The following is a 60,948-nucleotide window of genomic DNA, read 5'->3' as shown; positions in this document are numbered from 1 at the left end:
TTCCTGCCTAATCTTTAAGGCCGGCTCTGATTTAATCTCTTCCGGGAAGCCTTCCATGGTGGCCCCAGGAAGAGTCTGTGATTTCCTCTTCTTCCCTCTCCTATATGACTACTCACTTTTGCTACTATTTACCAGCTTGTCTGCTTACACTGGGAGTTTCCTGTACTGGACACATGGCTGTGTCCCCAGCAGTGCCAGCACAGGGGCATAGAGCAGACATGCAGGATTTGTTGGTTGGTTGAATAAATGAATGAATGAATGGTGAATGAATTAACCCCTGAACCATCATTTTCTGGCTAGCCCAAGAAAAGCTATTTCCAAGGGTAAGCCCATTTTATAGCAAAAGGGGAAGCAGAAGGAAGAGACTGCTCTGGAAGGGAGAAAGAAAATCAATAAAAATGTAAATCTGGTTGAGGAAAGCTGTCCCAGGCTGGCTGTGGGGAGAGATAAGACTGGGCTGGCTGAGTGCTGGCTGACAGTGGAAGAGAGATTAGGGGACAAGCAGAGCTGCAGCCAGGGCAGGGCAAAGGGAGTGTGTTTCCCCTCAGTGATGCGTCCTCAGTCTTCACCACCTGCTCCTACCCCCATGCTGTATGTGCCTCTTAAATTCTTTCAGGGACGGGAGCAGGGAAAGGCAACTTACAAACACTGATCATCAGGTGCACTGCCTATGACTGCGTATGCCATCATTATTTGGTCTTCACAACTTTTGGGAGACAGGAGATAGGAATGATCAACTGCCTTTACAGGTGAAGAAATGGAGAGGCAGAGAAGTTAAATCACCTGTTCAGGGTCACACTGTGAGTCAGTGGCAGAGTCCAGATTTGAACTCAAATCTGACCGACTCTAAAATTCTGTTTTTACGCCACTCCACTGAAGGTCTACAGCCAGGCTTCAGATGGTTCCCAACCTCTGAAATCAGATGCACAATTATGTATAAGTGTGTGTGCATTTTTAATGGAGAGTCTGTACCTTTTATCGGATTTTCTAAAGTGGTTGTTCCCCACCTCCTCATTGCTTATAGCATGCTGCCTACCTGGAGATGGTGGCCTTTGAGCTGTGTCTGGAAGATTGGGCAGGGCTTCATTAAGTGGGATGGAGAGGCAAGCAGTGGGGTGGGGATGAAAGCCAGCTGGGCAGAGGGAAGAGCTCATGTAGGGGTGTGTTAGGGGGTAAGAATTCAACATGTCCAAAGAATGGTGAGGGTGCTGTGGGGTTTTGCTCACTTATTTGTGCTCCAATCATGGCTCTTGGCTCCCAGCTCCTGATGGGCATCTGTCTGCCCTGCAATTTCCCTGCATGAGTCTCCAGGACAAGCATCAGGATGTCAATTCTGGTCTAATCCTGTTCTCTGCTGGATTTTTACCACCATAGAATCTAGCAGGGGGACTTAACACCTTCTCCTCCAGTTCCTGGGGACAGGGTGAGAAGACACTGAGCTCACAGACACAACTAATTGCAGCTCCTCATTGGCCAGAGGCCATATCAGGGAAGAGGGCTGCTCCCTGGGCCCCTACAGTCCCTGGGAAGACATCTGACCCTTACCTTTTCCACTTCTGGCTCTCAGCCCACGTCTCCCTTATGATTACTCCTGGAATCTCCTCACTCTAGCCAGTCTGGATGATTTTAAGCACAAGCATCTCATCTTCTTTGAATCTTGGCTCAATGCAGAGGTGGACTCAGTGTGAAGCTAATGCTGCTTGAACATCAGAGCCTCTTCGCAGGCCCAGGGAGAAGCCTCTGCAATATGTTCATGTTGTCATTTTCTTGGGAAATTTGCAAAGGTAAGATACATTCACTACAATCGGTTTAGATTGCTAGTTCTTTTCACTCCAACTTCCCTTGTGTCCCAGTTTCCCTTTACATGAGGTGGCTGACATGGGCATTTCTGGGGTTTGGCTAAGGGAGAGTAGAGTTGGGGATTAATTTAATTTGGAATCATTGGGATATATTTATGTGGTTCTCAGTTACCTCTGTGTATGGATAAATCATTGTTAGCCACCTCTGTATAGAGAACGGCTTCTAGGAATCTTCCTACCCACAATCCAACTCATTTGGCATTGTGACATCAAGGTATCATATCCAGAGGTCATTTTGTGACATGAATGTGCCTTCTGCTGCCTGGCCTTGGAAGTGTATGAACAATAGAGGAGAAACAGGTTTGCAATGTACAACCAGAAGCTAGTCTGTGCAAAAAAACTTCCAATCATTACGGGGAAGATTTCTGGCAATGTGCACAGCAGTTAGTGAAAAATCTTATGCTATTTTCCTGAATTGTATGATATATTTGTTTTGACTTCTTTTTTCATTCTAAGTAAATACTCACCTTCTTACCTAATTTTGTGTTCTTTTTCTTAAAGAGATCTCTCCAGATTGTATAAGCTTCAGTTCCCACAAAATCTAGATCTAGCCCTGGCTCCACCATTTATTTTGTGCAATCTTGGGCAAGTTGCTTATCCTTTCTGAACTGTTTCCTCTTCTGTAAAACGTGAATGACAATTTGGACAGGTGAGGACTCAGAAAGTCTCGTGACTTTATTCCATTTCTGAAACCATTACTGGAGGAAGTACCCAACACAAAAGAAAATTAGACCACAATATACAGATAGGGAAAGATGTAATATACAAGAAATAATGGTGAGCAATGAATGCAGTAAAACTTAAATCTACATAACTAGAAATAATATGGTGGTTGCAGACTGTAATGCAGTTTGTAAGAAAGGATCTTTGTAATAGAAGAGACACTGTGCAAGAACAAATATAATAATAAGTTATATCTGTAATTCCAGATTATTTCTGCAGAACCTGGGAAATAGGAGGGAAGGAGAAGGAATATGAACATACCAACAGCCTCATCTTGTTGGAAGAGACTTTGAAATTCTTAGTATTGATAAATATAGGCTCAGATATTTGTATCAACCAGTAAAATTCCCAATAAAAATGGGAATTAGAACTTCTGAACCTCCATCTTCTTTGATGTGGGATAGCCTCAAAGCCCTGCCACTGAGAGCTGAGAGCTGTGCAGAGGGCTAGAATCAGCCCCCCAGCTTCTCCCCTAACCCCCAGCACAGGGATGGATACAGGGTTTTGGAAGCCCCTGCTGACAACTCCCTGCCTCCTGCCTCCCAAGCAGCGAGTCCCAGCCGGGTCGGGTATGTGTGGCAACAGAATGGGTTGGGAACAGATCAGAAAACTCTCCCCATCCCAGGGAGATAACCAGGTCAGATGAGACTGGCTATAAAACAAGACAAGGCAAGACAAGGCCTGATACAAACAAGGACCAGTTTGTTCATACCTAAGCATCCCATAGACCCACTCATCACACAGAGCTAGGCATTACTGCTCCCAGCATTACAGATGTGGGCATTACAAAGAACAGGTTCTTATACCAACCCCGACATCAAATTTACCCTAAAACACTGGTGTTACAGAACCAGACATTATTTACACAGTCCCAGGTGACACAGAATCAGAAATCCAGGAGGAAATGGTGAAATTAGGATTCTAGTCACAAAAGTCACAGTTACTTTGGTAGGCTCAGTTCAAATGGGTGAAATCTTGGCAATGCATGGGTAACAGCTAGTGCTAAGTGTGTTTGGTCTTTGAAGTTAGAAAATTCGTAAGTGTGTCTCCCTCTCCACCAGAGCCCTTAAGGCAGAGAATAGGCCTCACCCAGACAATGGCTCCCTGAGGGCAAGGGCTGGGGCTTCCTGTGTCTAGAGAGTGAGTCTCTCACACCAGGTTTCCTGAAGGCCTCACCCAGCCTGAAAGTCCTGGGTAGACCCAGTTCCTTCCCCAGTGGGTCTCCCCAGAGCTCAAGGCTCTGCCTCTAGGGGGCGCCAAGTGGATGCTTCTTAACTGAGGCTGTCCTGGCCCCACCTCCAGGCTGAGTAGGGGTGGGGAAGAGATCTGAGTCCACCCTGGTCACACAGATGGTCACGGCTGGAAGGGGCCTGAAAGCCGACAACTTCGTCTCCATCTGACAGAGATGGAAGGTGAGGCTCAGAGAGGGTGCTCCAGATGAGCAGCAGAGCAGGGCCAGGACCCAGTGTGTGGGGCAGCCTGGCCTGCTATTGTCCACTTCTCTATCCTAGGGCCCTGGGAGAAAGATATGCAGTCCTTCCACCCAGGAAAGCCTAGTTTCAGGTCAGCCTGTCTGGCTGGAAGGAAAGGGAGAAAACCCTCATGTGTCAGAAGTGGCCAACACAGCAAACCCCCAAACTCTTTGGTTCAGATGAGCAAAGGCCCAGAGAGGGTCAGTGGCTTGCCCAAAGCCACACAGCAAGTTAATGAAGGACTCAAAATTGGAAAACAGAGCTCCCAACACCCAATCTCGGGCAAAGGGCTTAGAGGAGGTACTCGCCATAGCTGCCACTCTTCGCCAGGGTGGGGCCCTGGGACAGCTCACACTCTGGATTCCTCAGGCTCCTTCTTTGGCCCTGAATCTAACAGCTGCTGCTGTAGGCCAGGGCTGGGTATGGTCTCCTTGGTCCCCTCCTCTTTGTTCTGCTGCCTTAGGATGGCCAAAATCAAGGTGAAGCAGGCCAGTGAACCTGTCTTGAAGAAGAACTGGAGGCCGAGGAACCTGAGAGAAACAAGGGACCTTGAACTCAGGACCTCCGCATTCAGGGCTTGGATATTCTTGGGCTGGAGCAGAGTAGGGTCAGCAATCATCACCCATTGTACAGTTGGAGACATTGAGACCTTGTAGGGGAGAGGCCTCCAGCTTTATGGCAATGGACCTTGTCACCATGGCCTTGGTTAGGGAAATGAGGGAACCCCTGGAGTTGGCCCCTGTGGGAGCCCTTCCCTGAAAGGGGTTAAAGACTCTGAAAAAGGAGCCCTGGGGGGGGGGGGGGGGCAGAAGCCTAGGCATCCTCCCTGCCCTGTCCTGATTGCCTCATGGCCTGGGCCAGCCCTGCCTCTCTCTGGGTCTTCCTAAGGGCTCAAGGGACCTGACAGTTGCAACTTTGGATCACCTTCATCTGCCGCAAGAAAAGGAGGATGCCCTCTCCCCTATTTGTCTAATTCACCAAGGCTCTTGTTTGACTTTTCCTCCTCTAGGAAGCCCTCCTGGACAATCTCAGTCCACAGGAACCATGTGCTTTTCAGAGCTGGAAGTGACAAGCTCCCTGCTCCCAGCCCTGCTAGTAAGTCCCTCTCCCCAACTGCCCATCCATCCCAGGGCCAACAGCCTCTCTGCCTTCAGGTATCTTTGGGCTCCCCATTGTACAGATGGAAAGATTGAGTCCCAGAAAAGGCAGGTCTCACAATGAGGGAGACAGAGCTGGGCCTGGATCCAAGGCTTTCTGTGTCCTCAGTAGAGCCATCTTCCTACCCTACCCTAACTCCCTGTCTTTCTTATAGCTGGGCTGCTCCCCTGATTCTTCCCACACTCAGCCAGCACAGACTTCAGTCAGGTCCAGCTTTGCCAGTTACCAGCTGTGTGGCCTTGGGCCACTTACTTAAATCTTACTTTACTCATCCATCAAAGGGGGAGATAGGGTATATAGCTTGTGGGACTGGTGAGCTCAGCACTGGATAGAGCACCTGTCACCTTACAGGTGGATGTCAGTGGACCTTCCCTCCCTGCTGGTGTTCTGCCTGGAACCCTGAGGGTATTTCCAGAAACTTTCCCACAGCCTCCTGGGAGCCCCAACCCCAGTCTCACCGGTTTCGAAGCAGGTTGTGGTCATAGTAGCGGCAGACGGCCCGACGCCCACAGCTCTGGGCCCAGTACACACAGGTGGTGTCAATCGCACTGCCATGGATCACAGGGCTGGGCATCCAGGCTGGAGGAGGAGGTGCTCAGGGAACAAGTGGAACCTGCACCCACCCCCTTGCCACTCCCTGGCATATATAACCCCTTCAGGGAATTTGAGCCACTGGGGGCCTCTTGGCCCATTAACTCTTCAGCCCTCAAGCCCACCCTTTACCCTGGTATTTACCCAGGTATGTCTCCCTGATGGGCTGTTTAGCTGCTTGCACACCCACCTCCAGGGTACCTAGGTTGGATCTGTGACCCTGTGGGCCAGTGAACCCTAAGGTCAGGGACTGGGTCCCACTCATCCCTGTACCCCTCCGGCCCAGCACACAGCGGGTATCTGGACTAGTGGTCCCCAGCAGGTTCTTTACCCAAAACTCTCTGGAGCATAAACTGGATCCCCACAGCCAGAGTCTTGTCTTCTTTCTTCACTCCCCTAACAAGCAGGGATACAGCGATATGAGGATTGAGAGGATTTCAGCCCTCAAGGGGCTCTCACCATCCACCTCTCTCCCACTGCCCAGCCCCAGCCTGCCCTCAGTCTCCATACTCTGTTTCCCTTCAACCTGCCGAGCCAGGTCCCCATGTGCTAGGCACAACCACTGACCATCAGGGCCCTGGGCTACCCTCCTTGTGTTCCTGGTCACAGATACATCTCCTCTCTCCCCACCCTCTGGTCCTACCAAATTCTCCCCTTCACCCTACACTTGGCAAAACCTGGAGCTGGGTAGCCAGACACGCCCTCTAGCTCCCCCGATCTGTAATGCCTCAGCCTAGGGTGCCCTGGCAACCATCGGTTTCTTCTAAGTAATCACAGGGGCTGGCATTTGTGGAGTACTTTCTACAGCTCAGTCATTCTGTGCTGTATCCCCCATATCACCCCCATATGGTGGGTAAAACATTAGACCCATTTTACAGATAAGGAGACAGGATATTTAGATGGGTTAAGTGACTTGGCCAAGACCCCACAGTCGATAGATGTAAGGGGTCAGAATTTGTGTAGCACACTGCCTGTATTAACTCCTTTTAATCAGACTGCCTGCTGGGACATCTTATTCCTCTACTTTTGTTCTTACAGCCAGCCTTCTTTATAGTTCTATGTGCCTTCTTATATTGTAAGGTGCTCCATCCCCCTTCTAATTTTCTAGAAAACAGATAGAGAATAAAATAACCTCAGCATAATGAAAATTTGGAATTACTCTGCTTTGAGGTCCTCTTATTACAGTCCCCACCCACCCCAGGATATGCTGACTTTGGCCTCAGATGACAATTTGTCGGTCCCAGCAGGACAACAGCCAGAAAGATCTTTGACCAAGAGGTAGTACTCAGCACGGACTGGGTCCACAGTGGACACTTAATAAGTGCTTATTGAAGTGGCATTCAGAGTCATGGACCACATTAATGGGGTCTGGATTTCTAGATGCACCATCTGTGGCCGGTTCACTGCTGGTAGGTTGGGGTGAGGAGTCAGGTGATGCTCCTCCACTTCCTCCTCATTGTGACTAGAGGCCAGGGCATGGCCTTAGGTATGGCCTTCCCTCCTCTGGAGCAAGTCAGGGCCTGAGCTGGGGGTCCTGGCCCCAGTACTCTTCCTTGCTACATGACCTGGGGCTAGCTCCTGAATTTCTCTGCGCCTCAGTGTTCTTTTCTGTAAGATGAGGAGAAAACTTCATCTCAGCAGTTTGCCATGAGGATGAAAACAGGACAGTGAGAGCCTGGTCTGCTGTGGGGGCCCAGGACACCTTCTTCTTTGAAGGTTTCCCTCAGGATTCCTTGTCCTGCCTATGGTTAAGGATCTCTTGGTATCCACTAGTTCTGGCCTACCCTGCTTTCACCTTAGGATGAGCATGAAGGAGGGTGTGTGGGTGACACTGGCCAGTGCTGCACCCAGGCTGACCAGGATCATGAAGGGCAGCACCAGGTGGCTGCAGGTTGAGTCACAGGAACCCGCTGGCACAGGGCCACCCCCTGCCACGCAGCTGCAGTTGGCGTAGAAGACCTACAGTAGGGAGGGGGGAAAAAGAGGCTTCAGGAACCTCCAAGGACAAGCAGCTGGTCAAGGGCCTGAGGCCCCAGGAGGCTTATGAGAGACCCATGGACACAAAAACACTGGGGCAGAGCTGGCTGGACACTGGGATTTCTGACCCTTTGGCTGAGTCAGGATGCCTTGAGCAGCCAGACAGGTACCTGGACACAGGCTATCTGCACATCTGCACATAAATGGGCTGAGCCTGGGATGAGGCTGTGGGGAGAAGAGGACATGGAGAAGAGAAAAAGGAGAGGCAACTAGAAGAAAGTCACCCCCAACACACCACACATAGACCCCCACACACTCTCACACACACACATATCACTCACTACATATACGAACTCACATACCGCATATACTCATTCTTTCACCTGGTGATGTCAGAATGTTCCAAATTCCTGGCTGTCTATGCAAGGACTCAAAGCAGCAAAGAGTGTTTTGGGGGAAGGAATTCAGACTTTTCAGTTTAGTGTCTCCTCTTCCTGCTTTACTGAGGTGTTCCAGGGCACTAGTTTCCAGAGCAGATTCTCAGGGAGAGATTCAAGCACAAGATGGACAGAGACAGTACAGTGGGAGTCCTGGTTCAGCAGGTGAGGGCCAAGGAAGGCTTCACCAAAGAAGGGGTGTTGGATTTGGGTCTTGAGGAATGCATAGGAGTTCACCAAGAGGAAAATCAGAATGAGTAGTGGGAGAGTCAAATGTAAAATCACAGTGGCATATAAGACCCCAGTCAACCTTTCCTCCTGCTGGGAGCAGAGTGCATGCAAGCATGAAAGGACAGAGGGGAGGCCTTTGGGAGGTACGCTGGGGCAACACGTGAAGAGCCTTGGACACAAGAGAATCTGGACTGCTGTTTCCAGAAAAACAGTGGACTGGGTACCCTGCCAATCATCCTGCTGACAATTTAAAATGCTGAATAAAGTATTGAAAACATTGTCCTGAATGTCCACGAGCTGGCAGAAAGGGAAAAAATACTCAGGTTCAGTAGTAAGTGAGGTAAACTCAGAGGAGAGCAGAGTCCTGAAACAGGCTTTGGCCACAAGGTGTTTGCAGAATTTTGTACGATGGAACACAGCTTTCTGAGGTTTGGGGGGCTACGGGGCCTGAGGAAGTGTCCTAGCCCTCCCTTCTGCCTGATGGAAGGTCTGATGGGAGACCCCCAGAAAACTGGGACCCTTCCAAAGCCTGAATGAAGTATGAGGAAAAGCTAACCCCTTTCCAAACAGCAAGGGAATGTCCCCAGGCTGGTGTAGGGGTGTATTTGATTGCAGCCTGAATTCCCACTCCCCCCAGGTGGCCTGGAAAACCTCCAGATTCTGTCAGAATTGGTTTGGACCAACAGTGCCCTGAGGCGACTGACAGGAAGGAAGCCCTGGCTTTTCTTTTCTGCCCCATAGATCAGTTTCCCAACCAGCGTGCCCTAGGGGCCCCTGGCCTCAGCTGGGAGACCACCTGTGCAGGGATCGCATCAGCTCTTAGCCGTCACCTGGCTGGCTCCAGGCAGCTGGAACCCTCTGGGCCTTTAACCTCCAGCCCTGATGGCCTCAGACTCTTTCCAATGTGAGAAGCGCTGGTAAACCCTGAGGCAGATGCCAGGAGCCTCAGAAAGATTGTAAGCTTGGGAGAGACAAGACCTGATAGTACAAATGCTACTCTGGCTGCTACAAGAGGATGGATCTCATGGGGGAGGTCCATTAAGAGGTAGGGAGTCAGGGAGGGTTTTGATTTGAGAGATATTTAGAAGGTAGAATTGGGACAAGGTGAGAGAGAGAGAGACAGAGAGGAAGAGAGATAGAGAGAGAGAGAGACAGAGACTGGAGGCCTAGAATTCCAGCTTGGGTGCCTGGATGCTCCGTTCACTGCATGACAAGGTTATGCTGTCATATGTGCATGCCCTCCTGAGCACACACCATGTGGACCTTCACTCCAGGCTGAGCAACCCACTGGGCTGGAGATACAATAGAGGGACAGGTATGTGGAGAAATATGCCAAGGCAAGGTGACTGGAAGAGAAATATCCTGTTCTTTTTCTGAGAGGCAGAAGGTTGCTGGGAGGGACACAAAACTAGAGGCCTTTCTCTTGAAGTTTTCCCAGCCCTTCATTCATATTTATCTAATTCCATGGCAGGAAGTTCTTCTTACGAATGCCTTCAATCTGTCCAGCTGCCTCTGATTCTTACTCTCTATGGGGACTCATTCCTACCCCCTGAGCTCTAGATGCCAGCAGCCGTCCACCTCTCCCCATCTTTCCCCTGGTCCTTTACTTCATAAACAGTTACTGAGCACAGCTGTGCTGGACACTGATGACCCAGCCCTGGGCTGAGGAGCTTGCAGCTGGCCTGAGGAGGCAGGCTAGCCAAGAAACAATTCCAGGCCAAGGTGACAGTTCCTGAGTGCTGACCAGGACTCAGCTGCACCCTCCTTCAAACACGATACCCAACACAACCTCTGAGGATGCTCTGGAGAAGGGACCAGGCTTGGAGGCCAGAGCACTGGGTTCTAGTTCTAGCTCTGGCATTAAGACTTTGTACAATGCTTGGTCCTCTCCTGGGCCTCCATTTCCCATCTGTATAATGGGCATAATAGGAGTGTGTATTAATCCATGCTTAATATTTCCCAGGCACGTGCTAAGTGCTTTTCGTGAATTTTGTCATGTGGATCTTCACTTACTATTTAATGAATTTATCTAGGTAAAGCATTTAGCACAGTGCCTGGTATATAGTAGGTACTCAATACCATCACCTCCATTTCACAGACCAGGAAACGGAGACACAGATGAAATATTTTACCTAAAGTAACAGAGTCAGTTAGAGGCTGAATAGGGATTTGAACCAGGTGGCCTGGCCTCAGCGCTCAGGGACCTATATCAGCAAGAGTTCACTGTCCTCTTGGGGATCCTTCCCCAGCTGCCAGGGTCTCAGGGAACTCAAACCAGGTCAGAACAGTGAGTACTAGGAGGCCGGAAAACCCAGGATTACAATTATTCCAAATGCAAACAGTTTACACAGCTCAGGTGGCACCTGGCTGGCTTCTGAAGCACCATCAACCAGGTGCTTTACTCTGTGCCAGCCACTGGGGCCCAGGTCTCTCCATGCAGGAGTCTTGGGCTTAGATGCTGATGCCCAGCAGGACACAACAGCAGGGGTTCCGTGTGATGGGGTGCGAGACTCTGGAGAGAAGGAGGCGTCATAACTACTAACCTGACACCACACCCTCACACATATGCTTTACTCCAGCCTTGGGGCCTAAGGAAGGTGAGTCCTGTCCCCACTTGTCCTTTGGGGTCAATGCGGAGAGAGGGGAGGGGGAGTCAGCTGGTCTTGGTGGCCTTTCTAAGATACACATAGAACACACTGCTGCTGCCCTCTTTCTCCACCTGTGAGTTCCCTGAGGGCAAGGCCCCTTGGCTCTGGGTTTGTCCTCAGCCCCTAGCACAGGCCCTGGCACAAAGGAGGGGCACCATGAAGGTTTATTGACTGACTGATTGACTGTCTGAATGGGTTCATTGCATCAGCCTCCCCACTGGTTTTCTTGTCTCCTGGACTGTGTTCTGTTCACTTTCCTCCACACTGTGGCCTCAAATGTGATCAAACACAGATCTGACCTAGTCACTCCCCTGCTTAAAACCCACCCAAGTCTCCCCATTACTCCTTGGATGAAGTCCCCACTCACAGCCTAGCATTCAAGGCCCTTCCCTGTCTGGGCCTTGCTTACTCTCCATGAAACTTTTTTTCTGCTCCAATAAGTTCTTTGCAGTTTCTTGAAACACTGTACTTACGTGTGTGTGTGTGTGTGCATGTGTGTGCATGCCATGTGATGTGCTTGCTTCCGGAATCTCTGCTTCTGTTTCCCTACCCCCACCCCCAGCCCCCATTGCCTGGAAACCCTTCCTTAGTTTCCCTGATCATCCTTGAAGATCTAGCACAAATGCCACGTCCTGAGAAGACTTCTGGGACCCTCCCAGATGGGCTGTATCTCCTTCCATCCTTGTCTATACTTCTCCTGCCCCTGGAATTCCTGAGTTATTTACTTTTGCATCTCCCCTGCACAGACAGCTCAAGCCAGATCTGGCTCACCTCTGTGCTCTGAGACCTGGCACATGGCTGGACCCAGGCTGGAAATGAAAGCTTATTGAAAGAATAACATCCTACATCTGCAAACAGAAGAAGACAGACAACAGAGAGAAGAGCCAGAGAGTGAGAACATTCAGAGGTGGAGAGTGTGACAGGCACACAGAGATGGACAGTGCAGAGCCCATGGGAGGCAGAGGGAGCAGCCAGAGGCCTGACCCACCTGGCGTTTGTCCGGAGCCTCCTGGACTACCCTTGTGCAGCCAGCGTGGCAGGGTGTGAGGTACTCCACACCGGTGCTGGTGTCGCAGACAGGGTTAAAGTCATCTGATGGGCAGGAACAGGGCTCCATGCAGCCTGGAAATAGCTCCAGCCCAGGCTGGGCACTATGGGAAAGAAGGCCAGCAGGGTTGGCCTGGCTCTCCCTCCCTCAGGCCACAAGCTGGGGCCACCTCAGCCCTGCAGCCCATCTCCCCACCCCCGAGAGCAATAGCCAGAGATTTCAGCTCCACACAGAGGTTTTTCACTGTCAGAGCTGCTCCATGACATGCAGTGGTGAGCCCTTTCCAATGGAACAGGGAGATGGGCTAGAAGCTGCAGGAGGCCTCCAATGGGAGAGGTGGGGAGTCGAGTCTGGACCAGAGGCTCTTCCAGCCCCAAAAGCCTACAAGTCTTTAAGCTGCTTCTGCAAACATCTTTGCTCCTTTTTTTAGGGAACATAAGATAAATTCTTCCCCAAATTTAGTCTCAGATGAAAAGTGCTTTTTTCTCAATTAGCTGGATTGCTTCTTTTTCTTAGAAAATTCGAGCTATATGTGTGGGACCCAGTCAGGGTACCTGAATAGCTGTGGGATCTCCAACCTGATCCTGCCCCTCTCTGCCCCTCTCAGTTTCTCCATCTGTCAGCTAGGCCGGTCCCCCTTGCCATCACCATCCTGTAGTCTCATGACCTCTCTCTCACTCTCGCTACCCTGTTCACTGTCCAGGGCACATTTTAGTCCCACCCAACTCCCTCCCAAGGGCCTGCCCCCCGGTCCCAGGAGTGCCCCTTCTAGTTGGCCAGGGCAAGATGGGGTGCACAGGGGCAGGAGATCAGAAGAGAGGCAACTTCACCTCTCTGAGCCTTGCTCTCCTCATCTGTGAAGTGGGGATAATGGTAGGACCCATCCCCAAGATCCTGCAAGGGTTCAGTGAAACGCAATACGAGAGGAGCGGGTGTGTGGGAGACCTTCGGTCCTTGGCAGCTGTCCACACCACTAGTTGTGCTGGAGTATGAGAAGTTCTCCTGAATTTGCTCAGCTGGCCCCCAAAGGCTTCTTCAGTGAATTAGAACCCAAAGCTCAGTGAATAAATCGCAAGAATATAGTTGAGAACATGGGTGATATGAGATGTCAGGGTCAAGGTGAGAGGCAGAATAGAGAAATGGGGCATGTGAAGTAGACTGACTTTTTCCCATTTACCTTCTTTAAAAATTTTGGTAAAATATTCATTTACTTTTTACTCTCCAAATCACCTGAAGGCCCTTTTTCCCTCCTGAGACCAGGGGCTTCATGAGGGCCTGGCTGAAGCCCCACCTCTGTGCCTAGAGAGGGGCTCTTCAGACAGATGGCCCTGCCCTAGACCTTTGGGAAAAAGAGAAGGGACAAGGGAGGAGGGAAGAGGGAAGGGAGATGGGGGAGAGGTCAGTGAGGTGGGACCTGGGACACAGTGGGCAAGGGCTGAACATTTCTGGACTGAGGCCCTCCGTAGTCAAACAGAAGGAGACCCAGGTGTGGAAAGTTGGCACCTGGGTGGAGGGACGAGATACTGAGGGAGAGGAAGGAAGAGAAAGTTGGAGGATTCTAGCTGTGTGTTGGGCCAGCCTAAGCCTGGAGAAGTTCCTAGGAAAAATGAAATCATTCTGGAGAAGAGGCAGCAATAGAACTTGCAACATTCTCTCCAGAACGGCTCCCAAGGGGAGAAGGTCTATGTCTGTGGGGGGTTGGGGGGAAAGAAGGAAAAGGGAGATAGGCATCAGAGGCTTTCCTCCTGGAAGGTGTAGGCAGGTGCTGCCCCACAGACGTAGAAAAAGAACTCTAGAATTTTAGGGTCGTAGAACAGAATTTTAGCTCCCAGGCTCTAAGGACAAAGAATCTCCGAGGTCTCAAGGCCAACCCCTTCCAGGACGTAAGTCCCCTGTGCAGCATTCCTTCTGGACCCTGTTCGCCCCTTCTCTCACCCTCACCCCCCAGGGACGGATAGCTTGCTCCCTCCTGGGCAGGCCTTTCCTCTGCCTGGGGACAAAACCCCTGCCCCATCTGCTCTAGGCCCACAGGGCCTGACCACTCTGGAGATGCCATCCACACAAGTGGCCTTGCCCTGCCTCAGCCTCTACCCCTCCCCAGGCCTGAGCTATCATGCCTGTGAAGTTCCATCGCTACCCCTTCTAGGGGTGCCTGACACCTTCACTGGAGCCTTCAAGAGAGAAGTTCCACTGCTCACAACTGAGCCAGTCGGGGAGAGGAGGGGAGGGGAGATCTGAGGTCGAGGGTGCCCCACTGACCTGGCCTTACTGGACCACACCTCCGTGTCCCACCCTCCCCCGTGCTTATGCTGGTATACTCTCACACATACTCACTCAGGCTGGTGGTAGATGCCTGCAATCTGGTGGGTAGAGCAGCCCATGAAGAAGAGGGGCAGGCTGAAAAGTAGGCCGGACAGCGTCCCCAGCAGGCAAAGGGTGCCACAGCGCATGGGGCCCAAGCGGAGGCGCTTGACCAGGATGCCCCCCACCACAATGCCCACGATGGCCAGTGGGATGGTGAGGCAGCCTATGAGCAGGTTGGCATATGATGCTGTGATGGAGAACTGGCGCTCCAGGAACTTGGGCAGAAAAGTGGCCATGCCTGCCACCATGGATGACATGCACACCTGGGACAGGACCACCAGTAGGAAGATAGGGTGACGCAGGGTCCGCAGCAGCACTCTGGGGAAAACTGTTGGGGTGAGTGGGGAGAAGGTCAGAGTGGGCAGGCTGGCCATGCCATGTGTTTCCGTCCCATCCTGCTCCGTTCAGTTTAAACTGTTTCGTTCCTTCCATCCCATCTCATTCCATTAGGTCCATCCCATTACTTTTGACTCCTTTCCATTGAATTCTATTCCATTTTTGAAATTTGGTTGCATTTCATTCCATTGAGTTGGATTGCATTTTATTCAATTGCTTTTCTTTCCATTCAATTCTATTCAAAATGCGATTCCATACCATTATATTTGATTCTATTCCATTCATCCCATCCTATCTCTTTTCATTTCTTCTACTTACCATTTCATTTTTTTCCCCACTCAGCCCTTTCCATCCTGTCTTGCCGTAGCTCTTCCCAAGCCAACCCAGCCCTTTGTCTTCCCTTCTGTGCCCCTAATATGGGACATCAACCACTCCCGGATCTCCCCATTCCTAGTTTATGTTTCTCCATAGCACTTTACCTAACATACCATGCATTTTACACATTTAGCCATTTTATTGTCACCCCACCAGGATGTAAGCTCCATTTAGAGAAGGGGTTTTTGTCTCTTATGTTAATTGCTGAATCTCCAGAGTCCAGGGTATAGCAGGCACTCAATAAATATTTATGCAGTGAATGAGAGAACGAATGAATGGACATACAGACTAATAGATGATGAAACAGCAAAGTGTTGGGGCAGAATCTAAAGCCTCCAGAGAAGGTGAAACCTGAGGAGGCCTGGTGCTGGGCAGCTTCCTGGAGGTAGGACAGAGGTAGGGCCTGAAGAATGGGAGGATCTGGAGAGGTGGAAGAGAAGGAATTCCTAGTAGAGACAGAGCCGAGGCAAAAGCAAGGAGACAGAAATAGAAGTGATGGCTCTAGCTTTGAAGCCGTCGCCTATCCTGCTGTGTACAGGTCTCCCTTGTTGCAAGTCTGCTAAACTGAAAGGCACATGACATTGGATAAGTCCTGAACTCTGGGCTTCAGGGCCTTCATCAGCAGGGGCAGCCAAGGTAATGGCCAAGAAGGCTTTGTTCTGACATGTGCGATTCTCTCCTCGCTAACGACAAGAGAAAGACATGTTTCTGCTCTGAGGAGGTGAGATGGAAGTTAGACCTAAGGTGTTAGGGAGAGAGGAGCAAAGGCCTTTCTAAGACGGGGCATCAGAGAAGCAAACCACTGCCAGGCTGGGCTGGTGGGGAGAGACGGCCCTGGGGTCCTCTAGGCTGAGTGGTGGGGGCAGATCCCTTCTGTTCCTGCAGCAGCAGGACCTGGGCCTCTGTCACAGAAGATTTCTCTCTGTCCTCAGAACAGGGCCAGAGCCAAGCCAGCTGGTTCCCTAGCTCCCTGGTCCTGGCCAAGAATGGTTTCCTTGGGAGCCAGGAAATAAAAACAAAGAGTCCAGGCAGGGTGGCTTGGAGCTGGGGCTGTGGAATTCCCCCTTCTTCACGTCCCAAAACTGTCTCCTGACCCTAGTCCCTTGCTTCACGCAGTGCATTCAGCTGACACTGGGAGTGGAGAGGTGTGACGGACGCCAAACCTTCACCCCAGGAAGCTGCTCCAGCTTCTCTCCCTCCGTGAGCTGTCCTGGCCAGGAGTAGCCTGGGCTTGGTTCAAGCTGTGCAGGTGTCCTTATTGTACAGGTGAGGCCAAGAGAGGGGCAGGGACTTGCCCAAGTTCATCCAGGGAGGTCGGGGCCAGGCCAGGAGTTGTTGGGGGTTTTCCTGACTTCTGGTGTAAAGGCCATTCCCTCTTCTATTCACCCCACTCCTCACCCCACCCTGCATTCCTGTGCCTCTGGCTGCCTGACTCCAGAAGGCTCCATATCATGGACTGTTTCCTTCCCATTCTCTTGTGCTAATCACTGCAGTGCATTTTGTCCCCATTCTTTATCTTTTCAGCATCTGCAACCTGTCCCTAGAACAGATGGAAAATTCCTGGAGGGCAGGGCTATGCCTTTCGCTTAGATAGGGATGCCTGAAGAGAAACTCCAGGGCTGTCTCTAGCTCAGAGGAGGTCTTCTCCATTAGACAGGAGCTTCCCTTAGCTCAGCACAAGGTTTCTCCCACAGACATTCTCAAATGTCCCTCTGGCCTCACCTCTGGCCTGAGCTCACCTACCTTTAATGAACTGGGTCACAGTCAGGTCTGGGGCAATCTGGGCCAGGCCATCCTTCTCTGGGTTCTCCCCAGAGTTCTGCTCAGAGGAGGAGTCTTCACCCTGGGAAGACACACAGCCAGGGGCAGTCAGCTGGATGCCAGGCTTTCTGCTCAGAGATGCTGTGAGCTGGAGAAGGGAACTCTGGGAGAGGAGAGGGTGGGGGTCTGTCACCTCTTCAGGAACAATAGGGGCCAGCTGTGTCCTATTTGTTCTTGGCCCTGTAGGTATTAATAAGTGGTTTTGAAAGACTGGATGAAATTCCATGATTGAACTTCGTCATCAGCATTATTAACATTGTAATAATCACCAACATTACCATGAAAATTCCCACCACAACCGCCATCATCATCATTCCTATCACCTTAGATACCACCCTCATTTACGTCACCAATATCATCATGCATAAACAACTAATATTGTCCTCACTAATATTGTTGTCTCTAAATACCGGCACAATCATCATCATCACTGTCACTTGACCCTTCAGAATCACCAGCAACAACATCACTATCAGGATCACTAATATCATTATCAAAGCCTCTGACATCATTATCCCTACCACTGTCTCCACCACCATCAGCATCACCAATCTCTAGCTGAAGTTATTGCCACACCAGTATCTTCAGTTATTACATCACTCATGGCTGTCATCACCTGGAGAGTCACCAAAAGCAGGGGCCTCCAGCATCCATCCTGTTCTATACTGTCCACTGTGACAGGAATGGGACTAGGTCAGGGGAGGCAAGAGGCAACAGCCCCTTCCTCCTTTGGCTGAATCAGGCCACACCCAGAGAGTATTGTTCAGCTCTGTGCCCACACCATGAGGAAGCTCATGACCACTCTGGAGTGTGTCCCTCCACCTGGGTGAGGATGGCCTGTGTGAGAAGACTTGGGATGACACAATCACGGTCTTCTGATTGTATCATCGAGGAAAGGAAATAATGATAAATAATGATTAATAGTTACTAAGCACTTACTACCAGCCCAGTGCTATTTTAATGACAAATCCATTAACTCATTGAAATCTCACAGCAACCTTCTAAAGTCAGTACCATTATAATCCCTATTTTTCAGGGGATAAAACTGAGACACAGAGAGATGAAGTAATTTGCCTTGTCATACAACTAGTGAGTGATCTGGCTAGGTTTGAACCCAGACAGCTTGAGTCCAGGGCCTGTGTACGCTTGGCTGGTTCACCCTAAGGGAAGGGGGAACCAAAGCCACGGAGTGCTGGGCATTCTACATGCCTTGCTCTGACACAACAGTGTTTTTAGGCAGTACTACTAATGTGCACATTTTTTAGATGAGGAACTATGTCTTAGAGAAGTTGCTGCTGGTACAGGGTCATTTGAACAAAAGTGATCAAATAGGGTCTGATTTTACTACATTTTCCTGTGGAGCCTGAGACCAGGATTAGAAGCAGCAAGTTTCATGGAGGAAGACTGAGGCCCAGTGTGATAAGCAGTTTGGACGAGGCTGCCCTGGGAAGAAGTGAGTTCCTCATATCTAGAAGCATGCAAGCGCAGGCTAGCTTCCCCCTAGTCTGGGTGCTAGATGCCCTGGGGAAGGGTGAGTTGAGCTGGAGAACTCATCTGGGGTCTCTGGTTCTGCCTCTTCTCTCCCATGGAGCCTCTGTGAGGCCCCTACAGACTTCACTCTCTGGTCAGTGTCTGATACCTTCTCTTTCCTCTCCCGTCTTTTAAAAAAAAAATGTTAAGGGAGCAAATACTGAATTTCCTCACATTTCAGAGACTCCATGCCAGCCCCTACCCCTGGGAGTGCCCTGTTCCAAGCTTCCTCCACCTCGCTCCCAGTGGGCTGGCTCAAGACTGGGAATTCAGCAGAGAAATTCATTCAAACATCAGTTCAAGTGTGTTTGTCCCCCGAGGGCTTCTCCCCTCCTCCTCTCTACGTTTATTCCAGCAGGTAATGGGTTCTTGGGTTTCCTGGTCTCAGAGGAGGTTTGTATGGGCAGAAAATAGTCATGGTTGTGTTAGAGCTGGCAGGTAGCTAGATATGAGCAGAGAAAAGAGGACATGGGCAAATGGCAGAAAACCATACATCCTATAAATAGCGGGGGTCCTGGGACAGACCAAGAAAAACAGGATCCTCTGGACTGATTGAAAAACCATACCTTCTGGGTTGATAAGTGTCCTGGAGGCAGAAGGGTGGGACAGGACAGGAATCCCAACCATCTGAATGTAACCTTTTGATCATTATGACCTCATCTAACTTCCCGATAAAGACTAAATAAGCATGAATAATCCCTCCTCCCCACCTGGGAAGGTGGAGCAGGGATGAGGATCAGGAAAGAGGACCCCAAACCCCTCCCCACCAATGAATATTCTACACTTATATAAGGAGCTTGCCAAGGAAACTTGGGGCAGCCACCCGCCTGGGTCTGCCCGCTCTTCCCTTGAGAGCGTACTACCTATCCCTTAATAAATCCTTGCTTTGCTTTCTTAACCTCCATGTCTTGTCTCTGAATTCTTTCTGCGACAAGACAGGAACCTCTCCAACCCCAACAGTTGCAAGAATTTCCTTCCTAGCTTTTGTTTCCAAGGCCTGACTTAATTGAGAGATTATATTGGGTGTTGTGGGAGGTATGAGGAGAGAGAGAGATCTCTGAGAATGAGAAGAGAAATGGATTCTCCTACAACTGAAAACAGAGACCAGTTTGGGGGTAGGCTCCCCCTCAGCAGTCTGTAGATTCTGTGAGCAGCAGGGAGCCACATAAGCCTCTGAGATAGAACCCAAGGAAGCAGCTTCATCTCTGAGGGGCAGGCTGCAGGCTGACCTAGGGAGCCTAGGGACCTAGGGAGGCTGGGCTCCCATTTCTCAGTCACACCGAGGTCCTCAGCTTTAAGTATGTTAAGGGGGACCATGAGGGTCAGGCTGGAGTGAGGCTGATGCCTGCTGATTGCGGAGTGGGGGTGGGGGTGGGGTGGGACCTCCCTTGATTCTAGGCAGTGTGTAAGACCTTAGGACCTTTGCTTCACTTTGGTGGGGGATCCCTGAGAAAGGCTGAAGTTAAATTTCTTGCTGATCCAGCAGAATGGGCATTCAGAGTAGAAGTTAAATTAACTTTCAGAGAAAATGAAGAACTAACTATCTTACACACACTTAGGTCTGAGTCAAATCTTGTTCATGGTCTCTCCCCTGCTGAACGCTGAGTTCTGCAAAAGCAGGGGCCATGCTTACCTTGTTCTCTGTCAAAACTTTGGTGCCCAGCACAGGGCCTGGAGCAAAACTGGATGTCTGATAAATATCTATGAAAAAAAGGAGTGCGAGAGACAGTTCCAACAGGCAGTGGCTGCAGGCAATTCCAGGCTCTTGGAAGAGAAATGAGAACATCAACAGGAGATGCTATTGTGCTGGCAGCAAGCTCTGAGACAGCTGCCGGTTCAAGGAGGGCAAAGAGTCCACACTGAGTGGTCCCCAGGGACCTCAGAGTGGAGACTACAGGAGTGCTGAGCCTCCTGAAATGTGGGCTGGTGGCTCCAGCTCCATCCTCACTGGAGACCTGCAAACAAAGGAGGCTTACACACCATGTGGGAGCAAATAAGTTGCGAGGTTAGGAAACTTACTCAATATCACACAACTAGAAAGAGGCAGAACTAAGATCTGAGCTCAAGCCTACCCAAGGAGAAAACTCATGCTTTATCCACTAAACCCTGTGAGTCAGAGGTGCAGGACTGGCAGAATTAGGAGGCACTTTAGTGGTGTGATGTGAAGGGACCTGAAATCTGAGTCTTATTTCTCTGGGTGAGGTGCCGTGGGTCTATTACTCATTTATATCTTAGAGCTGTGCTGTCTGATACAGCAGCCACCAGCCATATGTGGCCACGGAGCACTGAACTACGGCTGGTCCTAACTGAGATGTGCCGTAAGTGTAAAATACACATTGTGTTTCAAGGATTTAGTGTGGGGGAAAAAAAGAACAGAAAACATCTCATGATTAGTTTTTTATATTTACAATATACCAAAATGAGGATATTTTAAATGTGTGGGTTAAAGAAAATATATTATTAAAATTAATTTCTTTTACTTCTGAATGTGGCTACTAGACCATTTAGAATGACATTTGTGACTCACATGAAATTTCTTTTGGATATGCTGCCTTAAGGAGAATTAAAGAATCTCCTTACTCCATTCTCAGTCCTAGCCAAGCGGTGGGAGGGCCATGTGGGAAGGTGCTGGGTCCCCAGTGGAGAGGGTTGCTGTCCCAGGAACGAAAGTAGGAAGGGCGAGGATAGATTAACAACTTCCCAGGTTTCTTATCAGGGAGTGGCAGGCTCACCCTTCAGATAGGCAACATCTTATGAGTTCCTTGCCTGGGGTTCCTTGTCCTCAAGTAAACAATAAAAACAACCACAATGTCATCTGCTGCCACATGTTATAACCCTATGTGGTCTACACTGCACTTTCTCATCCACCCTGTCAATTAATTTCCACAACAGTCTGGTGTGGGGATTATTATTGCACCTATTTCACAGTGGAGGAAACTGAGGTCCCCAAAGGGGAAGTGTTACCCAGGGAGTAACTGGCAGAGCAGGCTCTATTATCACTCCCCTGCGCCCACCTTGCCCTCTGGGGTTTGGTGATGGGAAGAGAGGGACAGACTTTCAGGGGCAGGCGTCAGGAGGACAACCAGGGAGAAGTGAAGTTTAGGATTTTGGGGTTGGATAGACAGAAAGGGAGAGGTTATTTGAAGCAGGGGCATAGTACCAGCAGAAGAGTGATGGCGGGAAGAGGCGTGTTGGGTGCAGGGGGTTGGGTAGGAACCAACCTGACTACAGCCAAGAGCCTCTCAGGGCAGGAACCGGGCAGTCAGGAGGGCCGGACTGAGGGCCTTGGGCTTTCTCCTGTGGGTGCTGGGAGAACTGACTTTCTCTAACCTTTGTCTCTGTGTTCTCCAGCAGTTTCCGCCTCTCCCCTCACATCTGTTTTGAGGACTCCTGACTAATAGCAGGCTCCAGAAACAGGAAACATAGTGCTTCTGCTCAGACTTTGCCTCAGAGTTCAAACCATCTGGGCTGTGGTTTGCCCAGGTCAGCAGGTCTGGGCTGAGGAAGCTGGTTAAAACTTCCCCTTTGGGGCTGTGTGCTGACTGCTGCAGCCTTCAGGACCCAAGATGCTGTGTGTGGTCCACAGAAGGCCCCACTGCCTGCCAGACCTCCAGGGATCCGGGATCTGTCCTCAGAGGAAGCTGAGTTCCTCGAAGCTCTGGGCAAAGGCTGTGTGTGACCTCAGCCCCACAGAGCCAGCACTGCCGCTGGTGGGTAACGTGGAACTCTCTGCCAGCCCTCAGCTTCCATCATATATGGCCACAGGAGGCAGCCAGAGGGATGGGATTATCTGCTTAACTTCCTATCCCCTACTGCAGGGAGAGCGTGTTTTCTAGCAGAGTTCCTGGACTTCTGAGCTTCTGTGAGGGATGCGATGTGCTTTTGGCTCTCTTACAATGGGACTCTTGCAAGGGGCCATGCCTCTGTTCCGTTTGGCTACCAGAAAGCTGAGGACCAAATAAGGAGTTTATCTCTGTTCTCTCTCTCGTTCTGATAACCTTTTGCTGTTATTTCTATCTTCCTGTTTCTGGGTCTGGATTGAGTGACTCAGCACAGGCCCTACAATGGCTCTTCCTAGGCCTGAATCCCAGCTCCACCATTCACTAGTCATTCTACCAGGTTTTTTAATCTCTCTGTAACTCGGTCCCTCGGGTGTAAAACGGTGGTAATAACTGAACTTATTTCATAGGTGGGTTGTGGGGATTAAATGAACAAATTAATACAAACAGCTTAGAGTAATACATGTTGGCCTAATTTCCCACTGTCTTAGTAGTACTGAATATGTTCGGTGTGAGCTACCTCAAAACTTTTATAGAATATAGTGGAAGCAGGATATAAAAAAGCACCTAAAAAGAAAAAAGGTAAGGTTCCCATTATTTTTCCTCTTAAGCTTGATCCGTGCTAAGAACAAGCTCTTCTGGTTAATGAGCCTGCATGTCAGGTATTGAACCACCCACCTCACCACTTCAGCTCATTTCTTTCTTACAAAATCCCCAAGATGTAGATGGTAGGGTTATACCCATTTTACGGATTTGAGACTTAGTAAGTGGCAAAGTCAGGAGTCACACCTGGGCCAGCATGCTATTGGCCTTCCTCCCTGCCACTGAGGGATGCCTCAGACACTGAGGAAATGCTTGCATGATCACTTCTCTTCTTTAGCCTCAGTCTCCTCCTCTGTCAAATGATGGTGTTGAACTAGATCAGTGTTTTTAAAACTGACTTTTAAGGAAACCCTCCTACACTGTTGGTGGGACTGTAAATTGGTATAGCCACTATGGAGAACAGTATGGAGGTTCCTTAAAAAACTGTATGATCCAGCAATCCTACTCCTGGGCATATATCTGGAAAAGACAAAAACTCTAACTCGAAAAGATACATGCACCCCAATGCTCACAGCAGCAGTATTTATAATAGCTAAGATATGGAAGCCACCTAAATGTCCATTAACAGATGACTGAATAAAGAAGTTGTGGAATATATATATATATATATATATATAATATATATAATATAATATATTATATTATATATTATATATATATATATAATATAATATATATATATATATATAAAATAGAATGTTACTCAACCATAAAAAAAGAATGAAATAATGCCATTTGCAGCAACATGGATGGACCTAGAGATTATCATACTAAGTGAAGGAAGTCAGAGAAAGACAAATATTACACAATATCACTTATATGTGGACTCTAAAAAAATGATACAAATGAACTTATTTACAAAACAGAAATAGACTCACAGACATAGAAAACAAATTTAGGGTTACCAAAGGGGAAAGGCGGGGGAGAGATAGATTAGCAGTTTGGGATTATCAGATACACTCTACTATATATAAAATAAACAACAAGGACCTACTGTATTAAGCTGTAATGGAAAAGAATCTGGAAAATATATGTATATGTATACTAAATCACTTTGCTGTACACCTGAAACTAACATTGTAAATCAACTGCACTTCAATAAAAATTAAAAAATGAAAAACAAACAAAAAAGTCCTACTGTATAGTGCAGGGAACTATATTCAATACTTTATAATAACTTATAATGGAAAAGAATCTGAAAAAGAGTGTATATATGTATAACTGAATCACTTTGCTATACACCAGAAACACATTGTAAATCAACTATATTTCAATAAAAAAGAAAACAAAAAACAAAAGCCAAAACTGTTTTTAGCAACAGAACCCTTTTCCTAATTGAAATTTTACTCAAAAGACTGGTATAAAAACACTTAAAGTAGAACTGATCTGTTTGAAATGTGTGGGGGCAGGGGAGGGTGTCCTGCTGGGGGACACCTCTCCTCAATCTCCCTGTGGTGGCATCCTTGGGGTTCTATGGGGTGCAGTTTGAAAATCACTTGAGCAGATCACCCCAAAATGCCCTATAGCCACAGTGTTGAAGGGGCTCTGATTTGTACCAGGCCAGGGAGAGGAAGGCTCTTTCCAGCCCTTTAGGGCCAAGACCTGGCCTGGTACAGACTGGCGCAGGGGGAGCTGGTGCTGGCCAAACTCTGAGTACAGCCTTGATCCTCTCTGGGCTTCAGTCCCTCTGTAAGTTGGAGTGGGGGTTGAACTGGATGATCACACAAGTCCTCCTACCTTAAAGAGCTAAAGTGGTGTGAGGACGGAGTCACAAAGCCTGGGTCACCAGGGATGGGGAAGGACACAAGAGGGTTCCCAAGCCGGCCAGGAAGGGTCTGGAGACAGTGCCAGCAAGGGAGAGACACCAGGCACAAGGAAGATCCAAGTCACCTCAGACCTCGCAAGGCTGCAGTGGAAACACAGAATCCCAGGGGAGCAGGAGCCTCCTGGCTGGGCAGACCCCAATGGTCTGGCCCTAAGTCCTGGGTTTTAAGGGCCATTGCCATTGCTGACTCCTGTCTCCATCCCTGAACATCACCCCCCTGCCCCACTACAGTAGCACACTGAGGTTAATGACTGGGAGACAATGGATTTCATAAACTCTTAGACTCTTGGGTCAAAATTGTAGCCATTTAGAAACATGAATTTTGCCGGGGAAGTATGGCTTAGTGGTAGGGTGCGTGCCTGGCATGCATAAGATCCTGGGTTCAATCCCTAGAACCTCCATTAAAAAAAAAAAACCTAATTACCTCTCCCCTACCAAAATAAATATATAAAATAAAAATAAAGTGATATTATTTTAAAAAAAACATGAATTTTGGGAGACAGAGGCATTTGAGGCATAGAATCTTAAGAATGAAAGAACACAAATACTTGAGAATCTTTAACTACTAGACACACAGAACTTTAAAACCATGTAATCTTAGAATCCCAGACTCTGGGAAATGCCCCAGAACAACAAATGTGGAGGCTCCTGGGAAATACGAGAGGCCAGTGGTGCTCAGAGGCTGGGCAGGGACAAGGGATCTCCATGGACAAGGCCCTTCTCAGCCCCTGGCCCAGCCCCGAGGGCAGCAGCTCAGAAGGACCTTAGGGCTCAGGGAACACAGGAAGGCTGCTGGCTGAATGGGATCTTACAGCCACAAGGATAAGTTGGGCCCGATGACCTGCGAGGCAGCCCTTAGGAGACCATCTTTATTCCCTGGGCTCTGCAGTCCGCAGAGCCATCTGACAGGAGTCCTAGGACTTGATAGGACCTTAAAAACTGGCTGATTGTGGGAGACTGAGGCCTAGACAGAGATGAGGCCCACCCTGATTCACTTCTAGAAAGATGTCAGGATGGCCACCTGAGCTCTGATGTTACAGATACATGGACAGAGCTAAAGGCAGGGAAGCAGAGCTCCTGCCCCTCCCAGGCCTGGTATGGCCTCCCCCATCCCCCATCTCATAGTCTTATCTGTAGAGACTGTTAATGCTCCCCTCCACCCAGGTAGAGAAAAAGCACTGGCCAGGGGGGAAAAGTGAGCTGTCGTTCAGCCATTCTCAGTCTGTCTGGCCTTCCTTCACTACCTGAGAGCTCCTTGGGGTAGGGGCTGTGGGATGCACCCCTCTGTGCCCCTATGAAAGTGCTCATGTATTGCTCCAGAGACAGGGAGCCATTTAGAGGAGGCATCATTGAACCTGTCAGAGCTGGGAGACCTTGTCTAATCCTCTACCCATTGTACAGACAGAGAGACTGAGGCCAGAGAACTTCTCCTGGATACCAGTAAAAGCTGCATTTAATTCTAGGAGGGTATTTAGCAGACCCCTGAGCCTGGGAGGGGAGCTTGAAGGGACTTCAGAAATAGTCCCCCCTTCTCTTTCTTCCTCTGCCTAGTCCCAGTCCCTCCAGAAGATACATATCCCATGTTTGAGGACCTGGACTTTCTGGTTGCTGATTTTGCCTAATTGGGCTCTTCCACCTGGTCCATCCACCTCTCCATCAGTGGCCTGAGTGGGCTGGGTCAGCCCAAGCAACTGCAAACAGACCCAGCCAAGGCAGCCTCAGGAGGCAGGGGAACAGTTCTTCCCACATCAATATTTATTGCCTGAGAGCTGCTGGAAGCAGATCATCATGTTCCCAGCCTTGGATTCTTTTTTAAGAACCTCTCACCCCCTTCCCTCCCCACTCCCCCCATCCCTGATGCACTGACAGAATGAATCCAGACAGCCAGACAGGTTCACAGCTGGGGAGCCAGGGTTTCAAGGCATCACAGAGACACAGCTCTTAAAATCTGAATCTCTGCATCACAGCAGCTTAGACTCAAGGAATCGTGCATTCTCAGAATCTGAGGCACAGAGAATATTGCTCCAGGAATCTAACCCCAGCATCTTACACAACACAACAGAGTGGGGAAGTGACTTGCTCAAGGTCATATGACTGACATGTGACTGAGTCCAGCAATAGCCAAGTCTCACCCTTGTTTCTTTCTTTTGCTTTTTTTCCTTTTTGTGTGTGTGTGGGGAAGGTAATTTTATTTATTTATTTATTTATTTATTTATTTATTTATTTATTTATTTATTTATTTATTTATTTATCTATCTATCTATCTATCTATCTATCTATCTATCTATCTATCTATCTACCTATTTATTTATCTATCTATCTATTTATTTGTTTATTTTTAGTGGAGGTACTGGGGATTGAACCCTCACCCTTGTTTCCTCTACCTATTCCACCCCATAGCCCAAGTATGGGACTGAGCCCTTCTCTGTTCAAATTTAGGAACCAACTTAAAGATTACCCGTAACTAGCAATCTAGTTTCTTCCCTCCCTCTATGATCACCCCCACTTCTAAGAACTCTTCCTCAAGTTCCAGGAATTCCCTCTCATTCATAACTTGGCCTGAGCTAGGCAGAATTGGGAAGGACCATCTGTGGTTCCAAGCAGTCTTCTTCCCCTGAAACTGGTCCCTCCCCTGCCTCTGAGGCAGCAACAGCCCAGCCCTTCACTGTCTCTGGGATGCCCATCCCACAGCAGAGCAAGACCCGGTTCTGTGCAGGTCCCCTCTTGTATGGTTCTTGGACCTACTCCCATACCCTGCCTGACTGTCAGTGCACTAACCAATGCCACAGCTGTCACATCAATCACCCTGTTCCCAGCTGCTCTTTGCACTCTCCTGTCCCTTGCAATCCTTTCTGTGCCTACCACCTGGTGATAAAGCCACAGGACTCCCTACTTACCCTCCTTCCAGGGCTACCCACTGCTCTTGAACTTGGCAGGCAAGGCTTTTCATGTTCTGGCCCCAGCTGGCTATCCCAACATCATTTTTTGGTCTCCTTGGCCCCATGTATACAACCTCTGTTGCATCAGGGGGTGGGGGATGGAGTGGTAGGTTTGCAGGGCAGCTGGGTCAGACAGACTCAGGTTCAAGTCCCAGCTTTTCTAGGCAGAGACATTTTCAGTTCTTCCTCTTAGGCCCAAACTTTCTTGCTATAATGAGGCCCTATCTCACATTGTGGCAAACATATTCAAATGAACCAAACTGCCACATTAAATAGAATTATTCTTGCTACAAAATATTTGACAATATATAAATTGTCCCTTTGAAATTAGAATTAGCAACTTAACAACAACCAAGTTCCTTAATTTATAATTGTTTATAATTTCTCAACAATTACCTCCCTGTAGAATAATAAGAATATATATATATATATATTCTGATTCCTGGCACAGAGCTTCTAAAACTCTTGTAAATAACGGTGGTAGGAGAATCTTTTGTTCTAATATTTAGTTTTTGACTCCCGTTCCTGACACAGGGCTCTTGAAATCTTTGTAATTTCCTGAGTGGTAAGAGCATCTGACACTAAGCACCTAAATCCCTTGGAATTTCCTGAGTGATAAGGACATCTTTTGTTTTAATGAGGTAACTCTGGTAGGCTCCTAGATGAGGCTGGTCACCAGAAAGCCCAAGCCATGATTGGAAGCTTGGAACTTTTATCCCCCTGCCCCCAATTCTACAGAGAGGGGAGAGGGGCCAAAAATGGAGTTAATAATCAAACATGCCTGCAGGATGAGGCCTCCATAAAACTCCCAATAGTATGAGGTTTGGGGAGCTTCCAGGTTGGTGAACACATCCATGTGCTGGGTGGGTGATGCACCCCAGCTCCACAGGAACAGAAGTTCCTGTGCTCTGCACCCTCCAGACCTTGCCTTATGCATCTCTTCATCCGGCTGTTCATCTGTATCCTTTATTGTACCCTTCATTGTGTAGTAAACTGGTAAACGTAAGTAAGTGTTTCTCCAAGTTCTGTGAGCCATTCTAGCAAATAGTCAGATCCAAGGAGGGGGTTGTGGGAATCTCCAATTTGTGGTCAAGTCAGACAGAAATTGTGGGTTACCTTGGACCTCCTACTTGTGACTTGGATCTGCAATGGGAGCAGTCTTGTGGGACTGAGCCCTTAACCTGTGGGATCTGATGCTGTCTCCAGGTAGATAGTGTCAAGACGGAGTCAAGTTGTAGGACACCCAGTAGATGTCACAGAGGATTGACCAGTGTGGGAATAACCTCACACATCTGGTCACAGAAGTATTGTGTGTGTGGGTAAAGGAGAAATACAGGAGTTTTTTTCCTTTACACTCCCATGTATGGGGAAAAAGAAAATCTAAGGTACAAATACCAGAATGTGATGAAATGTGTGTTAATTATTAAAGAAAAATTAATGAAGCTAACAACAAGTTCATACTGTATAGCACAGGGGACTATATTCAATGTCTTGTAGTAACCTATGGTGAAAAAGAATATGAAAATGAATATATGTATGTTCATGTATGACTGAAGCATTATGCTGTACACCAGAAATGACACAATATTGTAAATTGACTATACTTCAATAAAAATATATATACTTCAAAAAATATACAAAAAATTACTGAAGCTGACATTAATAAGACATTTCTATTTTGTCATTTTCTTTTGTATTTTAGACCCAATTTACTGTTTTTCAGGCTTCATGTTTTTATGGGTCCCTGGAAAACTTAGAGGCCCTTGGCCTGAAATCATCTCTCCTGCCCAGTGGTTCACATGGTCCCGCCTTCTTCTACCAGCTGTGACCTTGGGGGCATCCTTGCAACTTCTGGGCCTCAGTGTCCTCTTCTGAGGGAAGACCACTTGCCCCATGAGCCGAGCAGAGGGATTCAGCGAGACCCCCCTGAAGTACCTGGCCAGTTGTTACTTGTCAAAGAGTCTCTGTCCTGACCAGGGTATGCCTGTTTTAAGGGTGAAGACCACGTGTTGAGCCCGTGTCTAGCCTGATGCCTGGCCCCAGGAGGCACTCAATACATGTATGTCCCCTCACTGTCCCTGGAAAGACCAGGTTAATTTCTACAGCCAAATCCTTTGCCCAGGCTGTTTCCACACTAGAAGGCCCCTCCCTGTCCTTTCTGAGCTTCTACATGTCCTTCAAAGCCCAGCTCCCTTCTCTTCAGAGAAGTCTTCCCAGACCCTCTTGCACACCCTCCACCGCCTCCCAGTTCTCAACATTTTCATAGCACGTTCAGAATCTACCAAGCACTTTAAGTGACAAGCATGAGACAGGAGGGTGATGATTAGAGCAAGGGGCATGGGCTCAGACAGGCTTGGGTTCTGGTCCCAGCACTGTCTGTGCTGGCCTTGTGATCTTGGGCAGGTCACTTCCATCTCTGCCCCTTGATCTCCTCAGCCATGGAAAGGGGCAGGAAATATTCACTGTGCAAGGACGTTGTGGGGTATGTGATGGAGCCAGGACAGGAATGGCTTTGTAAGCTGTGAAGTCCAGTGCCCAGAGGGATGAAGTTTAATGCTATAAAGGAGGACATGTGGATGAGGGCTGAAGCCTAGACTAGGATGTGGTGTGGAGGGGGCTTACTTTGTTGACAGGTGCTTCTGAAACTGCCAAGCCCTTTCGCCAGAAGTGAAGCTCATGCCCCTCCTTGGGCATCTCCTTGGGAAAGAAGAAGTAGGGGATGGCAGCCAGGGCCACTGCACCAGCAGAGATGAGGAAGCCCAGCCACCAGGCACCCACCCATCGGGGGTCCTTTGAGGTCAGGCTGATGCCACCTGGAAGAGAAGACCATGGTGATGTTAGGGTCAGGATGGGCTGTCACTTCTTGGCCACCACCCTGGGACTGACCTCTGAGACAGGAGGTGACCTGGGCTGGAAGACAGGGGACCTAAGTTCCAGTTGTGGCCCTGCCAGTTATGTATGTGACACTGAGCAAGTCCCTGACCCTTTCTGGGCCTCAACTTTTTCAACTACTAAGACAATGTGTGTCATGGTCAAGGTCATGGACTTTGGAACTGCACTCCTGGGGCTGAATTCCATTACTAACATAACCTTGGGCAAGATACTTAACTTCTTTGTGCCTCAGTTTCTTCCTCTGTAAAATACTGAAATTAGCGGTAACCTACATGATAGGGTTGTTGTGAGACTCATAGAAGCTAATACATGTAAAGTACTTAGAATAGTGCTGGAACACAGAATGTCTGTATAAGTGTTTTCTTTTTGTTTACTGTTACTATTGCAGTTATTATTATCATTAAACTAATGCTTAGGACGACACTTGTGGTTCTCAGACCTGTGTAATGATTAAAATCACTAGGGGTGCTTGTCAAAATAGCTGGCCTTACTCAACACCAACTTCGAACTTCCACAGGATGGGATGGGATGGGAAGGTGGCCAAGGAATCTGTACCTTTTACAAGTTCCCTAGGTGATCTTGATTCCCCTCCAGGTGTAATTAGGAGAAGATTATCCCATATGTACCACCTCCTGCCTGGAGGACCCACATCTCCCATCAAATCTCTTGACCCCAGGACTGAGTTGGGTGCCTCCTCCTTCAATTGCCAAAGCATCTGCAAGTACTTTATAACAATACAAATCAGTAATGACACCAACCTGAATGGAGCTGGTTCTCAGGTGCTTAATTCTGAGCTCCTCCTGGACAAGGGCCAGAGTACGCACTCAGCACTCAACAAATGTATCTGTAAAGCTGGGGGTGGAGTTGGCTGTTGAACTGATTCCCTCCTCCACTTATTATTCCCCTGGCTTCTGTGCCAGGCTGGAGAGAGGCTGGAGCCTCAGGATGGAGCCATGTGTCTCCTCAAATCCTCTGCTTCTCACATACCAGTCTGTGCCTGTGGTGGACATGATCTGCCCAACCCATGAAATCCCCCAGTGAGAAAGAAGGATCCTGGAGGTGGCACATTGGACCACAGGAATGCCACATCTGCCTGTGGAGGTGCCACAGCTGCCAGGATGATGTCAACAGAGCCAGAAGCATACTCCTTTCTCCTGAGCTGGAGTGTGTGTGGGAAACTGACTCCCTGACTCTTCAGGACTATTCCATCAAGGGAGACAGGAGTTGCAACCAGAGCCCACATTTGGCTCCTGAGCCCAGCTTTCTAGAAGGAAGGGAGGTAGGGTAGGGCTATCCCTAGTGACTCTTGTTCAGAGCTGCCTAGACTTGTCTTGACTAGAGGTACTCTTGGGCAAAAGCCAAAGAACAAGAAATACTGTCTGCATGTCCATCTCTCCATACATGTGTCACCGGAGGCTTCTAGGGCTTGCTGGAAAATCTCCCGGTGAAGGATTGGACATCTGAGCAGCAGGAGACAGAGGGCAGAACTGGAGGCTCAGGCTGCTTGGTGGGCAGATGAGATGCCACAGTGACCTGGTCTAAAAAGAATCCACTCCCACTCCCACCAGGCGCCAGAGCTCAGGGACCTCCAACACTCCTCCCTCCTGGCTGCCTTCAGACCAAACTTTGGTCCCACTCCTTGGCCCACCCTCACCACTACCTGGACCAGAGATTTCTGTTCCCCAAATGGTGCCCTTGGCACAGGTTGCCAGGCTATGAGATGGTCAGAACTAGACGGGTCTTCAGAGGTCACCCAGTAGATTTCCCAACCGAGATGGGCCCAGGGTAGCTGAGTCCTACTCTGAAGTTCTGTTCAGCATGCCAGTGTCCTCCCTGTTTCACCTGGGGCTTGTTGCCTATAAAGATGGGGGTGCCCTACAGGACAAGAGAGTAGTGGCTTTGTCTGCCCCACAGTGTATCTAAGCTGGGGCTAAGGGAGCTCAGAGGTGGAACTAGGTGAAAATTCGTAACAATAGAGGCAACAACCACAACTCCCCATCCAATGACACCTTATAGCTTATCTCTACCATCTCACTGCATTCTGACTGCAGCTTTTGGATGGGGTCAGGACAGAGAGTATCTCAAAGATGAGAAAGCTGAGGCTCAGAGAGGTTAAGAGTCATCATGTCCAAGGTCAGTGGGATTGTTGGGGTTTGAACCTGGGACCCTGGCTCAGTATCTCCTATGAGACCAATGGTCAGTCAGCTGTGTCTGCGTGCCCCTGGAGACAGCTGTGTGCTCTGAGGCTCACCTTCTGGCATTCGGTCAATGTCCACGTAAAGGCGCAGCATGAGGCTGCCCAGCCCATAGGCCATGCCTGGCCCCATCGTGGTCACTGCAAACAGGATCCCTGCAATAGGAAGCCTGGGTTAGGCCCCTCTGACCCAACTTCCCTCCACAGGTCACTGTCTGCCCAGTCTCCAGTGGGCAAGAGCAGACCATCTCCCCTGGCCAGGCCCAAGTAGTTTTCCAGGGCTTCTCCAGACCTTATTGATCACATGGTGCAGAGGTCAGGGTCTCAGCTCAGCTCGACTTGGGCCTCTTGTCCTCCTATGTGAACCTGGCCCTCCCTCAGAGCCCAAGGTGGGGATGAGTCCTCACCAAGGTAGAGGGGCGAGTTGCTGTTGTGGGCAAAGTCATCAATGTAGGAGATGCCAAAGGGCTGAATGGGCACACTGCCCACACCAAGCAGGGTCTGGGCCATGAACATTATCCCCACCATGGTCAGATGCTGGACCTCCGTGTAGCCTGAGCAGCTGCTGTTGGATGGGGCTGAGGTGGGGGTGTCGGTGGCAGGCAGGCACAGGGAAGCCTCCAAGTCCTGTGGCATGTCCACTGAGAGATGATAAAAAAAATATTAGGACAATAGCTAAGACTTACATAGGGCTTAATGATGCAAGGTACTATTCTAAATGTCGTGTATATAAATCATCTTAGCCCCACAACAAACCCAGGGGAGGGAATGCTATCATTACTCCCATTTCACAGATAAGAAAACTGATGCTCAGGCAGCAACTAACAAGGGGTAGAGACAGGATTGGAACCCAAGCAGTCCAGCTTCCCGTCTATGCTCTTAAACCACCTTATGCCACCTCTCTGAGCAGAGAGGTATGTGGAAGTGCCATGGCAACGGTGGCTCTTGGGTGGGGGTGGGGTGGGGTGGTTAAAGGAGGTATAGTTTGAACTGGGTGGAGAAGAACAAACAAGATTTTCCAGAAGAGAAGGCAGGGAGGAGTGTTCAGGAAGAGGCCACAGCACATGCAAAACCGGGGGCTTGAGAAGTTCAGTACGTCTGGCTTACAGAGTGTGAGGGTCAAGGACAGGGCTAAATGTAGGGCCAGGCAAGGGGTGGATGCTGGGTCTGGATTGTGGAGGGCTCTAGTGGCCTTGGCCTTCATTTTGGGGAGGGCTTGGTGTCAGCTCGGGACACAGACGCAGGGTGCAGTAAAGGGAAATTTCTTAAATTAGTACCAGACATTTGTTTCCTTGTAGCTCACCAATATTTAGTGAGAAAACTTAAAGAGACTCTCATGCTATTTTTATCCCAAATGTGGGTGTAAAAGTGGCCTTGTCTCTGTGGCTGGCCTTGCCCTTCCTGGGAGCCAGGGCCCTGAGCCATGTCAACCTTGCCCAGAGAGCTACTCTCTAGGGCTGAAAAAAGCAATGTGAACCTAGGTCAAGGAGGAACTGGACCCTCACCAAGGCTGCCTGGGTTGAAGACAGTAAAACTTCAAAAGGCCCTCAGCACCTCTGGGCCTCGGTTTCCTCATCTCTCTAATAAGCCTCCTAGAATGGAAGTTCTACAGAAATACAGAACTCAGATGCAGAATAATCTAGTAGTTGAGAGTAGGCTACCCAGGCAGGCTCCACTAGCCATGGGCCATGAAGTCCTTCCCTCTCCAAGTCTCATTTTCCCCCCTTTAAAATAGGATAATGATAACACCCCTCCAAGGGCTGTAAGCATTAAGAGTGGTGAGTGGTGCCTATGCTCAGTGCTTACTAGATATCAGATATGAGGATTATCATAGGGGTCTGTCTTCTTTTTCCACCCCTGAGTCTCCATGCCGAGCAGAGGGCCTGGCACATAAATATTAATGATAAATACTTAATTAATATTGAGTGAGGAATGAGTGAATGTAATAGCCTTGAATGTCAGAGCCGGATGGGTGCTTGGAAGCCAATGAGTCTGGTCCACCCATTGAACAGATGTGGAGACTGAAGCTCAGACAGAAGGGTTTTGCTTGGGGTTTCATAGGGAGCAGAAGGGTGTTGCAGTGAGGATGAAGAAGACCATGTGTGACCCCGCAAAGGAAAATCTCTGCTGCAGTGAAAATTCTGGACAGGGAAATGTGAGGAAGTGTAATTTTTCGGTATCCCAATCAGGCCCCTTGACAGCTCTCCACTCAGGCCTAGATGACCACTCTGCTTTCTTCCTGGATTGTCCCACTTCCCAGCCATTGCCCATGTGGCTCTCTCCACCTGAAATGCCCACCTTCTCCCACATTGCAGCTCCTCCCCATCACCCAGCCTCATGTCCTTCCCCTATTTGGGGCTCTACTGGCTCCCAGGGTGCTGGAATCTCTACCCTGCAGCAGAGCTGCCAGTGCTCATGCTAACCCACGCTCCCCTTAGAGCTTCTCAGGGTTGGTCATATCTGGATGGGTGGATGGATGGGTAAATGGGTGGATAAGTGGATGGGAGGGGGGAGGCTGCTTGGGTCATTCTGCAAGAGACAGGCATCCATCTGTCCAACTGGCTCTCAACAAAACCCCACTGGGCGGAACAGAGATTTCACTATTCTTGTCTAAAACTCTTACATTTAAAAAAATAAAATAAAATAGAATAAAACTCATTTTTTTAAATTTGTTCATTCACTCATTCATTCTTTCATCAACGTCTTGGCTTCTGAGGATTAAATGCATCAATACACATAGAATGTTTAGAACAGTGGTGCATAGTAAGTGGTGTGTGATACTGTTATTACTCCAACAAACATTTCCTGAGGACCTACACATGCCAGGCCCTAAAGTAGGCTGTGTTGTAAATTCCCCCGCACCTCAAAAAAAAAAAAAGCACTGACATACAAACAAGACATCACCAAGAGAGGCCCAGAGGGCCTCATCTTTCTGCCCCAGGACTACAACCTATCCCACTGCCCAGGACTGCCAGAGGGATCTGCCCGGGCTGACACCGAGGGAGGCAGTGGGGTGGGGTGCAGAGGACTAGCAGGTGTTCCGGGAAGCTGGACCCATCCTGACTGATGGAGGCCTGGGAATGGACCCTGGTACACGATAATGTGGCAGCTCATGTCTACCTCCAGCCCAGCCCCTCCTGTTCTTACCAGAGCTGGTGTGGTCATAGCGGTACGGCTCTGAGATGAAGTGCGGGACAGTCATGAGCACGCCTGCCAGGGTCACAAGGATAGCCCCATAGCCAATCAGTCGGGGCCTATGTACCCGGCTGCCAAAATAGCTCACAAACACAATCAGGGCTGTGTTCCCCACCTGCAAAGGGATGAGGGGACCCATTAAAGTGTTGCAGAGGGCTGTCCTTGTCACTATCACCAATCTCAGTGTTCCCATCTGTATAATGGACTAGCTGGCTGAGTAAGAATCATTTGGGTCCCCCTTAAAAACACAGATTCTGGGTCCTTCTAGGAAAGGCCCCACTGCCCTATTAGGGGAGAGAAATAAGAGCAGAGTAGACAAGGTAAGAAGTTTAATTTCATTCTAGAATGTGGGTTGGACCCCATGTTAGAACATGGGGTGATAGGGCATTCGGGGAAAGGGGTTTGAGCTTCTGGGATGTCATGAATGAGAAACAAATAAAGAAAGTCTAAAGCCAGAGGACTAAGGCTTAGACTTTCCAGCCTTAGAATCAAAATCCTTGGATGTGGGTGCTGGAGGGGATTTGAGAGCTTGCAGGGAAGAGGCAGGCTCTGCTGTCAGAATCTGGGGTGTGCACTCTGCTGCTTACTGGCTGGTGACCGCAGGTGAGGTACTCACCCCCTTAGCAGCAGACCCTTATCAGCAGAGGGTCAGTGAGAGGACTGACCCTGGAAAGGACAGTCTCTCCAATACATAGATGGGACACTGAGGTCTAGAGTTGGGAATGACTTGCCCAAGGCCCCAGAGCTAGTACTGATGTTTCCTTCCCACCTCTGAGATCTGGAGGTGGGGTGCTAAGGAACACTGGGGATGTGGTGTAGACTGCAGGCCTTGGGTTGAGAGAAATGTGACACATCACACTAGGGGGAGAGAATTTCACAGAAATCTCCTGGAAGTGGCAGAGAAAGAGTGTTTTCTGGACAGTGGCCTTCTCCGAGGGTGAAAATGTCTGGTGGGGGAGGGGCTGGACACAGCTGGACTCTGATCTCCAAATCCACACAAAGCAGCCTGTCCACTCCTTGCTGCTTGGCTGTCGGCCCAGAGGCAGAGGCCTGTGGATCCTGGGGCAATTCCATGCTGTGGTATCATCCCCTCCCCCCACCACCCCAAGGTCTCAAAGTTCTGCCTTTGATCTAATTTAAACCTCTCCATTACTGTTGAGGTGACTTCCTATGATTCCTTCCCAGGCAATAGCTGGGCATCTGAAAACGTCAAGGAACCAAAGGGAGATTGGGTGGATACAGGGACCCTGGCTGTCTCTAAAATCCCTCATGTCTCCAAGGGTGGGATCAATAGAAGAGAGCTGTGATGGGATTGCATGTGGCCCTTGGGGTAACAGTTTACGTTGGGGTAGTGAGGGAGATGGTGGGGAGAATGGGGGTGTGAGTCTCCCTCAGTGTCCACCCCTGCAGCTGTGCCAGGACCAGTACCTCGTTGAAGGCAGCCAGCAGCCCCGAAGTCTGACTGGAGAGGCCAAAGCGCTTCTCCACTGTGGAGATGGAGCTCTTGAGGTAGCCGGAGATCATGAGCTGCGCCAGCTGCAGGAAGCTGTGGCACAGGATGAAGAACTATGGGCAGCGGGCAGAGGGGCAGGAGACAGGTGGGAAGACAAATGGGGTTGGCAGGTAGAAAGGCAGAGACAGAGTTGGAGAAAGGGAGGGAAAGCGAGGCAGAAGATAGCAAAACAGAGAAACAGAGCCAGAGGAGACAGACACACAGGAGGAGAAAGAGTAAGGGAGAGTCCGGAGCAAGAGGAGAGAGAAAGAATTATTGGTGTAGTGCATGGTTTTCTACACAGGCTTAAAAACTAGAAAAGCTGTCCTGGGTACCCCGGGGGTCTGGGGGTGACCCAGGAGCCGCATGACTGAGAGCAGGGTCTTTATGAGGCCGAGAATGATGGGAGACTCTCTGACCCTCAGAGCTCCTGCAGGCTGGACTGGACCCCCGTCCTATTCCACCACTCTGCCCTCTCCCCAGGAAGCTTCCCAGATCCCCACCCCTCCCCACCCCATCCAGTCCTCCCCTGGAACTCCCCTGGGAGACCACCTGCACACAGCAAACCCCCAAGCTGCCCAACCCCACCCCACCCAGCCTCACTCAAACACCCCACCTGTCTTTAGCCCTCCTGAAAAACTGGCAGAATGCCTAAGAGAAGAAAAACTTGTTTCAAAAAATTAAAAATAGGGTGTTTATGCCAGAGCTTAAAAAATAGAGTGTTTGTTCTTCTGCGTCTCAGTTTCTTCATCTGTGGGACAAGGATGACATCCCTACCTCCCTGGGTTATTGTGAGAACTAAGTAAGACCAAGTGGGAATGGCTCCTGGCACCCTGTAGGTGCTGGTGGATGCTTGGACATTTAGAGCTGCCCTTGGTGGAGCCAGAGCTCCCAGTATTCAGAGAGGTTCAAGATCCCTGGGGTCCTTCTCTTTCCCACTAGAAAAACAGGAGGCAAGAAGACTCGTCCCCCATTGCCCACAGAGCAGCCCCTCTGGAAAGAGATAGCATGTGCCTGAAGCCAAGTGAAGTGCTTTTATAGATCATCCCTTTAATCCTCATAGCCATCCATTTACAGATGAGAAAACTGAGGCTCAGAGAAAGGCAGCAACTTGCTTGGCATTTCACAGCCAGTAGGTGGCAAAGCCTGCTCTGCTGGGCTCAGATGGTCCTGCTCCTGCCAGTCCTTGAGAGGTACCTTGATGCTGTGGAACACACTTGGCCGCAAGTCCTGAGGATTTGGGCTACATTTGCCTCCAGGTGCATCTTCTGTGTCCACCATGGCCTTCATGTGTTTGTTGGGCATCTGGAGCTCCTTACCCACTGGCCCTGTGGACAGACAGCAAGGGGGTAAGAGTGGAGATGCAATCCCATAGAACAGCCCTGACCCAGGCAGCCCAAGGTGTTTCAGGGGTTGGTGAGAACCTGAGTCAAAGCACTGTCAGCTTTCCTGCATCCCAGGTGCTGGCAGGGCTCTTCTTAAGGGTGGGTGTGTGCTCCATGTGCTCTTGCCGGCCAGATCCCACTGGGACCACCTATTTCACACCTTCATTCCATTCCCAGCATAAAGCTTCCTTCTAGGGAGAAGCTGCTGATGCTGCCACATAACCTTCAAGTGGAGGCCCCGGTGCAGAAATACACAGCCTGAGCCCTCCCTAGGGCCTATAGCTGTGAGACATCTGATGCTCCTGGAGGCTGAGTCTGCTCTGGGTCTGTTTGGCTCAGTTTAGGTTCAGAGGCCTAGGGCCAGGTGCAGGGTCAAGGCTTGGTCCAAAGTCAAGGCATAAAGGCTTTACCTGGGGATAGTTTGGAACAGATACTAGCACCTCCACAGGGCACCACCTTGTGTAACCACAGAGCTAACCAGCCCAACGCCCAAATCATACATGAACCATGTTGCTGGTCTGTGCAGAAAGGGCCCTCAGAGATCATCCCATTTAACCCTCTGCCCACCTACACCGGACAAACTGAGGCCCTAAGTGTGACGACGACTCAGGAGGCAGAGCTGGGTTAGAATCTGGATCCTTGGCCCCATTATGCATGTCTGGTTTTCCTCCTATGGCAACCATGTTAATCATGTCAGTCTCCCACTCACTGCAATGAGAGGAAAGCTGAGCCCCTTCAGAGGAATCTCCAGGGTCTCAACGTTTAATCTCAGCAAGGAGCCTGGAAGTCTTGCCTTGGGAAACTCCACTCCTCCATTTAGATGAAAAACACCTGCACCTCCTAGCAGCCCAAGAAAGGCCTCATTGACCTACCTCCCCTCCTGGGGCCCCACGTCCTGCGGAAGCCTCTCCATTGTCTCAGATGCCTCTCAACCTGGCAGGAGTTTCCCCTTCATTCAACAAGTTCCTTCTGGAGCCTGAAAACTGCCCTGAGGACACCTCTGACCCAAGGAAGGGGTATGGGGACTCTCACTCCATCTCCAGACCTGGGAGGCAAACCCTGGGAAGGGGCTTTAGAGGCCTGCATCCACCACCAGTGAGGGTTTTGTGTTCCTTACCCAAGGTGCCTAGAAGCCTGATTCACATACCATAAAATCTACCCTTTCAGAGTATACAATTCAGTAGTTTGAGTATATTCAAAAAGTTATATAGACCACCACTATCTAATTCCAGAACATTTTCATCACCCCAGTAAGAAATCCCATAACTATTAGCAGTCTCTCCCATTCCTCCCTCCCCCCCACCACTCCTGACAACCACTAATCTATTTTCTGGCTCTCTGGATTTGCCTATTCTGAATATTTCAGACACATACATATAAATTAAATCATACAGTATATGGTGTTTTGTGACTGACTTCTTTCTCTTTAACATAACATTTCAAGGTTCATCCATGTAGCGTGGATCAGTACTTCATTCCCTTTTATGGCTGAATAACATTCCAGTGTATATCAATCACATTTTGTTTATCCATTTACCTGTTGATGGACATTTGGGTTATTTTAAGTATGGTGAACATTCATACATAAATTTCTGTGTAGACATAGGTTCTCAATTCTCTTTGGTATGTAGCCAGAAGTCAAATTTCTGGGTCATATAGTAACCCTATGTTTAACTTTTTGAGGAACTGTCAAACTATTTTCCAACGCCATTTTACACTCCTGCTAGTAATGGATGATGGTTCCAGTTTCTCCACATTCTTGCTAATACTTATTATTGTCTGTCTTTTTGATTATAAACATCCTCATGGGTGTGAAATTATATCTTATGTGGTTTTGATTTGCATTTCCCTAATGACTAATGATGGTGAGAATCTTTTCTTTGCTTATTGGCCATATCTTCTTTGGGAAAATGTCTCGAGGAATTTGGCTGAAGAAATGGAAGTGTGTGTGGCTGGGGAGGAGTCCCTTTTGTGGGGCATGAACACTCAAGAGGAAACAAGGAGATATTGAAATAAAAGTGACCCCTGACAGGGAGTTGATAAGGAAGGGGCTTGCCTAGGAAAGGGAAGTGGGGGTGAGGCTCTGTGGAGGTCACTTTGAAGAAGAGGGGGTGGAGGGTTCTAAGCAAACTCGCCCAGAGGAAACTGAACCATTTCGAAACCCCAGTTTCTCTCACCACTAGAGACCAGTCACTTACTATAGTGCAGAAGCTGTGCTACATGCTTTTCATGTATGTAAAGGCTTACATGCACATTCTGCTTGCTGGTGACGCCTCTCCACAACTGTGCCTTTGGTGCTTTCCTGATCTCTATACTGTTGCCAAGGAACAGAGGCTCGAAGGTCACCAGCTCCACTGGCTCACACTGGTGCAGGGACTCAAGCCCAGGAGTTGACCTCAATATCACTCTGCACTCCTTGTGCAGATTTGATGCGGGGAAGAAGCATAACACTCTTCTCTGTCTCAGCCCAACCAAACCTAGCCAGGCCACCTGGAAGTCAGCAGTGCCCCCACCAGGGGCCAGGCCAACCAGATGATGAGGCTGGAGCTGAGGCTGAGAGGAAAGAAATCACCGACCTGGATCCTCTGCTCTGAAAGAAACCAGGGGGATGGTTAAGCCAGGGGAAAAGGTCAATGGACTAGCTCAGAACCTCCTGCCTTCCCTTGGACCAGTATATAGCGTGAGCCTCTGGGTGGAGGAGGGAAGCCCTGTGCCCGTCCTCCTGGGTTCTGAGAGCAGCCACCAGTGTGTTGGGTGGCCAGTTGCTCACTGAAAAGGGCTGGTCAGACAGGTTGTCAGTCCCCTTTGAGCCCTTCCTTGGGCTAGAGGCCTCTACAGAGGGGCTGGCAATAGGCAGTCTGACTCCCTGATAAGGGATAGAACTCCCCCTAGAAGGAGGGTCCTGAGTCCAAGGTTGTGTGTCCACTTCATGTGTCATCTCTGAGGCCGTTCCTGTCCTGTGAAGGCTTTTTTAAGGGCTAGCCCTGACAGGAGAGAGGGCAGCTGTGGGACTAAACCTGGGCTAGGCCAGGGTGTCATGTAGGAATGAGGGGAGAGGCTGGAAGCCAGGCCTCAGGAAAAATTTCCAGCCCCTTTCTCCCCCAGGTGGACACCCAGGCTTTGGGGTTCCACGTAAGCCAGATGGTTCCAAGGGCTGGCAGCCAATAGCCCCAGAGCTGGCAGGCAGGTGGTCTGTGTGCCTGTTGGTGGGTCACGTGGCTGGTCATGCACACAGGCACACTCATGTCCATCAACTGGTAAGTCACTGGTCCACTAGTTCACTGTCCTTTAAGGGGGCTGTCTATTTGGGCTATCAGTTGGCCACCTGTCCTGCAGCTGCTCAGCAAGCCAGTCAGAAAGTCGCCCTGAGAGTGTGTGCTCAGTGGTACAGTGTTTGCTTAGCATGCATGAGGTCCTGGGTTCAATCCCCAGTACCTCTACTAAAAATAAATAAATAAATAAACCTAATTATACCCCCTCAAATAAGTAAATCACAAATAAAAAATAAATTAAAAAAAAGAAAAGTAACCTGAAAGTCTGTCAGCCAGGGACTTTATTTCAGACTCCAGAGGTCTGCAAGGCAGGTCTCCCTCTAGCTAACCCCTCCATGGCCAGGAATCTGAGTGCGGAGGGTAAGGGGCAAGATTCAGAGAGCAGCCTGACAGGGAGGGCTGCTTTTCTTTGCCTGTTCTTTCCTGTCAAGGCTCAGAGGCCTGCCTCCTCCAGCCACCTCCCAGCTATAAGCAGCAAATATGGGCAGATATGGGGCTGGGTGTAGGTTTAAGAGCCCTCAGACCTGGGTCTGAACCCCAGCCTGCTCACTGGTCCCTGTGTGAGCCTGGATGTGCCCCTTTATCTTTCTGAGCCTGTTTCCTCTGTAAAGTGCAGATACAGCATTTACCTCAAAGAAGTAAGCCATCTCAAGCACCTGGTTCAGGCCTAGCACACAGGAGGCCCCCTGAGGGCCACTGCCATCCCCTTTCCGGATAATCTTCAAGCACCTCTGAGGTCACGAGGTCCAAATGAATCCATTTCCTTCCATGCACACCTGGCTCCTCCACGTTAAACACCTCCCTCTGACAACATCATCATTCTGTCTCTGGATTATTTCTCCCTGTCTTATGTAAGCCCCAGTCATCTACAGATCTGAGGACCTGGACCCCTTCCCCTGTACCCTCACTAGCTGTTAGAGGTAAGTGCCCAGGTTTGAATCCCTCGGCTGCAATCCATCTATGTGGCCTTAGATCAGCAGCCCTCTGGCTTTCTCATCCTTATTGCAGGAATGGTAATCTCTACATCCCACTGCACAAAGCACTCACTGAGAACCAGAACCTTTCACCCACATTCAGCCTGGACACTAAAAACCCCAAACCACACCTTACCAACCACTTGAAACTTGGCTTTGCTACTCCGCTGTCTTCATTTTCCTTCTTACTCTTCTTAGACAGACTAGCCCCAGCAAATCCCTTGATTGTTCATTTCAGGAAATTCTGGAAGGACTGAGCAACTTTTCAAGGGAAACCGGCAACAGAGTGTGCACCTCAGATTCTTCTTATCTCTCCCCTTCAAGTCCTCATCTTGCTGTTTCTACCACCAAACGCTGGATTGTTTTATCACGATTTTTACCCAATCCCGGTCAAGCCTCCCTCACTCACCTCCCTCCCTGCACTGACGAACTGGCCTTAAAACAAACTTTCAAATGCTCAACAAATATTGACCTTTCCTCCCAACTCTGACACATAACCAAAGCTTTGAGAAGTGGTGTTGTCCCTTGTCACCATAAATAATAGACTTTGTCTTATCAACAAGTTGTCTCAGTGATGTGTGGGGAGCCCGCACTGACACGATGCATACTAGGTGTACAGTGAACGTTGTTTTCTTCCCTATCAGGTAGTCCCTCTGTCAGTTGTCTGTCCTGCTACAAACACCCTGCCTGCCTCCACACTTGCTTTGGGACAGCAGGGAACATTGCTGCATCTAGAACCTGAGAACTAGAAGAAGTTCAACCATGGAGATCTGGGGAGGCAGTCAGAAAGCTGGCCCAATGGAGAAGTTTGTCCTGGGGCTACCACAGATGGATAGACAGACAGACAGAGCAACATTGTGTGCTGGACTGAGCTGGGCACACTCACCCATCCTCCTAGCAAACTGTTGAGGTAACTGCTGTGACTCCATGACACAGATGATGAAACTGAAGCACAGAGAGGGGAAGGGACTTATCCCGGTGCTGGGGCTTCTAAGTGGCAGAGCTTGGACCAGAACTCAGATCTGCCTGACTCCTGGGCCCCCAACAGTAACTACAAGATGGTGGCTGCCAAAAATGGCCTCAGAACAAGTGGAAAATAATCTCCATGTAAGCTATTTCTTTTTCTGGCCTGGCTTCCCTCCAGTGAATTGTCAAAGGTGGTTGTATGTGAACAGTCAGCCATTCTACCAGCTGATTTTGTAGCTGGTAAGTCAGTCAGTCAGTTTGAGGTTCTCAAGAGAACACTGTCAGAGCAAGGCTGGATGGAGAAACGTGGTGAGAAGGACATGTGGCCCCCAGTGAGAGGGACTCGAGTAAGGTACAAGTTCAGGACTCATAACCAAGGCCCAGATATGAACTTTTAGGAGACATGTGTTAAGAAATCCCCAGGGATCCTGGGCAAGTTCTCACAACCTGAGGCTGGAGGAGGAGGGCTTGACCAAGGAAGAACAAGAAAATTGCACATTCTCTCCAGGACCCTCAGCAGAGAGAGCAAGATCTGGGATCATTTAGACCCAATGTGGCCTTGGGCCAGCAATTAGACCTCTCTGAGCCTCTGCAAAATAGGAATAATGAGCCTCTCCTCTCAAGCCTGCACGAGGGTCACTTGGGATAACATCCTCTGTCAAGTTTGTCCCAGACTCACCAGGGAGTCTAGTTCCAGGCCTGGTCACCAGTCCTCCTGTGGGAGACTCAGCCCTAGCATTACTCTCTCATCTCCTCTTGATCTCTGAAGAGGCACAGACCCTTCTGGAAGCTTCCCTTTGCTGTCTCCTTGTTCTTGCTCCCCATCCCGTCCCCACCAGCTGCATTCTAAGAACTTTTTGGTTCTTTTTTAATAATTCCCCTGTGTGAGAGAAGGAAAGGCCTCTCCCTTACACCTGCTACTCACATGTGCTTTGCCAAGGCCATCCTGGCATCCTGGCATTCCGGCAGAGAGAGACTACAAGGCAGAGATTACAACTGTGGGGCCCTGGCCAAAGGCCCCATGTGCAGCTGTGTGAGCTGTGTGCCATGAGGTGAATGGCGCCCTTTGGAGTTGTTCAGGGCATGGCAGTCCTGCCTGGGGGCACATCTGGCTCCTAGACATTTTGAGGGGCTTGCACAATGCTGGCTAGCCAAGTGTTTTTAAGTTAGTTGCCAGCATTCAAAAATCAGGAAATTTCACACAAAACTCCTGATTTTTGTTTTTTTCTTGAAGGATTAGCAGATCTGGCAACACTGGGCCCACATTCCCATATGGAAACATTCAGCTGGTCCAAAATGCTGCGCCTGCATGTGGCAGTTTGCCCTGTTGGAGCCTCTTTGGGCCCACCTGGCTGGCTCCAGGACACTTCTCACCTGCCTGTGGGCTTTCCCATCTATGACCCACAGCAACCCTGGGCCTGAGGAATCTGCTGGACAGGAAGACAGGGCTGGATTAACCCTCTGATGGGTGAGGCAACTAGGCCAGAAAGGGTCCATGATGACTCACCCAGGGTCACCATGGCGGGGACAGAGCTGATTTCTGCTGGTTCTAGGAGTTAGACTGAAGATTGTTTCCATACATATTAACAGCTCTGGGAGGTGGTGGCTGGGGGCCCGGAAGCAAGCAGCCTAGGTCTCCACTTTCAGGGAGCTCCTAAGGGGGGTGTGTATGGGGGGTGTATCTAGCACTGAATCACAATGACATATGTTCACTGTGTGACATGAGTTCCAAGACTACAGAAACATAGCAGAGAGGCCCTAGTCTACGTTGGAATGTTCTGGAAGTCTTTCTGGAGGAAGAAACATCAGAGTAAAGGGCAGAAGTATGAAAGTGCGAAGACTGCTCAGGGAACAAATAGTCTGGCAAGACTAAAGCACTGGAGTCAAGATGGGGAGATGAGGCTGCTGTGGTTGGAGGAGCCAGGCTATGACCACCTTTGAACGCCAAGCTGGAGGGTTGGGCTTTTTCCTGAGCCCAGTGATGAGATCTGACTTGGCGTCCTAGGAAGACCTCTGTGCCTGTGTGGGGAGAGTGGAGAATTTAGGGGCCAGGGAGAAGGCAGGAGTGGGGTCCAGAGGAGCAAGTGATAATGGGACCTGGGCCAGGTAGTGGCAGTGGCGATGTAATGAGCTGATGCACCACTTGGGGAGGTGGGATGGACAGGACTTGGTGGACAATCAGGTGGGTGGGGAGCACAGGAAGCCAAGGCGTCCTGGTGGGTAGGGAGTGGGGAGAGGTGCAGCTTTTGCTCTGGGTGACCACCGTTGAGGGCAGGATTATAGGGTGATGGTGAGCTCAGTCTTGGATGTGGTGAGTTTGGGCTGGCAGGGGGTTTCCCAGAAGGAGACACCTAGGAGGCCACGGACTCCAGGAGAGCCCAGGAGAGGATATGGGCTAAAGCCAGACCTCTGGCTTTCAGTCTGGAAAGCATGTGTGGTGAGAAGGGCAAACTTCCTTTTGAGAGTGAGACACCATTACCATATGCCCTTACTGAGGAGAACAGAACAAAAGAAGGAACCCATCCTAGAACTATGTTCAGGTACCAAGGTTGAGGGGGCAGTGCAGTGTCACAAAGGAGCCAAGATGTTTCTGGAAAACCTACCAACCTCCAGTACTCACACACCTGCAGCCCGAAACTAGGAAGGGAAATATTCCCAGCAGCAGACCTTGGGCAATCCATCTGTCACAATGATGGCAGATATTTCTCTCTGGAGGTGTTGGGGTGGGAGGCAGCCAGCGTCATGACCCACCCCTGCCTCCAGCCCTTCCTACCTCCTAGATTGCCCTGGGCTCCCTCAGCCTGCCGGCTCCCCTGCCTAGCTCCTGCAGCCCACGCCAGCTGTCTCCCCCTCCATAAACCTCCCCTGCCCCTCCTGGTCCAGTTCCCTCAGCCCTTTCTCTGGGATGCGAGGCTGGTCACTCTCCTGCATTATGTATGTTCCCATCTTATCTGCCTGATTAGCCAGTGGACTTCCCCGGGCAGAGGCTGTTCTCTCCTGGGTCCTGATGGACCCCCCCCCCCCATCAGTTCCCTGTTGAAACCCTCTGGGCCAGAAGACTTTGAATTCAAATATTTGTTTTGGCACATTGTGGTTGTGACCTTGGGCAGTTTATTTAACCTCTCTAAGCCTCAGCTTCCTTCTCTGAGACCCTTATAGTCTCATATAGCATTTTTGGTAGGAGTAAAGGAAAATGCGCTGCCAGGTACACCACGGTCCTCAACAACGGTGAGCCCCTTCCTCCCTCCTCACCCCATCTGCAGCACATGGGTACAGGCACCTCAGCCTCCAAGAGGTCAAGGCCACCCTAATGAACATTATTCCCCGGCCCCAGTAGATGCTTGCCATTCCCCAAATCCATCTGTCCTTTTCCACCTCTTAGCCTTTGCACACGCTGTACCCTCAGCCTGGAATGTCCGATCTTCCCAGAAAACTACTTCTCATCTTTCAAGTCCTGGCCCAGCTTAAGGACATGATTGTTGAATTCTGTTAAACTGAATGAGGGAGAAGAGAAAGCCAGAGTGTGGGGGTCTGGAGAAGCAGAGGCTGCAGCATGGTCCTGGTTGGATGGGGGCCATGTGAGGGCCCTGGGGGCTCCAGTTCCCAGTGTGACCCTGTGGGGCTTCTGGAAGGGGAAGAGTCAAAGGCAGGAATGTGGGGAGGTCTTGGGCTTTGGGCTTGGCTGTCATCTTTGGGAAATTCCTCCCAGCAGAACCCTTGGGTGGTCTGTTGAGAGGACAGTAACATGCTTGAGGTCCAGTTGTTGCAGGCCTCCAGCTGTTGCTCTCTGGTGGTTTCCAAGCTGGGTCAAGGACCCTGCACTGGGGCTTTCTATTCCCAATTCTGGCCCTGACTACCCCATCTAGACCCAAGATGACTCTAAAAATAGTGGTGAAGGGTGAGCCCTGAGCCCACAGGGAATTCAAGCCAGCCTCCTCGGGCCCAAAACACAGCCTGAGGTTCAGAGATAATACGACTATTGGCCCCCACCACACTGCCTCCCCCAACCACTAGCCCCAGTTTATTTCTTTCTGTGCTTACATTTACTCCCCAAGGGCCCCACTGTATCCCACCTCACTCCTTATCCTGAGTCTCCAGTTTTCAATAAGAGTAGGATTTCAAAGCAGGTTGGAGGGAGGGAAGGAATGTCATGGGGAGGGAGGGGGAGGAAGGAGGGCAGCTTCTGTACTGATACTTCCCCAATATCCTGACTCTGCCCAGCTTCTGCCAAGATCTGGGGCCTCAGGAATGGATCAGATTGGACCCCATCCCCAGGGAGCTCCCAGTCTGGTAAGGCGGGCATTGTTCTCCATCACTTCAAGCATTAGTGCTTAGGGCTCTGGGCTGCAGCCCAGGATAGGTAACAGAAACCAAATTTACCTCCTCTCCACATCCAGGGTAGCAAGCCTGTCCCTACAGAGAAACTGCTGCTCCATTGCTCCCTCCAGAGACAGAAAACTGAGCTTCTCAGCACAGGAAGGGTCCAAGTGACCACCTCAGCAGACTCCCACCATCTACTGCCCAGATGGAGAAAGTGAGTCCTGGAAAGGGACTGAAGCAGACTGGGCACTGGATATCTGGCACCCAGTTGTGGAGTCTAGGCAAGCTTGCCATCTGGTTCCCAGCAGCCTGAGATCTGGCTCAGCGGGTAAGGCCCAGCCTGGGAGGAAATAGCTCTCATCTCCTGCCCACTCGCTAGTCATTAGCTCCCGGAGAAAAACTTACTTTGTCTGAAATCAGTGGAGAAGTACCCAAAGTGGGTGGAGGCTCACCGGCATGGGGTGTTTGAGAGGGAAGAGGAAGCCCCAAGGTTAATGGCACAGACAGGAAAGGGCTTTGGCATCAGACAGACCTGGGTTCTTGCCTCCACTCTGTTGCTTGATTGCTGGGTGACCTTGGACGAGTCACTTGCCCTCTCTGAGCATCTGTTTCCTCATGTATTAAAGAGTGAGGGCATGTCACTGCATTCTTATAAAACTAGTGATGCAGTGCTGCAATTTAAACCTAGGGCTGCTGGTTCTTTCCCTTGCCCCACCTCCCTGCCCTGGGTTGGCCCAAATTTGACCCTAGGACTGGAGTGAGCAGTAGATACACCAGGAACAAGGAAGGATGAACAAAGAGAAGGTCAACAACATATGAGAGCGGTTATTTCCAGCTGGGAGAATCAGTCTGAAAGGCTCCCTAGAAGAGTTGGTGTTTGAAAGAGTTAGAAAACAGGACAAATGTCATCAGAATGGGATGTGGGTAGGTGCCTTCTTGGTGAAGATAAAGCTGAGTAAAGGTGCAGAGGTAGGGAAAGGGCTACTGGGAATCTCAAAATGGGAATGGCCTGGGGAGATCATTTTCTCAAGCCCCGCCCTCACAGACAGGGAAGCTCTGCTTGTTGCTTAAAGGCATGTGGTGAGTTGGTGGTGGGGCATGGCTGAAGGCTAGATCTGACCCTGACTCCTCTCTCTTTCTGATGTGGGTCCCTGGCTAGGACAGCTGGCCCCTCTTCCTCAGGCATTGGTCTTTTCCCAGGCTCCAGGCTCTATATCCTGCCTCATCTTACCCCAACATCCCTCAGACCAGAAAGAGAGCATGGGGTGTGGTGGGAAATCCTGGCCACAGCTCAGACTGAGGCTCAGGAAGGGAGGTCACAGGTGGCTTCTGGTGGCTCATTGAGCAGATGCTGGGGTCAGCCTCCTGCTGTATGTGTAGGAGGTGGAGGAGCAGCTAGAGAATATTCCAGAGCTGAGCCGTGCAGGGATGAGAATCACAGCTGGGGGACAGGCACAGTATAGCCAGAGTCATTAGTTTCTTCCCATTCCTGTAGGATCACCAACCCTCCAATCCCATAGCACACTAAGGCTGATTGGGAGTTTGGTTTATCAGTTGCCCATCTTCAAACCAACCCACCCATATCTTACCTCATTGTCATCTCTCCTGTGAGGCCCCCAGAGGAAGCATCCATCCCACCCTTCCTTCCATACAATGGTCCTCAAGCCATGACTGCAGCACAGCCATGTCTGCCTGCTCAGCCCAGGAAACCCACACACTGCGCTCCAGATGCGAGTCTGGCCTTGCCTGAGTGGGAGTGAGGCACACAGATAGCTGGAGGGAGGCCAGAGGTGATCCCCACAGGGCTTCCAGCTTGAGGGCCACTCTATCTGAAGACCCTTTGTTTTCTCCACCTCCCTCCTCCTGCCCAAGAAATGCTCAGCTGGGCGCTCTGTTCCCAGAATGGCTGCCGTCCCCACATGGTGCTTGGGTCACACTCCAGCTTGGCTTCTCAAGGCTTCAAGACAACTCCGCTCCCGCCTCCTCCCACCCCACCGCCAACAAGCACATGTAGGTCTCTGCAGGTATCTCTCTGAATCCACTTCTTTTCTGTGTTGATCTTTCTGATTCTCTGTCTGCAGGCCTGTCTTTCCCCTGTATCTGTCTCTGTCTGATTCTCTCTCTCTCTCTCTTTCTCTCTCTCTTTCTCTCTCTCTCTCTGTGTTTGTGTGTGTGTGTGTGTGTGTGTCTCCACTTCTCTGTTTCTCTGGGTCTCCTCTGCAGCCCTCTCCCAGGCTGGTGGCCCCTGCCCCTGCACACTCCAGCTGACACCTGTTGATCTTTGTCTCCCGCTGTCTCTCTCTGGCCTTCTGTCTCAGCCTTTGTCTGACTCTGTGTCTCTGGACTTGCTCTGTTTCTGATTTCACTGCTCCGTATCTCTGTTTTTGTCTTCTTTTCTGTCTCTATCTTTGCCTGCTTCAGAGGGTGAACAGGGCTCTGTGAGCAGTCGGGGGGCCCCTTTCCGTTACCCTTTCAGTTTCTCTGTTTCACCAGGGAGGTTAGGCTGGGTTCTCTGCCTCCAGCTGAGTAAACAGTGTCCCTTCCTGACCCTCTGCTTATTCACTCATTCATTCCACACACCCTCACTAGGTCCGGCCATATGCCTGGCTCTGTGTAGAAAACTGCAAGCCATTTCCCCCATTCCCCGCCCATCCCAGCACACACATGTTAGCTCTGCAGCTTCACCTTTTGCACTGGCAATGTGGCCCCCAGACTCCCTCCCAATGTCCCTTCCTGACTTTGTGGTGACTTACCTATCCTGGGTCCCATGACTTCTGGGATGCAGTGAGTTTCAGCCCCTATTTCAACCTCAGGACTAGAGTTGAGCAGGGGAGAAGGAGTGAGAACTTATTGGGGGCTCTTGGAGACAGCAGCTGGTTTCCAAGCAGGGATGCTCCAACGTGGGGACTCCACGCACTGAGTTGATCGATGCTTCTTGGGCCACACTGGACAGTAGCCACCTCTTCCAGGTATGAATTAAGAAGTCCTGCTCAATCTTGATCCCACTCTCCAAGTGCCTAGCTCCCTTAGTCACTTGTTTCCTCTCTCTCTGAATTCCTCTGATGTCTGGCTGGGGCAGCCCAGGGCCAGACTTGTGGAGGAGGCTGGGTTTGTTTAGATCCAGCCCCACTGATGGGAGGAGGCTGCTGACTAGCCTCCCCTCAGCCTGCTCCTTCCCAGCCTCTTTGTTTGGCATTTCCCTTGGATATTTTCTCTTCCCAGCAGTGAAGAGGTGGGGGGGGGGGGGGGCGGGCAGAGGGAATGTTGACACGCCAGCCCCTCCCAGCCCTGGAGTCATTCATTCCTGATTTTCCAGTCTGTTTTCTGCACCCTCATTCTTGCTCTGAGCCTCCTCCCCCACCAAACTCTTGTCCCAGTCACAGGTATTTTTCACCCTCCATGAGCCCCATGCAAAGCCTTTTTCCCCAATGATCTCCTTCACTGAGCCTCTGTCCCCTTCAAGCTCTCATCCCCTCTCACTGAATGCCCATCTCCTCTCTGAATTCAATGCATCCAGAGCAAGGAGGGACCCTACCTACTAGGACTCAACGGCCACAGGCCACAACCATCTGTTGGGGGACAGGGACTCACGGTAACACCTCCATAAAATAAGGCCATCTCAGTGGAGGAGCGTGGACAGCAGAAAGGCAAATAGGAGTGTCTCAGAGTTTTCTGGACTAAAGACTGAGGATGGAGGTCTTGGAGCCAGACGGACCTACCTGAGTCCCATTTCAGCCTTGTCATTTGCTGATCACGTGGCCTTAGGCAAGTCCCTGAAACTCTTAGTGCCTCAGCTGCCTCATCTATAATGAAGGGAGAATAGTTCTCACTCAAAGGGCTGCTGTCCAACTTCAGTGTGTGAGAAAGAAGCCAAGCCTGAGGTCTAGAGACCAGAGAAGGGAGTGGCAGAGGCAGGACTCAGAACAAGGCAGTGAAAAGGAAAGTGAGCTGGTTTACCTCTTTAGGCTTGCTCAGCACTTTCACAGGAGGCCTTGTTGTGTCCTCGCAGTGAACTTGTGGGCCTGTTACTATTCCCCCATTTTACAGAGGAGGCATTGAGTCTCAGTAACTGCCCAGAGGCCACTAAGCTAGTAGGTGGTGGGGTCATGCCGTGAACCTCTGATGCCAGAACCAGATCTTTTCCTCTACCCAGGCTGCATTTTCTGAGGAAGACTTCTGGGTTTCCCCAAATCCAAGATACAGAAGTGAACCTGACCCAGTTCCAAGAATAGAGTCCTTGCATGAAAGAAGGATGTGGGATTGGAGTCCTGCTTTTTGGGGGTGCAGTGATAGACATACATCAGCCCTCGTGGCTTTCTGGGATGCTAGAAGGATGTGGGGAGTATCTGAAATCATCACAGATTGGCCTGGCACATAGTAGGTAGGCCCTCAATGGATACTCATAGTGTGAACGAATCGCTGAGAAACCAGAAATGAAAATGTAGGACTGTTGCCTGGAGAAAAGTCAAGAGGTGGCTGGGTCCCTGGTCCTGCTTGGGAAAACCAAATTGGCTCTCTCTCTCTAAATCCTTCAAACCAAAGTTGGCACTGCAAGTCTTCACAGAGACTAGCAGAGGTGCAGCCTTCCAGACAGACTCCAAATTGCAGGTGCTTTGTTGAGAGAGATAAGGTCCCTTTAGACTTTCTGGAGGCTCATGTGCCCCCCATCTTGGCCCAGGAGGCTGCAGAAATTCTGCACATGGAATGGCCTGGTTACGTGCTGGGACCAGCTTACTGGCTAAGTTCATTTCATCAAACTTTGAGTAAAACAATGCACAGCACTCCTCAGGGCACAGAACATACAGCAACCTCAGGCATGAGCGGCCTTCATTTATAACCTATCACAATATCCAAGAATATTCCTGAACTCAGCTGTGGAATTGGAGCAAGAGCCCAGTCCCAGAGACCTTCTGGGAGTTAGGCTAACAGGCCCTCAGACAGCTTTTGGACTAATCCTGCAATGAGGTCCCACTCAGGGTGGCCCAGGCTTGAGGTTCAGCCAATCTGGTTTGCAACCTGTCTTTGCCACTTGCCAGTGTAGTGTTTGCTGAGCCCTGGATGTTTTACAGAGCCTCATGATGTGTGTGGATCACACCATCTACGGATTCCCACAGTTTGCAAAGCTTAATGCCTTTTTAGAGTCCCCTGCTGTTGGCAAAGCCTGGCACAGTTTGCAGAGCCCTGCAGCTTCCAGGGCCCCGTGATGTTTGCATAGTCCCATGCATTACACTGAGTCTGATGCTGCTTGTGAAACCCAGAACATTTGCAGAACCCAAGCCCTTCCCCTCTTTAAGTCAACCCACATAGGGAAATGTCTTTTCGCAAACCAAGCAAAATAGGAGACTTCATTTTGTAGAACAATCTGAATCTGAGTACAAGGGGAGAGAACTCTATTCTGGTCCCAGCTCTGTCACTACCTTGCTGTGGGTCCTGTCTCTTCTCTGAGCCTCAGTCTTCTTATCTGTTCAGTGGAGATGGTGACATCAAAGCGCCTACCCTCAAGACTGTTGTGAGGATGCCCAGAAGAAGGAGGGCGGGGCAGGTGGGGGAAGGGAAAAAGTAGCCAGAGACTCCTTCTTGAAAAAGGCTCCAAACTGTCACTTCAGCACCTTTGCTCCCACTTCCCTCTGGCCTGGCAGCCAAGGAGCGGATATCTATAAATGAGCCCTTGGCCAGGCAGACAAGTAACAGCCTCATTCAGAGTCTCAGTCTTCCCCACCCCCAGATGCTGCCTGGGAGTCAGACCTCAAGCTATGCTGACATGCTGCCATTCATGGCTCATTAGATCTGCTCAAGGAAGACAATGTCATATTTATTTCACCCATGAGGACTCTGACACTCAGAGAGGCTATGTGACTTGCTCTGGGATACATGTGGAGGATATATCAGGGGCTGGGATCTGAGCCAAGGACAGCAAGGATGGATACATGGTACTCAGAAGGTCAGAATGGGAAGAAACTTGGAGCTCATGTAATTCAACCCCTCCCTTTTTCACATTGGGAGACTGAGGCCTGGAGAAGGGCAGGCTCTGCTGTGTTCTGACCACAGAGAAGTCACAGTCTCTCCCTAGGCTTCAGTTTCTCCCTCTGGTAGATGAGAAACAGACCATGTCGTGCCAAGGGTTCAGGACTTTCCCGTCTTTGTTGGCATGGCTTCTGATTCAGAACCCAGAAAATTCCCCAGCTGTGTGAGGAGAAGCATAGATCTGTAGGCAGGTGGGTGTCTAGCTTGGCCATCCAGCCCTACCCACCTTGGTTCAGCACAGCCACTGTCTCCTCCAGCCCACCCAGCTTTGCACAGCCCATGCTGTGCTCTCCTGCAGTTTCTTCCTGGAGAAGCCTTTCTGCCCTAACAGCAGTTCCTCTGGGTCCAACTGCCTCCACCTCCCACTAGTCTCTCCCTCTAGTCTGTAGAGAATATGTACTCTGCTAGAAATTCGGCACCCCTCCCTGAAAGTCGCAGCCCTGTGCCCCATACAGAGCATGAGCTTGGGCATCAGATAATTCAATTCTGACCCAGTTAGTCTCTGAGACTCAATTTCCTCATCTGTAGAGATGACTGGAAACCCCTTGGCAGGGCTGCACTAAACCCAATCACCTCACCCTATCTTCAACTCTGTATGGGCATAGCTTTCCCAAGAGATTGCAAACTCCCTGGAGGCCTAGCTGAGTGACCTGAGTCTGGCTACGTTCTAGCTCTGATCCTCAGTGTGCTTGTCTATGAAATACCTCCCCAGGGCTGTCCTAAGATTTAGATGAGTTGATGGATGAGTGCTTGCTAAGTCTGAGAGCTGAGCAGATGCAAACCTTTATTAAAATGGTGATGAAGGTAATGGTGATGACTCTTGTAATTCTGGAAGCAGAGGATGAGGAAGAAGTAAATCAGGTGCATGCCAGGTCAGTCTGACCTCATTGACAACCCCATGGGAATCAATCACTGGGAAGGCCCTCTGAGGTGGGAAGGCCCTCTGAGGTGGGAAGGCACTCAAGGATGAAATTGGGGTCCACAGGCTGATGAGGTGGCTACTGTTAACAGCTATTCTGTGGAAGCTGTAGGCTGTGCCCTCTCACAGTGTCCAGACTGGGCAGTGGGTGGCCTGTGGCCCCTGGCCCCTCCTGGCTCTGCCACCAGATGGGGAAGGCAAGAAGCAGAATGAGCACGGGCAGCTGCTTCTCAACGAGGCTGGCATTGGTCAGGTCCCATTTCCTGCTTGATCTTCAGTTTCCTTATTATGAAGTGGTGGTAGTAGGTCTCATTCTATTCTGTCCCTGTCTTTGGGGAGGGAGCACATGAGCTAATAGATGTAACTGCTTTTGTAAAGTGTCGTGTGGGACAAGAAAGATTGTGGTATTAACAATTTGGCTCCTGAGAGAGAGGACATGGGGGAGGGGGGTACAGCAGAGTCTGGGAGAGGAGACAGAGGGGAGCAAGTATCTGCCCCTGGCTGCAAGGGCCTTAACTCCCTGCAGACTTTGTAACATTGCCTCCTGGTGGCCAGAAAGGAGATCTGTGCCCCTGGATCTTCCTTCAGGACCCCAGTTCGGGAGGAGGGGGCCAGAAGGACAACTGTCAGAGGAGGCTGATATGCACAGGGTAGAATGAGCCAGGGAGAGCAGTCACTGCCTGCCTCCGCCTCTCCCTCTCCCCTAACACCTGCTTCTCAAATTGGCCCACTTCTTCCCATCCTGCTGTCACAGCTCTGGACCTGGCCACTAGCAGCTCCTGCCTGGGCTGTGTTTCAGCCTCCTCCCCACCTCCAGTCTCCATCTTCCTATGAGCCAGAGGGAACTTTCCTGCTTTTAAATCTGACCATGGCCTTCCGTACTTAAAACCCTGCCCGCCCACCCCATCCCCTCAGCACCCTTAGGATAAACCCATCTTTCTCAGCCTGATATGGAGTGCCCCCTACCTCTCTGTCTCCTGCCAGATCAGAGTCTCCACTTGCAACTGATAGAAAATAGTGGATGGTCAAGAACAAGGCTTTGGGGCAGGACTACTGGCTTCTCTACTTGATAGCTGTGTTACTCAATTCTTTGCTTGTTTGTAGGGTTTTTTGGTGTGTATGTGTGGTAAAATATCCAAAACATAAAATTTAACATTTTAACCATTGTAAGCGTAGAGTTCAGTGGCATTAACTACATTTACATTGTTGTGGAACCATCACCACCATCCATCTCCAGAACTTCTTAATCTTCTCAAACCAAAACTCAGTACCCATGTGTTACTTAATTCTTTATGCCTCAGTTTTCTCATCTGCAGGATGGGGCTAATAAGTGGATGTGCTTTGCACAGTGGCTGGTAGGTAGATAATAGGTACGCAGCAAACATTACTACTATTTTATTCTCTGGAGCAGAGTAGCACTGCAGGGGTTAGCTACAGAAATCCAGGGCCGTCACTGCCTAGGATTCATCTCTGTGACTCAGGCGGAGTTTATGACAGCTGCTGGGGAAGCATGCCTCATGCTTCATCTAGGAAGATTAGTCACTTCCTCTCTTGATGGAGTTATGAGCTGGAGATGGGGAAGGCAGGAAGCAGAGTGAGCACGGGCAGCTGCTTCCTAACCAGGCTGGCCTTCTGCAGATACTCCAGTGACAACCGCACAGGCAAGAAAGATTCTGACTGGCAGTAGGGCCCAGGGTGGGACCCTGAACTTGCCTCTGTTCTAACTCTCTCAGGTGGTGCTAGAACAGGCTAACCTGTTTTCATCAGCACTGTTTATTCAGAGCATTGTCGGTTTGCATTTTGCTTGGTTCTCTCCTTCTCGTGTTCCACCCGAAGCACACCCACTCCCTTGACTCCACACACGTTTCCTACATTCACTTGTTCCAAATGTTACTGGCTCTCATGTCTAAAATTCTCTCACCATTGAAGTGATGCTGTCCTTATTTAAATGTCTGCCTCCTCTTTTTTTTTTTTCCCCCAGGAAGTTGTGGGGAGAGACCTGACCTGAGGTGTCCCAAATGGAGCAGGCCTGCTCTCTGGCCAGGGCAGGGGTGGCTCTCCCCAGCAAGCAGTTTTTATGGTGGTGTCTGAATCAGAGCTGGGCCCAGAAAGGGAGCCTAGAGGGCCACAGAATCTCCCCCCAAGTATCCTTTGTTGGGGGCTCCCGTCTCTTGAATGAAAAATATCAGTCATCTTCCAGAAATAGCCACAAAGGAAGGCAGTTCAGCATAAGCAAACCAATTCACTCTTTGGAGTCCCTTAGGCCTGAGCTCTGCAAGCAACTCGTTGTGTGGCATTGGACAGTTACTTCATTTTTCTAAGGCTCAGTTTCCTCAACTATAAAAGGAATGTGATAATTATGACCGACATTCTTTACATGCCAAGCACTGTTCTAAGTACTTTACTTGTATTAACTCAGTTAATGTTCCCAACTACCTATGTTAATCTTATATAACCCTGTACAGCTCAGTGTTGTGGGATAAGGGGTCAGGTCTGACACACATGCAGTAAAGTCACAGGTGTCGACTGAAGTAAATGCACAACCTAAAAGTTGAGAGCTATGTTTTATTCAGTGGACAATTCTGAGAACTCGAGCCTGGGATGACAGCCTCTCAGATTGCTCTGAGGGACTGCTCCGAAGAGGTAGGGAAGGAGCTAGGATATATAGGAGTTTTACAACAAAGACCAGGTAGTCAGAACATTAAAAGATTACTTGTTAACTTAAGAAAACCAGAGATCTCAAGATAAAGAATTTAGCGCTTTTCTATATACAGGAGGAATCAAACATTTGGGCTCATTGAATTCATTCCTTTGACAAGCACCTAGGGCCAGTATCTTGTCCTTTCTGATTCTGTGTCCCCTCAGAATGCACCTTTGTGAGTGGCTATAGACTGGGCTGCAGGCTTGTCTCCACTAAGGGGTGTACACGTACACTGCTATGACAACCACTCAGGTGAGGAGACTTGTAGTGAGTGGTAAGGTCTGAGGTACACGAGCACTGCTGTCTCAGCCTTCTCAGGTGACAGGACATGTTGTCAGTGGTCAGGTCTGAGGTACAAATGCACCCCTCCTCAGGTAAGGGGACATCAGTGAGTGGTCATGTGTGGACTCCAGGTGCACTGCCGTCACAGCCTCCTCAGGTGAAAAGGCGTGTGGTGTTGGTCACGTCTGAGGTCCACGTGCACTGCTGTCTCAGCCTTCTCAGGTGAGGGGACATGTGGCCAGTGGTCAGGTCTGAGGTCCACGTCCACTAGGTGATAGCTTCTTCAGGTGAGGGAGCGTTTGATATTGGTCACCTCTGAGGTACACGAGCACTGCTGTTACAGTCTTTTCAGGCGAGGGGACATGTGGTGAGCGTTCATATCTGAGGTATGTGTGTTCGGCCCTGACAGCCTCCTCAGGTGAGGGAACATTTGGCCAGTGGTCAGATCTGCAGCATAAGTGCACTGCTGTCACGGCTCCACTAGGGAGGTAACCTGTGGTCAGTGGTCACGTGTGAGGTCCACGTGCACTCCTGTTACAGCCTCCTCAGGTGAGGGAACTTGTGGTAAGTGGTCAGGTCTGAGGTACACTAGTGTTACCGGAGAGTAGGTTCTTATCACAGGAAGAATTCAGAGATGAAATAAGGAAATCAAGAAAGCTAAGCAAGGATTTATCATTAGCGGATAATATGCTCTCAAGAGGAGTGAGCAGACTCAAGTGAGTAGCTGTGCTGAGGTTCTTTGGCGAGCTGGTTATATGGGGTGTGAAAATGAGTGGGCGGAATATTCATTGTGGAGGGAGGGGCTATGGGTCATATTTCCTGATTTTCATCCCAGCTCCACCTTCCCGAGGGGAGGAGGGATTTTCGTCCTTAGTCTGGATTGGAAGTGTCACGGTGTCGGTGCATGATGGGTACTTCTTATCTGCAAGTCTAATTTTATTGTAATGAGGGCATAATGAGCAAAAAGTTATATTCAGACCCTGGAGATTCCTGCCTTATCCCACCTTTCTTTGTCTGCCTCCAGGACACTTTCCAACCCCCAATATGTGGTTACTTATCAGTCTGAAGGTTCCAGCTTTTCTTTGTCTGCCCCGCTATTCACGAGGGGTATGATTTCCTGCCATTTGGCCCGTGCCTCCCTTTCTTTGCTCATATCTAGCAAAGATGTGAGCAATTCAGAGATGCTCTAACATGAGCACTGCTGTCACAGCCTCCTCAGGTGAGGGGACTTGTGGTAAGTGGTCAGGTCTGAGGTACACCTGTGACAACCTCCTCAGGTCAGGGGGTGTGTGGTGAGCAGTCATGTGTGAAGTCCATGAGTTCTGCCATCACAGCCCTTTCAGGTGAGGGGACTTGTGGTAAGTAGTAAGGTCTGAGGTACATGAGCACTGCTGTCTCAGCCTTCTCAGGTGACGGGACATGTTGTCAGTGGTCAGGTCTGAGGTACAAATGCACCCCTCCTCAGGTAAGGGGACATCAGTGAGTGGTCATGTGTGGACTCCAGGTGCACTGCCGTCACAGCCTCCTCAGGTGAAAAGGCGTGTGGTGTTGGTCGCATCTGAGGTACATGTGCACTGCTGTCTCAGCCTTCTCAGGTGAGGGGACATGTGGCCAGTGGTCAGGTCTGAGGTACAAATGCACCCCTCCTCAGGTAAGGGGACATCAGTGAGTGGTCATGTGTGGACTCCAGGTGCACTGCCGTCACAGCCTCCTCAGGTGAGAAGGCGTGTGGTGTTGGTCGCATCTGAGGTACACGTGCACTGCTGTCTCAGCCTTCTCAGGTGAGGGGACATGTGGCCAGTGGTCAGGTCTGAGGTCCATGTGCACTACTGTGACAGCTTCCTCAGGTGAGGAGACATGTGGCCAGTGGTCAGGTCTGCTGTATAAGCGCACTACTGTCACAGCTCCACTAGGGAGGTAGCCTGTGATCAGTGGTCACATCTGAGGTACATGTTCAAGCCTGTTACAGCCTCCTCAGGTGAGGGAACTTGTGGTGAGCGGTCAGGTCTGAGGTACATTTGTGTAACCGAGCAGGACCCTATGGGAACTTCCTAGCACAGGTCACTTCCTCCATACCCCTGCTGTGGCTCCTCTCTGAAGTACCTAGATAATAATATCTGATGCATATTTCCTGAGTTTTTTAGATGCTGAAAACCACCACCAAATCGAAGAAATTAACTACTTGTTGATCATGAGCTCCTAGCCCCCTGACCTCTTAGCACCTAAGGATTGATAACATTAACTGCCCTATTACCTCAGCATCAACCAGAGAATTGTGCACAAGGTGATCACATACCCTGAGACGCTTCTCCCTCACCTTGCCTTTAAAAATGTTTTGCTGAAATCCTTCGAGGAGTTTGGGGTTTGAGGGGCATGAGCCATCACTTCTTGCTCAGTCCTGCAATAAACTTTCCTGTATTCCAAATTCTGACATTTAGGTATTGTTTGGCCTCACTGTGTGTTGGGCACATGAACTTGTATTCATTTAATACATGCACTGCCTTGACAGCCTCCTCACGTGAGGGGACAAGTGGTCAGCAGTCAGGTCTGAGGTACACGTGCACTGCTATTCCAGCCTCCTCAGACGAAGGGACAAGTCGTTAGTGGTCAGGTCTG

General features: G+C 49.9%; 1 protein-coding gene across 5 annotated transcripts; it reads right to left on the bottom strand.

Annotated features, from left to right (window-relative positions):
- Window positions 1–2,509: 2,509 nt before the first annotated feature.
- SLCO2B1 (solute carrier organic anion transporter family member 2B1) lies at window positions 2,510–51,496 on the bottom strand. 5 transcript variants are annotated; one of them, XM_010973144.3, is made up of 14 exons: window positions 51,160–51,495; window positions 38,687–38,817; window positions 37,426–37,563; window positions 35,950–36,112; window positions 33,210–33,443; window positions 32,860–32,958; window positions 30,339–30,529; window positions 16,963–17,062; window positions 14,479–14,836; window positions 12,085–12,247; window positions 7,599–7,762; window positions 6,135–6,199; window positions 5,671–5,791; window positions 2,510–4,584 (listed from the first exon to the last, which is right to left on the bottom strand). In XM_010973144.3, the coding sequence occupies exons 1-14, from the start codon at window positions 51,173–51,175 to the stop codon at window positions 4,404–4,406; spliced, it is 2,124 nt and encodes a 707-aa protein (XP_010971446.2). In that variant the 5' UTR covers window positions 51,176–51,495; the 3' UTR covers window positions 2,510–4,403. The 5 variants fall into 5 exon arrangements, with proteins under 5 accessions (XP_010971446.2, XP_045364729.2, XP_045364730.2 ...); XM_045508773.2 differs by lacking the exon at window positions 51,160–51,495 and adding an exon at window positions 43,252–43,515; XM_045508774.2 differs by lacking the exon at window positions 51,160–51,495 and adding an exon at window positions 43,261–43,515.
- Window positions 51,497–60,948: the final 9,452 nt, after the last annotated feature.

Source organism: Camelus bactrianus, chromosome 10 (assembly GCF_048773025.1).
Source record: "Camelus bactrianus isolate YW-2024 breed Bactrian camel chromosome 10, ASM4877302v1, whole genome shotgun sequence".
Classification (NCBI taxonomy): Eukaryota; Metazoa; Chordata; class Mammalia; order Artiodactyla; family Camelidae; genus Camelus; species Camelus bactrianus.
This window is presented reverse-complemented; position numbering and strand designations above follow the sequence as displayed.

Bases quoted from the DNA above. Each gene is read 5' to 3' on its own strand.
- SLCO2B1 (XM_010973144.3), bottom strand. The intron at 37,564-38,686 runs GTACCTCTCAAG...CGCTGCCCATAG, and splicing joins GTGTGTTCCACAGCATCAAG to TTCTTCATCCTGTGCCACAG. The intron at 32,959-33,209 runs GTGAGGACTCAT...TTCCTATTGCAG, and splicing joins CAACTCGCCCCTCTACCTTG to GGATCCTGTTTGCAGTGACC.